At 39.4% G+C, this 62,216-nt stretch overlaps 1 protein-coding gene across 6 annotated transcripts; it reads right to left on the bottom strand.

Annotated features, from left to right (window-relative positions):
* Positions 1-3,068: 3,068 nt before the first annotated feature.
* THUMPD2 (THUMP domain containing 2) lies at positions 3,069-48,584 on the bottom strand. Of its 6 annotated transcripts, none has more exons than XM_060169881.1 (10): positions 48,448-48,584; positions 43,024-43,159; positions 41,242-41,648; positions 40,215-40,292; positions 37,830-37,882; positions 29,998-30,085; positions 23,351-23,422; positions 22,759-22,873; positions 10,239-10,347; positions 3,069-3,845 (listed from the first exon to the last, which is right to left on the bottom strand). In XM_060169881.1, the coding sequence occupies exons 1-10, from the start codon at positions 48,571-48,573 to the stop codon at positions 3,521-3,523; spliced, it is 1,509 nt and encodes a 502-aa protein (XP_060025864.1). In that variant the 5' UTR covers positions 48,574-48,584; the 3' UTR covers positions 3,069-3,520. The 6 variants fall into 6 exon arrangements, 5 of the variants coding, with proteins under 5 accessions (XP_060025864.1, XP_060025865.1, XP_060025866.1 ...); XR_009544231.1 differs by lacking the exon at positions 10,239-10,347 and adding an exon at positions 21,255-21,749 and having other exon boundaries at positions 3,724-3,845; XM_060169882.1 differs by lacking the exon at positions 23,351-23,422.
* Positions 48,585-62,216: the final 13,632 nt, after the last annotated feature.

The following is a 62,216-nucleotide window of genomic DNA, read 5'->3' as shown; positions in this document are numbered from 1 at the left end:
ACGGTCTTCCACCACCACATCCGCCCACCTTCCAGCATCTGCTCCCACTTACAGTCTGTTCTACACTGCGTGTTTCTGTAATGGACATTAAATATTATTGCTAAGTAGGGGGATGATGTCACTGTAATGTGGAAATTGGGTTGGATCACAAGTGATTTTTTTCCCCCAGCACATTATTTTGTTCCACCAGATAAAAGCAGCCGAATGTGCAGGACAGCCACAGGATGAGCTGAACGGAGGAGCTGCAGAAGAATAAGGTACTTTACGTGACGCGTGCTCACTGCTCCTTCCAGGTCTTGGTGGTTTGGCCGCAGGTTCTGTCTTGGAAGTGCTTGTTGTGTAACTCAGCAGCTTCTACCCTCCTACCAAATTCTAGCAAGCTGTCTTTGCCCTTTTCTTGGAAAGGTGGAATCCTTTATTTTCTGATGCATTTATTTGTTAGGTGTATAAAGTTTTTAAAAACTATGTTTGTTGGTGCTTTTGCTAGTGTGCAGTTTGCAGAGTTGGAAAGGTTTGGAATGGTCTGCCCCAACGCTATTTTTTCCATAAATTGTTATTTTTAGTGCATGAGTTTGGGAATGAAAAAATGTTCAGGAGCACATTTATCCTGTTATGGCAGAAATGCCTGCATGCTTCTTCCCACTTGTAACCATGGAGAAATTATTCACGCTGTTATCAAAAGCTAATTCCTCCTCCTGTGGATTCATCCCCTTATTCAAGGACATGGCTCTGGTGTTTATCTCCCTTTTCCTAGCTCATCAGCTTTTTGCTTTTCCTGCAACATTCTCTTCAACATAAAAAAAACATGCTGCTACTTCTCCCGTCTTAAGAAAAAGTCACTCCCTCGACTCCATGTCCCCTGCCACAACCTACTACCTCCATTCTTTGCTCCCTTTTCAGCAAAACTAGTGGAAATAGTTGCCTATAGTCACTACCTCTGGCTCTTTTCCCATTTTCTCTGAAGCCCAACCCAGTGCGGTTTTGCTTCTTCTTCACGCCATCAAAATTCCCATTGTCAAGGTCACTCATGACCTCCTCATTGCTAAATCCAACAGTCAGTTTCCAGTCCTTCTCTTCCTAGGCTGGTTAGCAGCGTTTAATAGTTGGTCACTCCCTCCACCATATTCTTTGTTCATTTGCCTCCCAGGCCACTGCTCTTGTTTTCTTCCTGCCTCACTGGTTGTTCCTTCTCAGTCTCCCTTGCAGATCCCTCTTCTGTTGGAGGAAACTAGGGCTTGGCCCGGGTCCTCTTCCCTTCTTTCCTCCACTCCATCCTTTGGTGATCCCATCCAGTTTCCTGGCACCTTTACGCTGCAAATTCCCAAATTCCTGTCTCCAGAACAGACGTCTGGCTTAAACTGCAGACTGTATATTCAACTGCCTACTGAGCACCTGCACTTGGATGTTTAATGCCCATCTCAAACTGAGCAAGTCTGAAGCGAAACTTCTGGTATTTCCCACCAAGCCCGGCCCTCCAGTAGTCTCTCCTTGATCAGTTGACTAGGAAACTCCACTGTCTCAGGTGCTCGGCCAAAAATCTTATAGTCATTCCTGCCTCTTCTCCACTGATCACGCCACACATCGAACACATCAGCAGATCCTGCTGATTCTACTTGCGAAATATACCCAGGATCCAGCTGCCTCTTACCACCTCTACTGCTACTGCCCCGGGACAAGATTATTGCAAAAAACTGGATTATTGCAAACAACTCCCAACTGGCCTCTCTACTTCCCACCTTGCCTCCCTCCAATTGATTCACAACACAGTGGTCACAGTGATCCTGTAAAATGTATGTTAGATTGCGACTTGTTCAAAACTCTACAGTGGTTTTGAGTCAAAGCCTTCTAACAGTCTTCAAGGTCCTATGCGATCTAACCTGCCCCCCTTCCCCCCACCATTCACTTTCTCTTTAACCCCTCTTTCTCCCCTCCACTCACTCTACTCCAGCCACTGGTGCTTCTCTGCTGTTCCTTAAACACATCAGCCACCCTCTTGCCACAGGGCCTTTGCAATGGCTGTTCCATATGCCTGGACCCATGCCCATGCATGGGCATGGGTCTTCCATGCCCATCACATATTTCCTCAGATCTCACATGCTCCATTAAGAATGCAAGGGGGCTTCCCTGGTGGCGCAGTGGTTGAGAGTCCACCTGCTGATGCAGGGGACGCGGGTTCGTGCCCCGGTCCGGGAAGATCCCACATGCCGCAGAGCGGCTGGGCCCGTGAGCCATGGCCGCTGAGCCTGCGCGTCCGGAGCCTGTGCTCCGCAACGGGAGAGGCCACAACAGTGAGAGGCCCGTGTACCGCAAAAAAAAAAGAAAAAGAATGCAAAACACTTGTCCCCCTCCTCCTGTGCGCCCCTAATCACTGCTCCCTCTGCAAGGCCCCTCATCTTTTAACCTATCAAATAAATTACCTGTTATGTCTATCATTTCTTATCTGTCTCCCCCACTAGATTTAAGTCCTACGAGGGCAGGGATCTGTTTGGTTCACTGATACGCTCCAAGCGCCTAGAACAGTGCCTTGGCAGATAGGAGGTTTGCAATAAATATTTACCGTATAAACATGTGATAGGCCCACTGTGAGGTGCTCCCAGGTAAAAATTCCACCTATCACCTGTGCCACACTCGCCCCACACTGACCAGTGGACCTTGACACTGGGCCTAGGTTACATGCCACACCCTAGCTGGAAAACAGGTTTCTGCTTCTGTTTTGGAGAGGTGGGATTCACAAGGTGAGAGTTTTCCCCAGCGTGGAAATGTTCAGATGGTACTATGGCAGCCACAAAGCTAAGTCACTACGTTGGGCTACTGAAAAAAACGAAATCGTATTTTTCATCAAGTTCCTGTTTCTTTAAGTAGTGAACACAAGGAATGCATTCAAATTAAATGACAGTGAGGTGACAATTTATTAATACTTTCACAAAAAATACGAAGTTTATCTTCCGTCATGTGGGAGGACAGTGGCTTAATTCGTATTATTATTCCCACTGATGTTTCACATAATGTGGGACATATAAAATGTACTGCAGATAAAAGTTATTTTCATTCCAACAGAGAAGAAAATGACAGGTGCAAAGAATCAAGTTTAATATCAAAAGAAAGTTGATATCAAAACATAAAAGTTTCTACATTTCAAAAAATGTGACAGTGAAAATATTACTAAACTTGTGATGAGTGCGATATACTTTATGCTGAGCCTCTGAAACTTCTGCTTTGAGGTTGAATCTTCTGCTCATAAATAGTGCAAGCAGAGCAGCCCTTTTCATATTCCGACAGAAGGCGAAGTTTAAGAGTCCTTTAGTTCAAATATCCATTAGTTGGTCTTTGTCAGAAACACTCTTTAGAGTGTAAAACAGAAGCTCTTATGAAGAACAGGTGCCCAGCAGCCACCGCCCTGTCTTAGGGGAGTCTGTTTACTTGGAAGCCCCTGGCACTGTCAAGATTCCAGAGACAACCATCTTCTACTCTGTACAGCTGACGTACAAGGACTTGAACGTGGCTCACAGTAGCAAGCCCGCTATTGCCCAGGGGAGTGCGACTTCTTATATTTGTATATGAGCGCATCTGTTTTTCCAAGGCTAACTCTGTAGCCTTCCACTGGCACCAAAGAGCCCAATGGGGGCATTCTGTCCAAGCACTCCTGGTTACTGGCTGCAAATGAAGATGACGCTGGCTCTGATATGGCAGCTTTTTCTTCAGGATTCAAGCACTCTGTGCTTCCAGGTTTATCCGTGCGGCTGCCCTTGGAATTCAAAGGGACGCTGCTCTCTTCACAACTTTTAAGGCGCCTGTGGTGATCTTCGCTAAGCAACAACACGATGGTCCCGCCAACACGAAGCACTCTGTGACAGAAAAAAAAAATGGTAATTGGTGGGAGGGAGTATTTCCCCCTTTGTAGACAACACACAATCCCACTTTGTTTAAAATACTTGGTGTTTTTAATCTGAAATTTAATTTTATCTATTTAAATGAGCGGATTTTGATAATTAGGTGGTATCTTCCATAATGCATATTCATTATAGTAATTATGAAATCACCAGTACAAATCTGCTTTAATTATCTATTTTTACTCTATTTAAAAGGCAAGCCTCCAAGTAATGTGTAGTCACAGTTTAATAAATGATTGCACAAAGGAAAAGGCAAATGAAAGAATCCCGAGGAATTGGCGCATGTGAAAGGCAGCAGGCTGATGGCAGAAGAAAGTCACCAGGAAGGAGTAAGGACGTGAACAAAGAAAGGGCAAAAGGGAAGATCAGAAAAAGAGGGGAAGACCTTGAAATGTCAGCTTGTGGAGGAGAATTCATTTTCTCAATCATCTGACCAAAGTCCGAAGGGCACTTCTGTGGGAAAAGTGATGAAGGACATACTGTCCCCTGAGTTGCTAAAGAGAGGACTGACCAGTGGGAGAGAGGCAAGGGAAGAGTGAAAGAGTGAGGTGCTGTGGGAGCACCTTAGGTGGGGCCCACACCCAGCACTGAGAGTGGGGAAGATCCCCAGGGGATTCTCCCCAGGAGAATACCTGCAGCGGGTGTGAAGGACATGCAGGTGTGGGCCGGGCCGAGGGACAGGGCGGGACTAGAGCAAGGGGGGCGCTGGAGGCCGAGAAAGGAGCCAAGACAGGGAGCAGCGGAGAACAGGAGGCACTGGAAGTGCTTCAGCTCAAGGGCAGGTCAGAGGGGGCCGGGAGGAGGGGCAGGGCAAGAGCTCCGTTTGTGACGTGCCGAGCTTGGGGGCCGACGGGCAGCTGGACGTCCAGCCTGCAGGTGATGAGAAAGGCCAGCGCTCGAGGTGGAGATTTCACAGTTTCCAGCGGTAAACGGCAGATGAAGCCATAATGGGGCACGAGATCACCTGCGGTGGCAGAACAGCGAGAGGAGAGACAAGGGGCCAAGGAACAGACTTAACATTCAAGGAAGGGGGAAGAGCCCATGAAACAGCCTGGGAGAAAGTCTGGACCACGGTGATGTCATGGGAGCCAGAAGAGTAGAGTTTCAAGAAAGGAATGAAGAGTCCCAACAGTGTCAAATGCTACGGGACTAACAAGCGACGAGGGGATGAGAAGTTATTAGTGACTTAGTCGAGGGCAGGAGCCAACGCTGGTCTGTCGGAGTCAATGGGGGGCGGGAAGGTGAGGAAGCAGGGACGGCGAGCGTAGACTTCTCTTTGGAGAAGCTTGGCTGCAGAGGTAAGGAAACCGGGCGGCAGCTAGAGGACCAAGACTTAACGGGAACCCCTCGCCACGCCCAGCAAAGACGTCAGGAGCTTAAGCAGCTTTCCCTTATCTAAACAGTCAGCCTGTCTAGACTAGTCCGCCTCCAAACGACATCACACTTCAGCCTACGCTCGTGCTTCTCCTGAACTAGCGCAACCCAACAGGCCTGGTTCCCATTCCTGTCGCCATCTCCCCACCTCCCCTTCCCAGTTTCCACACAGGACACAACTGCAAATCCCTGAGACCTCTCTCTCTTCCATTATACTTCAAAGACACTCTCAACTCCCACTTGCTTGCTTCCCTTTGCCCACTATGCTTTCCACACACCAACCTCCCTTCTCACATCAGGACGTCCAGCCCTGTTGTCTGTGTGGCACTGACACCCACTCCCTTGTCCCAGAGGTCAAACACCATCTCCTTGGAGAGGCCTTTCCTGAGCATCTATCTAAGGTAGCCACTGCTTCTCTCTCAGTCACTCTCTGGCAAAAATGTCCCTTTTAGTTTCCTTCATGGTATCAATCATGATCTGAAATTATCCTGTTGATTTATTCATGATCTGTCGTCCCACGCTGGAATGCCAGCCCCACGTGGGCAGAGGCTCTGTCCTGTTCATAGCCAAAGCCCCAGTGCCTAGTACAGCGGGTGGATATGCAAGGCCACAAAAGTGTCCTGGGAAGGGATGGCTGGATCTGGAAAGAATGAGGAGATGAACAGGCTGAAGATAAGAATGAGAAGTGGGCAGAGAACGATCCTTGAGGAGGTAGGAACCAAAACACAGGCTACTGGGAGAGGAGGGGGCGAGATGAGGACAGATGTGGCTGTACCAGGGGACAGAAACAAAAACCATACAAGTATCTCTAAACACACAGCAGAAAACATCATTAAGATAATAAATGAGATACAATTTTTTACCTACCACATTAACAAAAATAAAAAGACTACCATACTTAGGATGGCAAGATTTAGGAGAAAATGAGTACTCCCAAAGACAAAAACTGGTATAACTTTTTTGACAGTAGTTTAGCAATAATGTATCAAAAATATGGAATGTACATAACCTTTGACCCAGCAATCCCACTGCTAGGAAATTATTCTAAGATATAAAAGTAGAAGCAGCAGCAGTAATAACAGTGACAATAATGGCAGTGACAGCTAATATTTATTGAGTACTTACTATGTGCCAGCCACTGTGCTAAGTGCTTTGTATTATATATCATTTAATCCTCAGAATTCAAGTATATGCTGTTAGCACAGCCATTTTGCAGATGAAGAAACTGAGGCACCGTGGTTTTAAGTAACTTGGTTATTACAGTAAGTTTGAAAAACTGGTGCAAAGATGTTCAGAGCGTTGTTCTTTATTAAAATGAAAAAGTGGGGGTCACCTAAATGCTCATCCCTATTATGTATACGGGCTACATAATGGTGTATCAGGTACATTATAACAACTGATCAGAAAGGAGATTCATGACATATATATATATATATATATATATATATATATATATTTTTTTTTTTTTTTTGCGTTACGCGTGCCTCTCACTGTTGTGGCCTCTACCATTGCGGAGCACAGGCTCCGGACGCGCAGGCTCAGCGGCCATGACTCACGGGCCCAGCTGCTCTGTGGCATGTGGGATCTTCCCGGACCGGGACACGAACCCGTGTCCCCTGCATCAGCAGGTGGACTCTCAACCACTGCGCCACCAGAGAAGCTCTCATGACATATTTTTTGAGTGGAAAAAAAAAAAGGTTATACAGTGCAGTAAATTAAGGATGATCCTATTTATGTATGGCTAGAATTGAAAACATGTTATCTATTTGTGTGTATGTCCATGGAATAATGTCTAGCAGGACATTCACCAATTAATTTACTATAAATTTTTTCACATAATGGAGAAAATAAGAAAGTAAAAATCACCTGAAATCCTGCCACTCAGAGATGAACATTTTTGATAAATGTTCTTCTAGGCAACTTTCCATGATCATATACACATAATTTCTTACTAAGAAAGCTATTCAGAAATTATAAAGCAACATTTCCCAAATTGTATTCCTCTGAACACTAGTGTAGTATGAGAGATTATTTCTTGCTAAAAAAAAAAACCCAAGAATTATGTGGTCAATAAGTTGGGGGAAACTCTGCATCAAACAACACAAAAGAGATTTCTCTTTTGCGTGTGAACCTGCAAGACTAGGGGTAGGTGATACAAATACCCAGATTATTTGAACTTGGAAGGCATTAGGCCTTAACCTTCTACCACTAATCTCTGTTCCAAGCAGTCTGGTATATTCATTTTTTTTTTTAATGAGGTTTTTTTTTTTTTTAAACATTAATTAATTAGTTTATTGTCTGTGTTGGGTCTTCGTTGCTGCGCGCCGGCTTTCTCTAACTGGCGAGCGGGGGCTACTCTTCGTTGTGGTGCGAGGGCTTCTCATTGCGGTGGCTTCTTGTTGGGAACATGGGCTCTAGGCGCGTGGGCTTCAGTAGTTGTGGTGGGCTCTAGAGCGCAGGCTCAGTAGTTGTGGCGCACAGGCTTAGCTGCTCCGTGGCATGTGGGATCTTCCCGGACCAGGGCTTAAACCTGTGTCCCCTGCATTGGCAGGGGGATTCTCAACCGCTGCGCCGCCAGGGAAGTCCTACTCACTGTTTTTTGAACACGCTTTTTGCTTCACTATTTACTCAAGAAATACTTGTTGAATATCTGTATGTATAAAACATGGTGCGGTCTCCTTTTTTATTCTTTGCAAATTTCTAAATTTCATTGAAATCAGGTTTCTTCCATGAATCCACCTCAAGTCTTTTGGGGATGTAGTGACTTCTTCCTTGAAGCTTAGCAAGTTTAATTTCTAATTTTGCTCATCTGTTTTACATGGTTGTATTTGAGAGGAAAGCGCAAATATTATACTTCTCTGAAGCACTTTACATACGTGAAATTGTTATTGCTGAAATAAATTGAAGGAGGAAATAATTGACCAGAGCAATTATCTGTCTGGGAATTTAAAATTCTGATTGCATGTTCTTTCCTGAAGAATCCAGTGCTGTTTGACATTCAGGGCCAACTATTTCCATTGCCTATTGTAAACAGGTTTACTGACCTCTTGTATTTTTTCTTATTTTTACTAACACAATTCCCCCTCCATTCCCTTCCATTTTCTATCTAGAGTCTTAAACTATTGGTAAACCACTGGGAAAAAAAGCTATGTGTACTTATATATATTTATATACATCCCCATCTACCTTCCCAAAGCATTGGAAGTGGTTTACACTAAAAAAGAGCTAACAGCCCTTCTAGGTGCCTAGCACTGTTCTAAGAGCTTTAAATCCACTGACTCCTCAGGACAATACTATGAAGTAGGTATTATTATTTAAAGATTAGGCGCAGGGTGGTTAAGCAACGTGCCTGTGACAGAAGATCTTTTGAGTAACAGGGCCAAGATTACAGTCCAGGTATTCTGGCTTCAAAGCCCGTGATCTTCACCACTACATTACACTACACGGCCTGTATAAAACCTCAAACCAGAAAAGTCAAAGGCCAAACGATAAAGGCTGAGGGCAGGTGGCAAGGAAGCTTGGTCACAGGAGCAGGGAAAGTTCCTTAGGTACAAATACATAAACTTTGAACTGACTCTATGGAGGCACCTGAATTATGTGGGAAATCTTGAATGTCTTCCTGACTCTCAGGTAAAGATTTAAATTTCCTGAAACAATGTGAGGGCAGTCATATCTATCACTGCCTCATTTTCAGTTACCTAGAACAAAAACCAAAACTGGTGTAGAGAAGGTGAGGCTGGTCTAATTTTACTAAAGCTGAAAAGACTGTCTACTCCAAACACTGCCCTCCACTGACTTGTGGAAATGTTTAAAATACACAGCACTAGATCGTCAGGTAGGCTAAGCCACCATCTCTGGTGCAAAGTTCAGGTTAACTGTAAATTTCCATATTAAGTGTAACATGCTCCCAGAGTAGTATCTCACAACGAGCTGGCTTCATAGTATACCTGGTGAGCTACCTCGCCAGCAAAGGCTGTGCTTATTAACCCTGGTGGCACAACAGAATCACCTGGGGGGCCATTAAGAAATACCAACGCCCAGATTCTACCCTGGACCAGTTAAGTTAGCCTCGGTGGGGAGGAGTGGAGGATGGGCATCAGTATTTTTCAGAAGCTCCTGAAATGATGTTAAAATGAAGTCAGAGTTACAAAAGCTCGAGGGGAATGTGCTGTCAGGCACATATAAGGGGATATAGGAGCTCAGGAAATGTCTGAATTACAGGTGCTGAGATCCCAGGTGATGTCATGAGTTAGGTAACTGCGTAACAGGGTTACATACAGGCTCGTGACCGTGTATGTCATCCTGCACCATCAAATGCTCAGTGGAGACAATTTAATATGAACTGACTCCTTATCCATGTCCTTTCTTTCCTCTGTGAAAGGTTCTCCCTTTTATCAACTGAAATGATCAGGAAAATACATATTCAGGCCTCACTGTTTGAACCTCTCCAAGAAATACTTTCCCTGAGGTTGACCTGAGAATCACTACATGAATAGCACCTTTGCATTTTCATTTAACAATCAACAATGAAAGTGTCCATTCTATGTGACTGAATGTTCTGTATGTAAATTCTGTTCTGCTCCTTAGTAGCTCTGTGATCTTGAGAAAGATCATCTTTCTGGGTCCCAGGTTCTCTCCAGTAAAGTGTGGGGGATTAACACAAAGGAGGTAGGGTTTTGGGGAGAATTAGAAGTAAATACGTAAATTAACTAGCTCAGAAACTGAAATATGTCATTGTTTTACATATTCAAATTTCAGGCAGTAATGAAAAATTAATATCTTTTCCTGAATAAACTTATAGTATGATGATATAGAATAACTATTTCAATTATAAACTTCTGATTTGAAACCTTAGAAAATTAAGCTATAAAAATTGGGAAATTACTAAAATGCAATCAAATCTTAAGAGCTACGATACATTCTGGTTAAATGCCCAATAGCTCAAAAATTGTGGAAATAAATTCAACAGCTCACCTTTCCATTTCTTGTATAATGTGTTTGATGTCTTTTCCTAACTTAAACTTTCTCCCAAATGGAATATCGGAAATAATAGTATTGACACTTTCTGAAGGCAGTGGTAATTCTGAAACACAAAAATGAGAGAATCTGATGACAGTAAGTTCAAACATCTGCAACCTAAGTATGAGAAAACTGAAGTACACTGGATTATTTTTGCATATTAAATAAAATTTAGGGTTGCTAATACTGTTTCTAAGGAATTACAAGATCCTGAAAGGCTTTCATAATCACCAAAGATACATGGCATAGTTGTTGTATTCCGTTCTTTGAAAAGTGTTTTTTTTATATTGGTATAATAAAATATGACATAAGCAGAATTTTAAATTAACCAGAAAATTCAACTCTTTAAACATATTACATGAATAGATAATTACTAGATCCAAGAAGAAATATATTAGGATGTCTAGAAAGACCTTTTACAAAATTACGTCCTATAACTTTCATTTTTCTTTTCATGATCATATATAAAATTTTGCATGATCTATTTGTTTTTAAGAGAGGTGGCCCATAGCTTTCATTGTGGTTTTAAAGGAGACCCAAAGGGTTAAGAACATCTACTTAAGTCCTAAGACTAGAGAAAAGGCCAAACAATCAATAATCAACAAAATGAATATCATCTCTAAAACAAAATACAGTGTTTGATTATCAAATCTAAATTTCCTTCTCAACTTTACATCTTATTCTCAGAAATCAGATTACCATAAGGTAATCTTACCTACACCCAATCTTAACTTCCACATTTTCTGAGTAAACTTTTCACTTTCCAATTATTTTACTTCCACCACCATCTAAACTAAGTTAGATAACCATTTTTATTTTGGAAAGCATCTAATTCTATAGAAGTGCAATAGAATTTAAATAGTCTTTACTATCTGAATACAATACAAATTTGTGTTGGCGGGAGATTTAAAAACAAAATAAAAAATCCTGTTATCTGGGAGAGTCTAATGAACACTTGCTTATCTTTCCTAGTTCTGACCTTACCTGAGATTAGTAGAAGAGCAGGCTGTTAGAAAACAAGTAACGGGATAATATTCTGTTCGGACTAGGCAGGAAATCTTTTCTCCATGTCACGTTTTGACTTCATGCCTTTGGTTTTAGGTTACTGATATGGGACACATCCATTTGAACACTGTTAACTATACTTTTTGTGAAACTACTGAAGACAATGTACAGACATGGTTATCAAACGTTTCTACACGAGGAACCAGGCAGTAACTTACTCCTGAGATTGAGCCCAAGTCTTTTGTCTACTTAAACACGCACATACATGAGTTGCCCATCTTCAGATTTGGTAACATTTTTTCCCCTTCTGGTTGGTGTCTATTTTTATTTGCAACTTTTCTACTCTGTACCACATAATTTGCCGAACTGCTTTAAATCATTTTAGAAGCTGAAGGAATAAACTTCGAGATAGAAGAGAGTAACTTTTTACAAAGTTCTAGAACTGAGTGGTGTTATCTTCCAATAGAACATAAAATAATCTGAACTTCCGTTGATGTGGCTTTTGTTGTGTAGCCTCTGGCGTCAGACAGCTTGCATTTGGCTCTGCCACTTACTAGCTATGCGACTTTGGGAAATTATTGCTTCAGTTTTCTCATCTGTAAAATGGGATAAGACTACCCATCTCAGAAGTTAACAAGCGAGGAACTCACGGAAAGTATGTAAAACAGTGCCTGGCATGTAAAGAGCACTCAGTAACTGTCAGCTATTGTCATTATTTACAATGTCCTCTCTGAGGTGTATAAGGAGATGACAGCCAGGTGGAGACCAGTGGGTCAGAATCCTTCAGGGAAGCTCTGCAGAACTTCGCAAGTCCTTGTCACCGCGCCTCAAAGGCCTGGGGGGGCAACTACTTCCAGATGGGCCTCTTTCCAACTCACCTTCCCTTTAGCAGTGGTTCTCAAAGTGTGTCCCTAGAGAAGCAGCATCAGTATCACCTGGGAACTACAAATGCAAACTCTCGGGGCCCCCAGCCAAACCTATTTAGTGCGTATCAGAATCGACTGAAGGGCTTTGGTGGAACACAGACTGTGGGCCCCGCCTCCAGAGTTTCTGATGCAGAAACTCCGAAAATCACGAGCAGTTGACCCGTAAGATTAAACACGCAGTAAAATCTTTTAAATTATTAAATGTTTAAACTGCCTGTGAACAAAGAGTTTGTAATTAAGGTGATAAAATTCTGAAATAGAAACAGAACTCAAAACAAGTAAAAAAACATCTCTTTTTTACATCTCTGCAGGATGATTCAAGAACATGAAAAAAAATTTAAAAGACTGGTATGTCTTGAACAAAAACTGTCCTATTTACTCCCTCCTTCTGGGAGAAAAATGAGTAAGAACTGCTTAAAACCAGGATTATGGCCCTAAGATGTTTTATTCCAAAAGGTTTTAAGAGCCTTTAAGATATCTTTCTTTGTGTCTACTTAGACAAGAGACAAGGTAAATTGAGCACTTTTATAAAATTGGGCACGCCCTTTTTCTATTTTCTTTAATTGTACTTCTGTTTGTTATTCTTTCCATCGTCCAGGTTTATAACAATGGCATTCTGTCCTGTAATTCTCAGGTGTTCAAAATTAGTTGTATATTTGATCCAATCCTCATGACCATTTTACCTTGGCTTTCTCTACTCCTCAGTTGGTTCATCTCTTAAATATCCGGATTTTATTAATTTTTCCCCCCTCAAAAGTGCTTATTAGTGAAATGTTGCCTGAACCTTTTTATATTTGAAAATATCTCTATACTAAAATGACATCTTGGTTGGGCACGATATTTCTGGGTCCCACTTTGCCTCAGTAACCTTGTAGGTAGCCACTATTCCACTGGCTATTGCTCTACCACTTTGTTTCTTTCCATCACAGCCAGATTTTGAAGTTTATTGCATTAGATTATGCGCTTTCCTTATTTGGTTGCTGCTGGTGAAATTTTTCCCTTTTATTTATACTATTCTTTTTCTGATTTCATTAAATACAAGAGAATACAAATACTTCAATGAAGCTGAAGTTTCAATCTGTCTTCTTAATCCATAATGAGTCCTGAATATGCAAAATGTAGTTTGGCATCTGGATCTGGTCACCATTTAATTTATAGTCCAAACAGAAATCTTTATTTATTTATTGAAGTGTAGTTGATTGAATGATTCAGGTATACAGCACAGTGATTCAGTTTTTATATATGTATAAATATATATATAAAAGAATATATATATGTATTCTTTTCCAGATTCTCTTCCATTATAGCAAACAGAAACATTTTTGAGAACAAAGAGGTTAGAAATAAAATTATATACTTTTTGAGATATTTATTGTCTAACAAATTGGTTTATTATTATGGTGAACCTAAAAAATAACATATCTGGCATAGTGAAGTTTTTTTAAAATAATTTTTTTATTGTAGTTGATTTACAATGTTGTGTTAGTGAAGTTTTTTTTTTGCAGTACGTGGGCCTCTCACTGTTGTGGCCTCTCCCGTTGCGGAGCACAGGCTCCGGATGCGCAGGCTCAGTGGCCACGGCTCACAGGCCTAGCCGCTCCGCGGCATGTGGGATCTTCCCGGACCGGGGTACGAACCTGTTTCCCCTGCCTCGGCAGGTGGACTCTCAACCACTGCGCCACCAGGAAAGCCCTGAAGTTTTTTTTTTTAAATAAAAACTTAAAATATTATTTAACATTAAAAATAAGTGAAATACTTATTTATGGTCTGTACTCACATGCTGAGCAGTTTCTTGGATGCATCAGCTCTAATACCATGTCATCACTGGCATTTTTCAGAAGAAGGTAGTATTTTTGTTTGTTTGTTTGTTTTGTTTTTGCGGTACGCGGGCCTCTCACTGTTGTGGCCTCTCCCGTTGCGGAGCACAGGCTCCGGACGCGCAGGCTCAGCAGCCATGGCTCACGTGCCCAGCCGCTCCGCGGCACGTGGGATCCTCCCGGACCGGGGCACGAACCCGCGTCCCCTGCATCGGCAGGCGGACTCCCAACCACTGCGCCACCAGGGAAGCCCGGTTTTTTTTTTTTTAAATATGGACTTCTAAAATTTTTCGTACAGTTGCTTGCAACATTCTTCAAAGTTTCATTTTTACGGTTGATAGTACGGTAGAGCTCAGAGTAAATTCTGCTATATGGAGGAGACTCTCAATTCTATTTTTTTTCATAGGGAAAGTGTAAATATCTCAGCCCTCTGGTTCACAGTCTCTCCATTCAGAGTGCCTTTGACAAATATTTTCACAACACAAAACGCAATTAAGTTGTCTCTATCATTCTTTTAATTGTTATGCCAAATTTAGAGGCTATAAAATCTAAGCCTTCTCAATTTCTTTCCATTCCATTCTAGAATATACATTTATCCAATTAAAATTAAGGAAGCCATTAGAAGATTCTTCCTATAATATACCCAAGGTGTATTTACAAATTTCAGAATAAATACTGTGCATAATTGAGCTCTCACTGTTTTAATTTGTTCATTTCTTCCTTGGTGATTGTAGGGATAGATTTTAATGTCCAGTTGCCAGTTTTGTTTTTAATAACTGCGATTCATCAAAACTTTCAGAAACTTAAGGTTTTTGGCACTCCATTTGTTGAGTTCTTTGATTACAGATTTCCAATGAATTTTGAAAAAAATGCAACTGCAATTAGGCAACTTGTTTATTTTAAAAAGTTTATAGCACAATTATAAGATACCCTGGCTGATTTACAAAGTAATTCTTCAAAGGCTTCAACATTTTTGAAAACATTTAAGTATAGTTGACTTACAATATTGTGCCAATCTCACTGTACAGCAAAGTAACTCAGTTATACACATATATACATTCTTTTTTATGTTCTTTTCCATTATGGTTTATCCCAGGAGATTGGATATAGTTCCTCGTGCTATACAGTAGGACCTTGTTGTTTATCCATTCTAAATGTAATAGTTTGCATCTACCAACCCCAAACTCCCAGTCCATCCCACTCCCTCCCCCCTCCCCCTTGGCAACCACAAGTCTGATCTCTATGTCTGTGAGTCTGTTTTGTAGATAGGTTCATTTGTGCCACATTTTAGATTCCACATATAAGTGATATCATATGGTATTTGTCTTTTTTAAAAAAATAAATTTATTTTACTTTTGGCTGCATTAGGTCTTTGTTGCTGAGCGTGGGCTTTCTCTAATTGCAGCAAGTGAGGGCTACTCTTCGTTGTGGTGCGTGGGCTTCTCATTGTGGTGGCTTCTCTTGTTGCGGAGCACAGGCTCTAGGTGCGCGGGCTTCAGTAGTTGTGGCCTGGGGGCTCTAGAGCGCAGGCTCAGTAGTTGTGGTGCACAGGCTTAGTTGCTCCATGGCATGTGGGATCTTCCTGGACCAGGGCTTGAACCCATGTCCCCTGCACTGGCAGGCGGATTCTTAACCAGTGCCCCACCAGGGAAGTCCCTGTCTTTCTCTTTCTGACTTACTTTACTTAGTATGGTAATCTCTAGTTGCATCCATGTTGATGCAAATGGCATTATTTCATTCTTTTCTTACGGCTGAGTAATATTCCATTGTATATACATGTACCACGTCTTTAGCCGTTCATCTGTCGTTGGACATTTAGGTTGTCTTCATGTTTTGGCTATCATGAATAGTGCTATGAACACAGGGGTGCATGTATCTCTTTGAATTATACTTTTGTCCAAGTATATGTCCAGGAGTGGGATTGCTGGATCACATGGTAATTCTATTTTTAGTTTTCTGAGGACCCTCCGTACTGTTATCCATGGTTGCTGCATCAACTTACATTCCCACCAACAGTGTAGGAGGGTTCCCTTTTCTCCACATCTTCTCCAGCACTTGCTGTTTGCAGACTTTTTTTTTTTTTTTTTGCGGTACGTGGTCCTCTCACTGTTGTGGCCTCTCCCGTTGCGGAGCACAGGCTCCAGACGCGCAGGCTCAGCGGCCATGGCTCACGGGCTCAGCTGCTCCGTGGCATGTGGGATCTTTCCGGACCGGGGCACGAACCTGTGTCCCCTGCATCGGCACATGGACTCTCAACCACTGCGCCACCAGAGAAGCCCTGCAGACTTTTTAATGATGGCCATTCTGACCAGTGTGGCGTGGTACCTCATTGTAGTTTTGATTTGCATTTCTGTAATAATTAGTGATGTTGGGCACCTTTTCATGTGCCTACTGGCCATCTGTATGTCTTCTCTGGAGAAATGTCTATTAAGGTCTTCTGCCCACTTTTTTGATTGGGTTGTTTTTTTGTTGTTGAGTTGTATGAGCTGTTTGTATATTTTGGAGATTTAGTCAGATGCATCATCTGCAAATATCTTCTCCCATTCCGTAGGTTGTCTTTTTGTCTTTTTTTTTTTTTTTATGGTTTCCTTTGCTGTTCAAAAACGTGTAAGTTTGATTAGGTCCCATTTGTTATTGTTTTTATTTCTATTGCCTTGGGAGACTGACCTAAGAAAACATTGGTACAATTTATGTCAGGGAATGCTTTGCCTATGCTGTCTTCTAGGAATTTTATAGTGTCGTGTCTTATGTTTAAGTCTTTAAGCCATTTTGAGTTTATTTTTGTGCATGCTCTGAGGATGTGTTTTAACTTTATTGATTTACACGCAGCTGTCGAACTTTCCCAACACCACTTGCTGAAGAGACTGTCTTTTTCCCATTTTATGTTCTTGAAAGGCTTAAACATTTTTAAACCTACCTAATGATGGGCAAGCAAATAAAGCGTGTACAGTCATGCTGAATTACTTTTTTTGCATTCAACCATCTTTATCACAGATAGCCTGCAGTTCAGTTACTCTGCGTAAATTAAAATTTTTTTTTTAAAGTCTGTTATTTTGATAACTTAAGTTTCTATTTCAATTCAGAACATCACAGCTTGTTTGGAGGTAATTATGAATTATGTAGGTACCATGTCAAATTCCAAGTACATTTCTGCTTCACAGGTTACTTTATTTAATAAGAACATTAATTTTCACCATGATGCTGTGGTCCACCAAATAATGCATAAACAGACACACATGCAGTGCTGAGCTGAATTTACAGCAGCATTCAAAATAATGAAAGATGTTTCATCTCTGACAGAAAAAACTTCCTAAATTTCCAAGAACTGGGGGGAAAAAAAAGCTAAACCACTACTGGAATTGACTTAGCTGATCTTTTTGAAGCATCTGATAACACGGATACAAAAATGGCAACATTTACCTTTCTGCAGAGGTCTTCTGCTAATGGAGCCAACATATTAATAGCTATAGCTTCATTTTATTTATGTACATAAGGAAATTTGGAATTGAAAATGAGCAAAATTAATTTAGAAGAGTGGTCACTTGATCTAAATGAAAAGTCATGCTTCACAGAGTGATATTTAAATGCAGTTCTTTCAGCTGCATGTGATAAATACTTAATTGTGGCTCAGTCTCCTTAAAATAATGACTAAGTTTTGAAGTAAATGCTAGATGCTTCTATGAACAGATTTGTTTCATTGGATTAGTGCTATCATCATGGCCCTCACCGTGGATGATAAATGGTAATAAACATTTTACTCAAGTTATCTGTTCATCAACAGCTTTCTTGAGAAATATAAACATTTTCATTAAATATGCACTTTTAAAACCTAACTGCTGCTGAAAGAGTTTGTTACAGAATAGTAGCATTACCAAATAATAAGAAGGGATTTATACCATATGATAAACCATAAAGCCATTGTAGCAAAAACACTCAAACTCTATGGTGAGCTTCTTACCCCCTATTTCCCACACATATTTCCCACACACCTAACCCATCACTTCCTACACTTCCCCCTGACTCCCCAAATGCCAGGGCATCCTGGCAGCTTCATGAATCTTGCAGGATATGGTGTGAGTCACAACACACCTGACTAGAACACCGAGGGCCAGGTGAGCAGGGGCAGGACTGGTATTAGAGGAAAACTCACACTAATAAGAAACAAAATGCAACCACCACATTATGGGGAGCTTACGGGTGTAGAAAAAAGCATATGCCTGATATCTACAAGTGTAGAGACGAAGGCAGAGATGTGACTGAGAATAAAGCACGGTTATTACCGATAATCTTATTGTACACTCGTTCACTGAATGTGACAGGCTACAGAATGTCTAGTTAGAAGGAGTGAAAACATTCCCCTTTGTTCACCTGCCTATGATTCTGTCATTTTAGTTAATCATTCGTGTGTTTCTTTTGCTCAAATCTGTATATGTATTATACTGAGAATGTAAGTATTTCTGGAGATTTAAAAAAAGCCTAATCAATGACTAATTATTTCCTAAGACAGCCTGCAACATAATATTCATTTGGTTCCAAATTTTCATGATGATGAAAACTTACGAATAAACACGTGCAAAAATTCTGCATGTTAAAGGATTATCTCATATTAGTAGAGGGTTATAAGATAAAGTGAATGTTACTAAAAAAGTAGAAAAAAATAAGGCCATTAATGCACACAAAGAATAGAGACAGTGATTCTGCAAAAGCACAAATCACGGTAGGAGTTTCATTGAATACTAATGTTCCTAGATGCATCCATGCTTACAGAAGTCTTTAATTCATGCTGTGTGTCAGACACTGGACTCCATGTAGTTACGTAATAAATTCTCACTATGGCCCTATGAAGTAGGTACTAGCTTCATATTATAGATGAGAAAATACAGAGAGGTCCAGTGTTTTGCTGAAGGCTCCACAGTGAAGAAATAACAGTGGATCCAGGATTTATACTCAGTTTGATTCTGAAGTTCATAGGTACTCTCATTATAGTAAGAGGTGGGAGATCCTTGTGTAGAAATACAATTCTAAATTGTAGTTATGATTAGAGCTTTAAAAGGTAAAACCAAATTAATGAAGAAAATATACAAAGAATAAATGCTGGAGAGGGTGTGGAGAAGAGGGAACCCTCTTGCACTGTTGGTGGGAATATAAATTGATACAGCCACTATGGAGAACAGTATGGAGGTTCCTTAAAGCACTAAAAATAGAACTACCATACGACCCAGCAATCCCACTACTGGGCATATACCCTGAGAAAACCAGAATTCAAAAAGATACATGCACCACATTGTTCATTGCAGCACTATTTACAATAGCCAGGACATGGAAGCAACCTAAGTGTCCATTGACAGATGAATGGATAAAGAAGATGTGGCACATATATACAATGGAATATTACTCAGCCATAAAAAGGAACGAAATTGAGCTATTTGTAGTGAGGTGGATGGACCTAGAGTCTGTCACACAGAGTGAAGTAAGTCAGAAACAGAAAAACAAATACCATATGCTAACACATATATATGGAATCTAAAAGAGAAAAAAATGGTTCTAATGAACCTAGGGGCAGGACAGGAATAAAGATGCAGACATAGAGAACGGACCTGAGGACACGGGGAGGGGGAAGGGTAAGCTGGGACGAAGTGAGGGAGTGGCATGGACATATATACACTACCAAATGTAAAATAGATAGCTTGTGGGAAGCAGCCGCATAGCACAGGGAGATCAGCTAGGTGCTTTGTCACCACCTAGAGGGGTGGGATAGGGAGGGTGGGAGGGAGACGCAAGAGGGAGGGGATATAGGGATATATGTATACATATAGCTGATTCACTTTGTTATACAGCAGAAACTAACACACCATTGTAAAGCAATTATACTCGAATAAAGTTGTTAAAAAAAAAGAAAATAAACACTTGTATCTAGCTAGAATGTCCACCTCTAAAGTAGAGGCATGCAACGAAGGGGTACTTATTAAATAGTTAATATTGGCCCCTACGTATACAAGATATATAATCCCCCCTAGACTGACTTTTAATATTAAAAGGCTGTGATGTTAAAATAATTTAAAACAGATGTTTTATTCTTTCCTCCAGAAAGTTATCTTGAAAACCAGTAATTCACAAAAGAAAAATCTACAAATGACATAAAGTGAAAAAGGGTTTATCGCACTAGTAATTAAAGGTAAATTTTTACCAGATTTGTAAAGAGTTTAAAAAATCGTAATAGAACGATAATATCCAGCCTCAACAAAGGCTGAGGGAATGTGCACTACAGTGGCCACACCTGGTCTGGTGTGACCTGTTACAACTTCCATCCTCATGCGCTCTGCCTTCCCGTCACCAGGAGTGCCCGTCCTGCCACTTGTGCACTGCGTCCCATCCTTTCTTGGGGGCTGTGAGTGTATCAGATGAGCAATTCTCTTTCTCCTACACTGTCGAGTTTCTCCTGTTTATCTGTTCATTCTCTTTAGCATAAGAACATGTTGTACTTTTTTTAAAAAAGTGAATTCTATCTTCAAAAAATCCCTGCTTGATCCCTAATCTCACCACTTTCTATTACTGCCCCATCTCTCTGCTCCCCTTACCAGTCAAACTGCCCAAAAGAACGACCAGGGCCAGCCGTCTGCAGGCTACCTTCCCCCGTTCTCTCCGGGACCCACTCAGGCGGGCAGGTCTGTGTTCCCGCTGCTCCACGGAAACAGCCAGGCCATATTTTGCTTCACCGCCCAGCAGCATCTGACACAGCTGATGGTTCTTCCTCAGATTCTCTCTTACCTTCTCATCACTGGTTGTTCCTTTACTAGATTCTCACCCTCCAGAACTCTAAGCATCTCATCCTCAGAGAAAGCCTCTCTTTTCTCTATTTGTACTTATTTCCTAGGTGATCTCATGGATTTAAATGTTATCTCTACTAGTGATGTCTATCTTCTCCCCTAAGAAACTCCAGGTCTGTATACTGACCTACTGCACTGACATCTTCTCCATGTGGTATCTAATCATCACGTGGAACTGAACAGGCCCCAAACTCCAACTTGTTCCGCCTGCAGTTTTCCCCAACTCCACCCTCTAGCTGCTCAAGTCAGAAAGCTCAGTCATCCTTGTTCTTTTGCTCATAGTTAATCCACCAGCAAATCCTGTTGGTTCTACCTTCAGAAAATATATATACATCTCTCTGACCTCTACTTAACACCTCCACCAATATCACTTTGCCCCAAGCCACCATTTCTTACCTGGATTATTGCAATAGTCTTGTAACTAGTCTCTTTGTTCCAATCCTTGCCCTACTATTGTCTCTTCTTAACACAGCAGTTAGAGTGATCTTTTAAAAAAGTAGGATTTATTTGGCTATTTGGTGTCATAGAGAACTTTCTTCTTAAAATTTTTTTTTTAATAACAGTTGAGCAGTTATACTTGATTTTAAAGTGAAATCTTATGGGAAATGCCCCAAGCATGAGAACTGATGAAAGTGGAGTTGGGAGCGCAGCAACGTTCTGATGGGCAAATCAGTACTTCCTTCCTCATGCTGTTTAGGCACTTTGGAGATTGTACAGGGTATGAAAAACCACTGCTCTGGAACAACTTATAGAGCTATTCCATTTTTCTTGAGGTCTCAAAAAAATAGCTTTCTTAAAGAAATTAGGGTATATGAAAACTTGATTTCAGTCTAATCACCCCTTGGCTTCCTCTAGAAAATTGTGTCTTATGTGCAGAGTCCCGTTAAAAACCTTGACAGAAAGGTTGAAAAGATAGTCATTGATAGCAAACAACTATGCAATCTCAATCAATAGTACAGTTTCTTCTTTGACACTGCTTTATTATGCATTTATATAAAAGTTATCCTAATATTTTCTTCTTGTTAATAACTCATCTCTACTACTTTTCTACTATAATAAAAATTTGTTTAAACAATATTCTGTTCCTCTAGATTACAGATTCAATACTGGGACTTACCTACCACCTATTCTCTCATTCTCATGTCAAGAGAATACGATTTTCTTAGCTGGGAATTAAATGTGGTCACTTTTAAGGGAGAAAGTTGCACTAAGGGAAAAAAAGAAGGAATGTGAGCCTTCTCTCGAACAGTCTAAATACCTTGGGCCTTAGGGAAATATTATTTTGGACTCCACAGACTTGATTCCTCATCATGTTTCTTGCTGCTGATTCCGCATCAGTAAACTGGGAGTAATGGTTTCCCTCTACCTCACAGCGTGACCAATTGTCCTGGTTTGCCTCAGACTTTCCCAGTTTTAGCCCTGAAAGTAGTACTGGTTTAGCAAACTGGGATAGTTGGTTACCTCACTCCCTATATCACAGGAATACTGTCCAATGAGACAGGAGAAGGTAAGATAATTCAAAACATTTCATATACTTTATCTGAAAGAATCCACAGAGCTATTATTATTATTCTGTTTATTTTACGCCTATACTAAGTGATCCCTGGTTATGATGTGAGAAATGGTTCAGATGCAACAAACACATCTTAAGAAGGCATGCTTTTACTTACATGCTTAGGGAAACTACATAAATACCGTTCCTGATCATGAATCACTTGAAGAATTAAAAAGTTACAATTATCATATTGGAAGTAAACTGAGTATTGGCGCCACAGATATATTACAGGGTATAAACAATTCAACCTTTATATATGAAAAGTGAGTCTTGTTTTTTATTATGATTCTAAATGTATTTGCAAATGTTCATTTACCCCAAATGTTTGCATTTTTAATATCTTACCTATCACAGAGGCTTTAAGTAACTCAATTTTATCCTTGAGGCCTGCAGCTTTCAGATTGTCACAGGCACCTAGTAACTGTGAGTCACTGACGTCAGCACCCATGTAATACACATCCTGTGAGGGAAGAAATTCATATTATAAGTATAAATAAACCCATATTTTATGTAGTTAAGAAAATCTACTTGCATTTTCAATGATGAAAATGAAATTAATAGATTTGTTAGTTCAGGTTAAAACAAATTTAGAATTGACATGGGCAAAAACCAGAAGTTTTTGTTAAAATTTTAAAAACTGTTAATAATATTTTATAATTACAGATGTCTAAGGAATTTAGGGATTTATATAATCTAGGTCATGACTAATTATTGTATTTCTATCATATTTTCCGAAATTTATCACAGTATTTAAAGAAATAACACAGCAATTTAATTAACCCTTCATAGTCTATTTTTATTACAGTTATATAGCAACTTGTATAATTAAAAAATAATCCCTAAATAGACAGTCTACCTGTAAATAATTGGTAAGTGAATACATACACACACTCATTAACGTAAAACATTGCCTGGTTTACCAAACTTTAGAACTTACTGGCCATTCTTTAGCAGCTTCCAAAAGTATTGTTCCAAGTCCACACATTGGATCTAAAACAACTGCACCAGCCTATAGACAGAAATGTTGATTTGCTATCATTAAATCTATTATAATAGGTAATATAAAAGAAACCTAACACTTGAGGAATCAATATTTCAGAGTAAAGACTCCTTTCTATACTTCATTAGGAATTTCAGGTAGTTAAAGCCGTAGTGCAGGTATGCTTGACACATTTAAAGATTAGGAAGGAGACCAGTGTGGCCAAAGCACAGTGAGCGGGAGGGGCAGGGTGGTGATTACGTCAGAGAGGCGGCCAGACTACCCCATCAAGGTGGGCTGCATTGCACCGCGCGCAGTCACAGCCACCGAGCCCTACAGGCTGAAAACACTGTGTAGCTCAGGCTCCAAGCCCACAGAGCGACACCTGGGGCTTCTGCTCCTCTCCCAGCAAGTCAAACAGTGAAGTGGTCGCCACCTGGGGCATGGCCACCGCTGTGGCAGAGGGAAAGAAAGCAAGACAGATCAGGCACTGGCTTTTAAAGGTGCCATCTGGAAGGGACATACATCATTTCCACCGACATGTCAGTCACAGGACACACACAATTTGAAGGGGCCAGGAAAGTGTCATCCTATCTGTACTTGAGAGGAGAACAGGAAATGCGGAGAAAAAACTAAGAACTCTCCCATCTGGGCAGTGGGGCTGGGGTGGGGTCACATCACGTCAGATCTCGTAGGTGTTACAAGGGGTCTGGTTCTATGCTGAAGGGTGGGAAGCTGTTGGAGGGAAAGTAAGCAGGAGTAACACGATGTTACATTTCAAAGGGATCATTCTGGCTGCTCTGTTGAGAACGGATCACAGAAGGGCAAGAGTGTTACCGGGAGGCTAGTTAGGGAATCCAGGCAGAGATAACGGTGGCTTGAATAAAGAGTGACGCTGGTGGAAGTGGGAAGAAGTAGTTGGATTCTGGGTATATTTTAAAGGTAGAACCAACAGGATGGATTGCATGTGGCGTGTTAAAGAATGACAACGGTCTGAAGTGACTGAAGTTTTTGACCTGAGCATCAGGTAGACGAGCTGCCTGTTACTGAACTGGGAAGTGTTGGGGAGGAAAAGCTACAAAGGAGACGAGAGTATAATTCTGGACATGTTCATTTTGAGATACCTCTTAGACCAAGCATGGATGTCAAGTGGACTTAAGCATCTGGAGTTCAGAGGAGAGGTTCAGGCCACAGATATAAATTTGGGAACCGTGGTTGTTAGTTTGTAAATGGTATTTAAAGCATCAAAACTGGGTAAGCCATCTAGGAAGCAAGAGAAGTTAGAAAAGAACAGTCTACGGGCTGGACGCCGGTGATCTCCTAAGTACAGACGTTTGGTAGATGAATACTCAGCAGTGCACACTGACAGCAGCACATCCTGACGTAGAACCTAGAGTGGTCCTGAAACGAAGTGGAAACACCCATTTCAAGAAGGAGTGATGACAGTGTCCACATGCTAGTAGATTAAGCAAGATGAGCTGTTTCAGTGGAGTGTTGGCGATGAGAACCTGAGGGAAGTGGGCACAAGAAAGAGTGGGAAGAGAAGAAGTAGACACCAAATATGGACAAGTAGTTTAAGTTTTTCTGTAAAGGGAAGCAGAGAAGGGGGTGGTAGCTGATGGAGCATGTGGGTTCAGGAGAGGGTTAATTCTTTTTTAAGTTGCAAGATGTGTACATGCTGATGGGAATGACCTAGTAGAGAAAAAAGTCCTCAAGTAGGCAAGAGGGAATGGAATCCAGTACACAAGTAACGGAGTGAAACAAGGACAGTTCATTTATTATAATGAAGACCAGGCAAAGTATGAGGGCGTAGATTCCAATATGTCGGTAAACTTGGTGGGAAGAACATGTTAAGGTTCTCTTCTGATTCCAATATTTAAGTCAATTAAGAAGTAAGAGAATTCAAAGTATGGGCAAGAAATGCCTGTAATGATAGAACATAAAAATCCAAGCTGTGATAGGGGGCTGAGGACAGGTGGTGAGTAGGGTCACCTACTAGAGGTCCCACGGGGTTAAAGAACTGCTTTAGGGCCCAAGAGGAAGTGAATGCGAAAGAGAAGGTTAACAGCAGGATCCTTGAATCTGAGATTTTGGAAGGTATACCCTTCTGGGCATGACAAAGTCTAGGATGTGACTAAGGCAGATCGTTAGAGGTAGGGAAGCCAAGGCACTAAGGGAGCAGACTACACAGTGGACACTGAGGTCGTAAAGAATTACGCAGGAGAAATGGTCTAAACCATTACAGAAAAGATAGGAAGAGACCTGTAGACACCGGGATAATCTGATGGCATGCGCTTCTAAGGCAGTGAGAGATCTGGGGGCAGGAGGGGCGACGAGGCCAAGCAGGACGCCTATCCCACCTCCAGGCCCAGCGGTCCCTTGGTCTGTCTACAGAGGAGGCAGAACGCTCAGAGGACAGCCAGGACATCAGGGGGTACCTGATGGAAAGAAACAAAATGTCCTTCAAGAGAGAAAGACTTTCCCCTGGCATGAAATTATGGAGAGTATCACACGGGTCCCCCATGAAGGGGCAGAGAGTAACAAAAAGGATAATGATTTAAATGGCAACTTTAAGATTAATAGTGGTATGAGAACTAATCTTTATTAAGATCTTAAAATGTGCCAAACACTGTGTTCTTTCTCCCCCATGGTCCCTGTTCAATGAGGTAATTTGACCTTAAGTATCTTTCAGTGTCTATTTTACTGTAGGACCTTTTCTATCCATGACATTTGGGTACACAGGCAGAAGCAGAGAAGTATTTCCATATGCTTAAAAGAATAACTGAGATTTATAGAACTTGGTTTTCCTTACTTGTTATGATATATAGGAAGAACAGTTTATAGTAAACATGAAAAAGATCGAACGACCCCAGACTTGAGTTTCATTTTTCGTGGCACTGGCCTACCTGAGGTTGAGCTGCCTGTGCACTGCTCTGGGTACCAAGCTCCAAAGAGGGGCCTGGATCAATGCTGGATACTGGCATCACTTACACGGTGGGTCACCACTGCATTCCCCCCAAAAGAACCCTGCTGTGCTATTTCTCACCTACTTTAACAGACCTTCTTTGTTGATGGTCACATTAGAGAAACAATTTTTACTTTCGGTCCTAGCAGGACAAACTGACAAAAAGGAAAAATTTCATTGAGTATTATCTGTGGATATTTTCGATCATTTACTTTCTATATTTCTGAAAATTGTATGTTTATATCAGATAAAGGTAACATTTCAAATTTGTAGGTGGTTATATAAATTTATATGTAAATATAAACTGTGGTGACATCACTGGAAGTTTGGGAAAAAATAAACTGTTACCATATCCCTCTCTCCTTACTAAAAAATTTAGGCTAAAGATTTAAATCAAGTAAAAAAGAAAATCATGGATTCTGGGAACGTGGTAATATGGAAATAGCTCTCTCCTTGTTCTCTCAACTCTGAGCTACTTACTTCCGAGGCAAGCGATGCTCAGAACTACAGGCAACCGGTGCCAAGTGATGCCCTGGGCTCTGCTGAGGTCCCAGGAGAAGGAACCAGTATGAGGTCTCCTTGCCATGGGCTGGGTGGGTGATTAGAGACCAGCACTGGAACCCAGAGGGGAAACCACTGGAATCAGGGAAAAACCTGGTCTTCAGAGATCTGTGGACCTGCAGGGAGACCAGTGCATAGAAAAGTTTTCACTGAGTGCCTGAGCATGGCTGACAGTCTCCTTACACTACCAAACCCAGGGGTGCCAGAGATCCACTTGCCTTTTACCACTTAAGGATTCCAGGCATTTAAAATACTTTACTAACCACACTTGAGCCCCAGTGAGCCAACAAAGAAAAATAATGACACATCTAAGGGGAGGAGGTCCCTCAAAACCTAGAGAGAACATAGAGCAAACAGAACACACATCTAGTGAAATGAAACTTTTGGAGGGAACAGATAAACATGTGAAAAAAAGTAAGAGCTTCTAGAGATAGCAAAGACAGCACACACATACACAATTTTCCAAAGCTAAAAAAGACCATGATTTTAAAGCTAAACATTTCAATAAATAAAGTAGAGCACATCTTTTTGACTCTTGTTATAGTTTCTAAGATAATATCCAAGAATAACTCAAAACGCAGAGCCAAAATATAAAGAGATGGAGAGCATGTGAGAAAGGAAGCTTAACATGTTTATCACAGGAATTCCAGAAGCAGAAAAAAGGAAGTAGTTTAAGGTTAAAGACACTAAAGCAAAATAATTGAGGAAGTAATAATTAAGTAAATAATGCACGAAAGAGTGCCTGAGGTGGAGGAAAAAAATGTTTTTTTATAATTATAAATTCCAAATAATAATTATTATAACTATGATTATTATTACTGTTGGGGTGCAGGGCAGGCCACCCCAAAATATGCTTCAATGGCACATTGATTATCTTGAATTAAAGTTACTTGAGAAACAGCCAGTAAAAAGAAATGATATTAACAAAGAAGGAATGAAAGAAAAAGACACCTCCTTTCCCCCTGAAAGCAGGAACTAAATTTCCCTTGTGAAGGTATCCTCCCACTACTGGGAGGATATCACCAGAGTTAGGGAACCGAAGGCTAAGAAAGCTGTATAAACAAACTTTGTTAGTTCTTCATTTGTCTGCTACTACAAGCACAAGCCCCTTTGTTTCATTAAATCTTCACAAATAATTGTTTCTTTGTCTAAAAATAATACATAAACAACCTGCTTTGGTCACTTCAGGGGTCCCATTTCTAGTAGACGTCCATGCATATGAGTTAAATATTTTTTTCCTCCTATTAATCTGTCTTGTGTCAATTTAATTATTAGACCAGCCAAAAGAACTCAAGAGGGGTAGGAGGGAAGTCTTCACCTCCCTGACATTACTATGGCAGAAGTCAACACTTACATACTTTCTATATGCTAGGCATTGTTCTAATCACTTGATAAATGCTAATTCACTTAGTCCTCACATGACCCTGTGAGATTATTATTTTCATCTTGCAAATGAGAAACTTAGGCACAGAGATGTTAAGTTATCTTACATAAAGTTTCCCAGCCAGTAAGTGGTAGAGCCAGAATTAGAACTCAGTCAGACTCACCGAGTTCTGGGTTGAATAGAAAAGACTCTTACATAAGTATTTACATCCTGGTGATATTCCTGAACTTTAAAGGATTAAAGAGAAAACTCTCATAAGCTTGCAAGCAGAAAGGACAAGACAGGCATAATGGAAAAGAAAAATCACACTGGCGTGAACTACTCACCTAGAACACCAGAAGTGAAAAGACAATGGAATAGCATCTACAGACCTCTGAGAGAAAAGGACTGCAACTCAAGAATCTTATACCTAGCCAAAGTGACGATACCCAGGTTGACAGGAGGAAGTTTGAGGATATATAGGAATCCAGACAGTATATTCCTCAATACCACATTTGAGGAAAGTAGCTAAGAAAAGACTAATCAAGCAACAAATAAACCTGAGCCGAGGCCTCAAAGTGAAGAACAAAGGTGAGGAGCAACGCACCTCACAATATATCTTCGTGAGTTTATACAGAAACGTGCATGTTACACACATTACATCTTAATGATTAAGGATAGGCTGTGTAATATAAGTGCAGAATAAGAACTTTTGAAAGAGAGGGTCATGCTTTAAGGGAAATTCTGATACATAATAAATAATTTAGTTCAATCTAGTAGTTGGGAGTTGGGAGTGGAAGGCAGGAAAATGTTTCAAAGGTCTCATTGTAGGGAGGAGTAATTCTGTGGGGCAGAAGAGAAAGAAGTACCCTGGAGGTCTCATCTTATGATAGGGAAGAGCGGACAGAGGAGGGAAGATGAGAGTGTCTTGGTGGTAAAAACAGTGTCTTGGCAAAGAAAAGAGTTGATGTCTTGTTGTAAAGTTAGAATCGAGTCCCATGTGTTTAATTAAGAGAGCTGGGCGAGGGAGCCACTCATGGAATAGAACATAAAGTAAAATCCAACCTCAGGGAGAACAGTGAAATGATTAACTTGCTTAAACTAGCAAAAATAAAGAATAAACTGTCAGAAGTTACAAACAGAATAGAACAGGAGGAATGCAATCAGGTGTATCTATCATAATACTGAATACTCTCATTGAAAGACAGAGCCTATCAGAGTGGGATAAAAACAGAGCTGTGTTTATTAAAAAAACACACTTAAAACAATGCTGAAAATAAAGCAGTGTCAAAGAACTACTACAAAGGAAAATGCAAAGAGAAAGAAAACAGTGAAAATATTAATAAGACATGGTGAAATTTAAATTTAAACTTCCAACTCAAGATAATGAAAACTTTAATAACAAGGAAGAGGCACACTTCACGATGAAGCAGTAACATTCATAGAAGAGTATAAACCACACTACACAGCAGCTGAATGAGGTAACAACTAATAAAAATGCAAACTCTTAAAAAAATGTAATAACCTAATAAATTTCAAAATACCTCTTTCAGAACTGAGCAGATAGTAAAACAGTAAGTAAAGATATAAAGGCCATCTCTTGACTAGAAAATAAAATTATTTTCTTATGTCCATGGAATATTTACAAAAACTGATCAAGATCTTGGTTAAAGGACCTCGCTATTACATTAATAAGAATGAGACCAGTTTCCTTACCTTAATTTCTGCGAGAGAGGCCATTGCCCACGCTATGGTAGATCTCAGTCCTGCTGTCTTGATGTAAGCTCTGCTGGCTAAAGGAACCCTAAAAGAAAAGAACACCCAATATTACTGTATGTTAAAGAATATGATATAAACAAAAAATTAACCCATTCATATCTGTACCTCATTTTAACAAGTTCATACAACATGCACTAAAGTATTTCCTGTTAGAGAATATTTAACCTTATTACAAAATTACCTTCTCTAATTGGCACCTTGTCTAACCAGCCAGTGTGGTATTTCAGAAAGGTAAATTTTTTAGATAAGTGAAATTTAAACCATTTTGTGTTTAACTTATAAAGATTTAATCACATGAGGGAAATCTTCCTAAAGTGTTTATAGACTTCCCTGACTTCCCACACGGACTAGACCTTGCCTTGCTGATCTGGAGTCATCAAGAGGAACAGACTGCATTGTGATATAGATGTAGTATGGGAAGCACGGCTGAATGGATGCCAACCCTTGAAATATGTTTTCTAAAAGGTCCCTTTTGTAAGTTTGCTTTTTGCTCATTTGCATCTTTCTCAAAAGATGGAATGAAGCATGACATTGCATTGCCTAAGATAATTTATCGAACGAAGGGCTGAAGCAGACATCTCCCCAATGAGTTCACTGGCCTCCATTATGTATCACTTTATACTTTCTCCTCTACCTAATCATTGCTACTATCGGTGTTTCCAGATTTGATACATATTTTCAGAAAATTATTTTTATGTTTCTAATGCAACGAACAAGCATTTCCTTGGAAATCTCAATGCACTTTTCTATTTCATGTATACAATTTGTTGGGAAGACATTACGGGTATGATTTCAAGAATCAGTGCCTGGTTGTTTTGGGGACAGGCTTGTTCCAAAGCCACTAAGGGGCTCTTCTACTAACATTACACAAAGCCACAGTGTTTTCCAAACCCTATTTCCTTTCATCATTTTATTTCTGCTCTTTCTTTGACTTTAAGTTATCCTGTTTTGTATGTATTTACTGCAAGCCTCTTAAGATCTTAGAATGAAATAATTATAAATACCTTATCAAATAAAACGGTATAATTGCATATTTACTATTATGAGGAAGCCCTGAATGGTAAACCCATGAGAGTTGTGGTTTTTTTTTCTCTTAAAAGGTTTTTCAGGAAATAAAAATTCACATTGTAAATAGTACTATATCCACAGATTTGGAATCTGGGATATAAACTTTGCAGGTAAAAAGACTATAAAACATTTTGATCAATGAATCTTGCTTCTGCAGGTTAAGTGCAGCAATTACCTTGCTACAAAACGCATTAGTTAAAACCAAAATGAAGAGATTATTTTCACTCTAGAAACAAACACAGAGGGAGAGCGAGAATTGGTATGGAAAACTGTCTTTGTCCATATATATTACAAAGTGCTTTTCTAAGCATCAGAGATTTCTGTAGAACCTTTAAATTTTTAGCCATTATGTGCATATTTTTACTAATAGAGGTTTTATTTTATGGAAGCCAATTCTATTAATATGTGACAAAAGTGAACACATTCTTATTTTGCTTAACCTTGGGCAAAACTAATCTGCTATTACTTCAACAAAATGGCCTCATTATGTCAGTAAAAATAAAATTATTTGGGGGAAAGAAGTGTTCAGAAATAAACTCTTTGAAAATAATTCCCTACTTTTGTAAAATCCGCTGATGTGTTTAATCAGAGTTTAGCTGGCTTTTACCTTAGTACAAAAATAAAGGTGTTATTTCCTCCAGAAAGTAGGCATAGAGGGAACTTACCTCAACATAATAAAGGCTGTATATGACAAACCCACGGCCAACATTGTTCTCAATGGTGAAAAACTGAAACCATTTCCTCTAAGATCAGGAACAAGACAAGGTTGTCCACTCTCACCACTATTATTCAACATAGTTTTGGAAGTCCTAGCCATGGCAATCAGAGAAGAAAAAGAAATAAAAGGAATCCATATTGGAAAAGAAGAAGTAAAACTGTCACTGTTTGCAGATGACATGAAACTATACATACAGAATCCTAAAGATGCTACCAGAAAACTACTAGAGCCAATCAATGAATTTGGTAAAGTAGCAGGATACAAAATTAATGCACAGAAATCTCTTGCATTCCTATACACTAATGATGAAAAATCTGAAAGAGAAATTAAGGAAATACTCCCATTTACCACTGCAACAAAAAGAATAAAATACCTAGGAATAAACCTACCTAAGGAGACAAAAGACCTGTATTCAGAAAACTATAAGACACTGATGAAAGAAATTAAAGAGGATACAAACAGATGGAGATATATACCATGTTCTTGCATTGGAAGAATCAACATTGTGAAAATGACTATACTACCCAAAGCAATCCACAGATTCAACGCAATCCCTATCAAACCACCAATGGCATTTTTCACAGAACTAGAACAAAAGACTTCACAATTTGTATGGAAACACAAAAGATCCCAAATAGCCAGAGCAATCTTGAGAAAGAAAAACGGAGCTGGAGGAATCAGGCTTCTGGACTTCAGACTATACTACAAAGCTACAGTAATCAAGACAGTATGGTACTGGCACAAAAACAGAAATATAGATCAATGGAACAGGATAGAAAGCCCAGAGATAAACCCACGCACGTATGGTCATCTTATCTTTGATAAAGGAGGCAAGAATATACAATGGAGAAGAGACAGTCTCTTCAATAAGTGGTGTTGGGAAAACTGGACAGCTATATGTAAAAGAATGATTAGAACACTCCCTAACACCTTACACAAAAATAAAAACTCAAAATGAATTAAAGACCTAAATGTAAGGCCAGACACTATCAAATTCTTAGAGGAAAACATAGGCAGAACACTCTATGACATAAATCACAGCAAGATCCTTTTTGACCCACCTCCTAGAGAAATGGAAATAAAAACAAAAATAAACAAATGGGACCTAATGAAACTTAAAAGCTTTTGCACAGCAAAGGAAGCCATAAACAAGATGAAAAGACAACCCTCAGAATGGGAGAAAATATTTGCAAATGAAACAACTGACAAAGGATTAATCTCCAAAATTTACAAGCAGCTCATGCAACTCAATATCAAAAAAACAAACAACCCAATCGAAAAATGGGCAGAAGACCTAAATAGACATTTTTCCAAAGAAGACATACAGATTGCTAAGAAACACATGAAAGGATGCTCAACATCACTAATCGTTAGAAAAATGCAAATCCAAACTACAATGAGGTATCACTTCACACTGGTCAGAATGGCCATCATCAAAAAATCTACAAACAATAAATGCTGGAGAGGGTGTGAAGAAAAGGGAACAGTCTTGCACTGTTGGTGGGAATGTAAATTGATACAGCCACTATGGAGAATAGTGTGGAGGTTCCTTAAAAAACTAAAAATATGGGCTTTCCTGGTGGCGCAGTGGTTGAGAGTCCGCCTGCTAATACAGGGGACATGGGTTCGTGCCCCGGTCCGGGAAGATCCCACATGCCATGGAGCGGCTGGGCCTGTGAGCCATGGCCGCTGAGCCTGCGCGTCCGGAGCCTGTGCTCCGCAACGGGAAAGGCCACAGCAGTGAGAGGCCCACGTACCAAAAACAAACAAACAAAAAACTAAAACTGAAAATAGAACTACCATATGACCCAGCAATCCCACTACTGGGCATATACCCTGAGAAAACTGTAATTCAAACACAGTCATGTACCACAATGTTCACTGCAGCACTATTTACAATAGCCAGGACACAAAAGCAACCTAAGTGTCCATCGACAGATGAATGGATAAAGAAGATGTGGCACATATATACAATGGAATATTACTCAGCCATAAAAAGAAATGAAATTGAGTTATTTGTAGTGAGGTGGATGGACCTAGAGTCTGTCATACAGAGTGAAGTAAGTCAGAAACAGAAAAACAAATACCATATGCTAACACATATATATGAAATCTAAAAAAAAAAAAAAAAGGTTCTGAAGAACCTAGGGACAGGACAGGAATAAAGACGCAGACGTAGAGAATGGACTTGAGGACATTGGGAGGGGGAAGAGTAAGCTGGGACGAAGTGAGAGAGTGGCATGGACATATATACACTACCAGATGTAAAACAGATAGTTAGTGGGAAGCAGCCACATAGTACAGGGAGATCAGCTCGATGCTTTGTGACCACCTAGAGGGTGGGATAGGGAAGGTGGGAGGGAGACGCAAGAGGGGCGGATATATGTATACGTATAGCTGATTCACTTTGTTATAAAGCAGAAACTAACACACCATTGTAAAGCAATTATACTCCAATAAAGATGTTAAAAAAATAAATAAAGGTGGTTTTTGATCTTACATACATTTCTTCTTTTTTCTATTACACACCGTGTATCAGCAAGTTGAAGACATTCTCACCTACATCTCTCTAGCCTAGACTTTTCCCTTGAATCCCAGATCTTTATCTTCAAACATGTATTTGGACATCTTTTACCTGGAGGTTCTTTAAGTACTGCAAAATTTAAAGATATAAACTAAGTACACTCTCCTTTCCCTGTATTTACTATCTTGATATACGTCTTCATTTCCTTAGGCCACTTACCATCTATGTACTGGGTAATCTCATCTACACCTCCAGCTGAGACTTGTCACCTGAACTCCAGAGCTGCAACTTTAAATATCTACTTGGACGTGTTTCACTGGACACATAACTACTTCCTTTCCCCATATTTTATATCTCAGTGACTGACACCAGTGTCTCTTCGTTGCCAAAATCAGATATCTGGAAGTTATTCTGGACTCCCTAACATTTTCTTGAATGCACGGCCTCCTTTTTATTACCCCCAACTTTGCCTTAGTTCATTTCTTCATCATTCATCGCCTGAACCGGTATGAGTTTAACCCCCCGCTTTTTTATTTCCTTTCCACTTTAAAATATAATTTCCTTGGTAATTTTTTAAAAATCACAAACCTCATCACAACACTCTTCTGCTTCAAATTCTTACTGCTTTTCGAATAAAATTCAAGTTATTTAACCCGGCTTATAAGACACTTCATGACTCATTCCCAATCCTCTGTCTCCTTTTCCACCACTCTCCCTATGCACTCCCTGTCCCATCTATACCGAAGCTACTTGCTGTCCGCCATGTACCTCAAGCCTCCTCACACCTCCATGCCTCTACACGTGCAGTTCCTTGCTTGTAAGATCCTTTCCTTCTCTTGTCCACTTGAGATATCCTTGCTTATTATTCTCCATTTAAGTGATACACTGAGTGATACTCTTCTGTGTTCTTTTGCTCACCTGTCCTCCATCAGTTAGGTCCTCTTTTCTAATTCCAATCAAGCACTGACCACATATCTGTTCTCCCACTAGAGTGGATTCCTTGTGTTTAATAACCATCTTACTCATCTTTGAACACTGGCTATGTAGCACAATGCTTAGCACAGAGTAAGTACTCATTAGATATTTCACTTGAAATTAATTGAATGAATTAATCTTACTCTAGTAAATGCTTCTCCCCTTCCCTCCTTAGTTGCTGATCTGTTTAAAAATAGAATAGTTGAAATTTATTCACACTTACTGTATCATAAAAGCAGTTTTCTCATTTTCATATGTGTTATCTCATTTAATCCCAACTACAAAGCTAGGAAGTAGATACCATCCTTTTCCTGATTTTATAGCAGAGGAATGTGATAATATGCCCCAACTCGCAGAGTTATTTTGTGGAGAAGGGGGAACTGAAGTCCATGGTTCTTATCCACTGTGCTTACTGTACCAGGTGATGTGCTACTAAGATACACATTTTTGTGTGTCCCTCAAACTCGATGGCTGCTCTGTCCTCTGTTCATCACTTCTGACTTTCTTCTCTTGTCAGGGTCACCAGGTTACAGTTTCTGGCCTCCACCATCACTTCTCTTGTCCACCGCTATCTGCTTTTCAGTTCTTCATATGCCCCCCTTGCCTCACACAATGGCGAACTGTTTTAATCAACACACATCGTGATTGCTTCCTTCCTTCGCTGAGGTAGTGAAAAAGACTAATTACATAGTGTCTAATGCAATCTTATTTTCGGCCACTGCTCATTCAGGGTCTGAGCCTTAATTTTCAGATACATACATTTTATTTGTCAACTTTTAGGTTAAATTACCAGTTATTACTTGAGATGCCATAAGCATGACTTCTTGAGGGTGTCTAGCAATCATTAAATAAAATTGTACACCTTTTAAAAACACATATAAAAACTTATGTATATTTGTTAATAATAAAAGAGCATGAAAGTTAGCATTTTTATCTATGATTACAAATTAAAAATGAGTTCTTTTATTTGGTGCCAAAAATCTAAATACATTCATACTGCATCAGTCAGCCCTGCTGGGGATGAAATGGTCCTTATAAGTCAATATTCTAGACACTTAAGCTCACCCTTTTAGGGGCCAAAGTGTTAAAGAATATTTAGCTGCTTTATGAATCCTTTTAAAAATATACTTCATATTTTACTGTCTTACTAGTCTTCCTTACCCTTGTCTTGGTGACTATCAATAATTACACTAGGTTGAAATGTGGCCATCTTTCAGTTTCTCCCACCTTTCCTGTCGACTATTATAAAATGTAAAAAAACCAAAATTGCTAAAAAAAAAAAAAGTTTTACAAATATTCTGCAGGGGTTAGGGCCTGGGACTTCAAAAGGCACTGGAGTAGGGCAGCCTGGACACCTTGCAGATGTAGGTATAAAACAGTGGGTTAGGTTTCATCTGGGAGAGTTGGTAGGCTACTGGGGTAGGTGGGGGCCAAGGGAAACCAACAGGGCATTGAGGCATGTGATGACCTCGTGTGTGTTGAGGTGACAAGAAATATTATTTGGTGCATGATTTTTGTAATCTAGAGGCTACTGGGGCCTACCCTACAACTAGCACACAGTGGAACTCAATCATTCAACACTTCTTGAACATCTACAGTGTTCTCAGCATTGTGCTAATCAACTGCTATGGTGCACCATTTGCTAAAAGCTATTACAATGACCTTCAGCTTCCTTTTTACATCCTGATTCAGGCTTACACATGCACAGATGTGAGCTTAGGGTAAGTGACGTATTCCCATAGCACTTTTAGGATTTTAAAAACATTCCATGCCTAGAATCACCTAGAGAAGGGGTATCTAAATCACCTTATACTGTGTAAACAGGGCTTTGCAAATAAAATGTTTTGAAGATGCCAACAATATTCACGTGTTCCCAACAAACTGCAAATCCCTATTTCCATCATCCAACCAGCTCTTTCCTCCCAAAGCATCTAGAAAAAGGACCTGTCATATGATAAGCGTTCAATAAGTATTTCTGAATAAGAAAAGGAATCAACTGCATTTATTATTATATAGTACCCAACATAACTAGGGAGAAAACCTGAAGGTTTTAAAAACTGGAATTACTCTCCCACAAAAAAAGAACTGCAATAAAATTTGAAGAATGTTTAAGGTGACTTTTAAGTACTGTGTTGTATTTTCTACTTTAATAAAAAAATCCAAGAGGCCAACAGACTAAAAATTTTAGCTTAAATATGGGCCTGTGAAAATCATTTAATAATAGAAATAATTAGATATAATTTTCAGTATGAATCATGTAATCAGTGGGTTATTGTGATCAAATCTTTCACAGCTCTAGTCCGATCAGATATCTACTAAGCTCCGTGAAAATACTTTACTGGCTCAAGCAAAGAACTCAAATGCTTTGCCTTTAGCCCCCTCTGATATATCAATGTTTCTTTCATACTATAAATAAAAGCACAAAGTTCTTAATTTTACAAAATCTACTAAGGAACAAACCTGAAACTTAGAAACAATATCTACCTGAACACAGGAATTCCCACCACACAGTAAATATCACTTAGATGTATAAAGATCTGAAAGAACAAATACAGAAGTTAAAATGGAACAGGAAATGCATTACCAAATGATTGACAATTTGAAAACTTCCATTTTGAACCTAATATAACCTATATTTAATAAGAAATTCCAAGGCTTTGTCATATCCAGAAAAATGTTCCATAATATTTTTTACTGAGCAGAGGCAAAGTAAATTTTAAGTACGTCTCATAGAAAAATTCTGAGGTCAAATTGTATACAAGTTATATTGAGAATCATATTACGAAGAACTCAAGGTCACCTTTCTTCCCAGCGATTCTTTGAATTACCTTAACTAAATTAGATTTTTCATCATTTTAGGTTAGAGACAACTACCTAAATCTACCCTAATTCTAGCCTCAAATAAGACTTGATGCCATGGTTAACAGAAAACTTTCTTTAAGCCAAATATACTGTAGCAAGGGTGACCTTTCCCCTCCCTACTATTTATAGGGGAGCTTCTTCCTTCTATTACCTTGTTATTTTTTCCCCAGTTTTATTGAAAAATAATTGACATATATCACTCTATATGTTTAAGGCATATAGCATGAAGGCTTCATTCATGTATATTGTGAAATGATTACCACAATAGGTCCAACTAACATCCGTCTTCTCATATAGATGAAAGGAAAAGAAGGGGAAAAAGGAACAACTCCTTCCTTGTCATAAGGACCCCTAGGATTTACTCTCTTAACCGCCTTCCTTTAAGTTGTATAGCAGTGTCAGCTGTAGTCGTCATGATAGGCCATGATGAGGATTTAAATGTCTCAAGTTATAATTAGTAGCCCACACAGATTTTAAAGAACCCTCCTTCTGTAGCCTGATGAGGCTTATGGAATTCTCTAATTCTGCTGTTTGACCTCAAGAACGTTTGATTCCTGATACTTTTACCCCAAAGGTATTTTAATATAGTTTAATCAGAATTATTCCAATATTGATAAACTTTTATTAAGAAAAGAATAATCTGGAGTGAACTCCGTTTAGTCAGTTTAATTCCTTGATTACTGAAGCTAAACTTTCCAATTTTTTACATTATTCATTTTAGCAAAACTACTAATTGGGATTAATTCTTTTCTATTTAAAAGCTATATTAAAGATATGATATACTGATATTTTTATATATCAAATGTTATCAGGTATAGCTTTCCCCACTATGAAGGTTTTTCTATTAACTGTACAGAACAAAATTTGTTAAGATCTGATTCTTCTGTCAATTTTGGTCACGGATTTTTGCATTAAGTGGATGATAGGAATTAAATTAGATATATTTAGTTATGAGCTAAACTATGAGAAAACTATAATTCTGAGACAGTGAGATAGAGGCAGGGAGAGATGGAGAGGAGGAAACCAGGAGAGCTGAAGATACGCAAAGTGGAAAGGGGCAGATGAAGGAAGACACCCTTATGTCAAAACATTCTTGAGGTCAAAATATTTTGCATAACAGCAATAAAGAATATAAAAGAGGCATGACTTTTTAAAAGCAAAAAATATCAAATAACAAAACTGAAAAACAACACAAAATCTTCTGATTTGGCCAGCCATTACTCCATTTAAAGCTATATAACAATAAATTTATGAATTAACGAATCATAAAAGTGACTAAACTGGTCAAATTTATGAGATGGTTTTCAAAAAATAGTGAAGAATACTTGTTATAGCTAGAATTTGTTTTCCCATGTAAGTGTTTACTTTGTTCTAATTAAAAATTGTGTAACCTCCTTAAATTGATTTTGAAAATAGAGAAAAAGAAAAATAATCCCCAAACCCTAACAAAGCCACGATTAACACACTAATTAACTTTGTATTGGCCTTTTTGTTTTCCGATTTTTTTTTTTTACCATTAGCTAGAATTTCTTATTATACAGACTTGTTATTTATTATAGTGATTATAGAGAGCATCTCTGCAACCTCATATTAAATGTTCAGTTTAACTGTGACTAAACAATTCCATTCCAAAAGTCCTAATTTGGGTGAGACATTTTCATAGTGAAAACTACTAGCAAAATTATCTGCAGTATTCTATTGCTAAAGAGGAAACAGACTGCTGGATCCATGTAGACATGATTTCTAAAACTCTAAAGCAAAATTGAAAAGCACAATAAAAGTTGTTGACATTGCAATAATACTGTAATAACTTTGCATGGGGACAGGTGGCTACTAGACTTATCATGGTGATTATTTTGTAATGTATGCGAGTGTCGAATCACTGTGTAGTTCACCTGAAACATAATATTTTATGTCAACTATATTTCAATTTAAAATAAAGAATAGTTGGCATCGTCTTTAAAGAATTAGGTTATAAGCATATAAAATAAAATGAACACTCATTACCTCTAAATTTGGATTCCTCAAATCTGCTTTCCATCCAAACTGTTTCATGAGAGCAATTCCAATTACTCTTCCTACCTCCTGGAAAAGCAGCAGGTTATAGAAAAGAATATACTAAAAATGAAAATTTTAAGTTTAAATGTAAGCAAAAACTAACAGAGTCTGCAGGAAAATCAATCAGACTATCTGATGGTAATTTAAGGCTACAATATTAAAATATCACACGAAAGCATCTTCTACTCAAGGCAAAAAGGGTATATTTTACCTTTTCCACCCCCAACACATCCTATGGCATTAACGTCTACTTGTATGTAATCTTTATTCTTGTAATTTTATTTTATTTTATTATTATTATTTTTTTATTCTTGTAATTTTAGATACATGAAATAACCAGATCATGGCCTGATAAATATGGTCATTCTGGGTTTTAGGAAACAGATGCAAGCTGAAAGATTAACTATTTTAGCTATGGCAATCCTATATGTTTAAAAATTACCAGCAATAGCATTAGGCTCAAACTTAAGGGTCTGATTTTAAGACTGGCCAAAGGACCTAGGCTTATGCCCTTTATACTACTGAACTTTGTAGGGTCTGTTCGTGGTCTCTGCTCTCCTTTTACGTCCATCTGTGTATTTGCATCTGGGTCCTGGGACAATCCCACATGCAGGACCTGGTGCAGAGCAACAATTCAATAAACACAGAACCGAACTACAGAGAAAGCCAAAAAGCTTCAGACCATGATATTAGGATTTCCAAATGTAAAGGATATCTATTCGTTTAACGAAACTTTTAGGGAGAAAGTAAAAGGAAGTCTTTACATAGAATGGCATACTATTCCTCTTAAGCATCTGAGGTACAGTTAAGAAGGAAAATGCATTTTTAGAAGAGATTTAGTTATATGAGATTAGGCCTAGTTATCTGTCTGGGCCCGGTTTATGTATTCTGAGAAAGGTTTTCACCTCTTTTTAGATCTAAAGAGTAATAAATTCTTTTAGAACATGGTAACCTACTCTGGAGGGGGAAAGTATACCTGTGCAGTAAAGGTCTTTGCAATGGCTCCACTGCAGCGACAGGAAACTCTGAAAGTTAAGTCGTTCTGCTTTTGAGTATCAACTGCTTCTGCTACATCATTCTGAAGTTCTTCTTGAGATTTGTCTCTTTTAGTGGTAAAATTTCCTTGCTCCAGTGTTTCTTCTTCTATTTGTTTTTCCATTTGGCATTCCTTATTCTCTTGTATCTCTTGCATTTGTGCTGTTTTCAATTTCTTAGCAATGATGTCATTTTCTCCCACTTTTCTTTTTAGTGGGTTAGCATTTTTTTGAGAAAGTTTTACCTTTTTTGCATCAAGTTCAAGAAGATTTTTCCAAATTGAAATGGCATTCAACCAACTTTCAGGATCATCATTTGTAAGTCTCTGCATTTCATTAAATATTTTTCCTAAATAAATAAAATCTCAGTTTACCCTTTATTGAAGCTATTCATCACCCCCCAAATCCCATTACCTTTATTTCTTTAAAATAAGAAATTTTATTAAATTGCCACATGAATAGTGACTTCCCTTTCATCTGGAATTTATATAATTTAACGTAAGAATATTGTACAGAATAAAGTTCATTCGTATATTCCATACTTAACATCAAAACTGTTTTAAAATTCCTACAAAGTTATCATTTTCTTTAGCAAGATCATTTATCCTACGATAACATATGCATCTCTTAATATACTTAAAGACCTAGAGCATGTGTTGATCTTTAAAATAATGCTGATCTTGCCTACAAAAATTAAGTTTAAAAAAAACAGAATAAACTGCAAAACACAGAGCTCAAAAACAGAGCAACTAAACCTTGGGACTATTTTAGACCATACAATATTAGCACAGATAATAAAATGATTTCCCACAAAGTAACACTTCAGACATACAACCCATTCATAACTTAGGGACTGCCAGCCATGCTCGATAAAATGTAACCTTTCCTTGATGAACAAGGGACATAAAAATGACCCAAGAATAATTACTGTAGTTCTCTAAAGATGAAAGTGTGTGGAATATTGGGATGAAATTTTATTGACCCCACAATATAATACCTTAGGATTTGCTTTAAAACCATTTTTCTGCCCTGTCTTGATTTCTCGCCATTTGTATCTTTCTTGACACATTTTATTATAGACTATATGATGACATGGTCTCTTGTGCACAAGCAGCAATCAAAATGAGGTTTAAGGCAATGTTTTATCCAGACGTATCTGATCCTATTTTGTTGCTTTTATCAAGATCTTTACGTTATTTCAGCAGCATATTTATAAAATTAGGGAGTGGACAAGAAATCTCTTAAGCCCTCTTTAACTCTAATGCTTTATAAATGGGTGTAAGTTTTTTCAAAACATTTAAAGTTCCCCAAACAGGAAATTTTACTATGTAGTATTTTTCCAATTATATCACTCATCAGTTAAAATTTAGACGGTGACAGTTTTGACCAATTAATTAAATCAATGCATTTTGGGTTATTACGTGCTCCTAAATCTAAATAAATGCACTGACCACACACAGTTCTAGAGAAGGTGTCTGATCGTAATTCTTAAGGAAGAAATGTGACTCAGGACACTAAAATCTCAGAAGACAGGCAGCAGATTGCAAAGAGAAGAGACATAATTAGGTGATAATGTTCAGGAAATACAGAAAAATAACTAATTAACGATCCCACGGGTCTGAATGAATCTTAAAAATGTGAAATGGCTACATATTAATTACCAAGCAGAAAACTTTGGAGTACAATATATCATGGGGGGTAAAAGCAATAGGTATACACTGTACCTTTACTTACAGAAGAAACATTAAATGGAAGCTGCTTTTTAATCAGCAAAAATAACCTTTCTGCAGATTTTAATTTTTTCAGCATATTCAAGTCAGAACAGGTGGTGAAAAAAACTTTTCCTGAAATATATTCAACCTAGAGATAGAAAAAATAGATATTAATGAATTAAAACATAGCACCTAGACTAACAATAATAAAAATGACCATTTCTGAAGTATCTACTATTTATCAGACACTGTACTAGGCACTCTGAATACATTTTTTTCCCCCTCATCCTTTTAAGAGCCCTCTAGGGTAGATTTTATCATCCCCATTTTATAGATTAGGAAATTGAGGCTTAGAGAGGTTAAATAATTTGTATGAAGTCACATAGTCAGTGACCAAGATCATAATCTTTCTATGTTACCTTTTGGAAAGTGTGTGTGTGCACACACTACTAAAAAAATAGAACACAAAATACTCATTAATTATCAAATCTCACTCAACTGTTAAGAGTGGGCAAAGGAAAGGTATAATGGAGAGGACAAATGAGGTGTCTAGCCCAAGGTTAAAATAATCAGTAGGTATTTCTTAAACATCTACTTCGTGGTCTACAAGGAAGCATACAGTATAAATCTTAAAGATGAATAATAATGTAATAGGCATACAATGACATACAAATTAAAATGTAAAATTTATAAGACAACAATCTGCATTAAACCCAGAAGAAAACTAAAAACTTAACATAATAAACGCACTGATAAGTTGTAGGTACAATAAGTAGCACCAGCGATGGAAGCCATCGTTAGTAAAAGTCTTGGGGAAGAATCCTATAAGACTTAGGAAGAGGGATTCTAACAAAAGCAAAAAGGGCACGAACACACAGATGGGAGTGACAACCTGGCTGAAGTAAACTGTAAGTCAGCATGGCAACATTTGCTGTGTGATGCTGACTGATGGTGTCAGGTGGATGGATGGTGTAGCTCAGGCCGGCTTGATAACGGTCACAAAATTTCGAGTACCACAGATGCTAATGGTCAAGCATTACAGGCTTTTGATGAAAACTATGACAGCACTAAATTAGCTGGCAGAAAAAATTACTGTGGAAGAGGCATAAAGGACTGAGTGGTGAATGTGATGCTGGAGGGAGAAGTAGATTACTGAGGAAGAAATAATGAACCATTTGGCTGTGGGAACTGGAAAATGGACAGAAGCAAGAAGTATGCATCAAACAGAAAGAGGTTTTGGAGACAGGATGGCGATGTGGTCAGTCAGGGAAGAAAGGAAAAAGAAGAGAGCGCTGGCTCACAGAGAGTCGAATGAGGTACAGCAAATGGTGCTTAATGCCAATGGAACCCTAAACCTTTTGGGTCATTCCAACGCCCTCAGGTTCAGGATGGATGTGGACAGTCCTAGCATTCTCCTTTTAGCAGTGGCCATGGGCTGACTGACATGGTTTTATGTCATTTCCTAGGACTGAGGCAACCATGGAATTTGGGGGATCCCATGTGCGTAGGTAGCTCCCATTCAATGGGAATTTGAACTCCAAATGTTTTATGTTTGATCTGACCTGGTCTAACTAAGCTTTGCAGATGGTAATTTCTGAGTTTACCACTCTAGCTTGATGAAGAAGAATCTCCACTGGGGAAGCCCTAGGTTGATAACAATTAAAACCCCAATATTTCCAGTTAAAAGAGTAACAAGTTCTGGGGCTCTGACATATAGCATGGTGATTACAGCTAGTAATACTGTATTATGTAGCTGAAAGTTGCTAAAAGAGTAGATCTGAAATGTTTTCACCACAAAAAGGTAATGGTGCTTATATGACGGGATGGAGGTGTTAGCTAATGCTATGGTGGTCATCATTTTGCAATATATAAATGTATCAAATCACCTTAAACTTACATAATGTTGTATGTCAATTATACCTCAAGAGAGCTGGAAAAACAAATAAATTAAAAAAAAAAAAACAAATAGCCTAGGTACCAGCAATGTAGCTGACCAAGAGAGATGGAGGAAATAGGGAATGAGAAGAATGTTTAGGAATCAGTATTTAAGGGGATAATGAAGTAACTAAAACAAGAACTTCTGGTTTCTCCAATTTACTTCTTTCTCATTACAAAGGTGACATTTTCCCTCTAAAGTCAAAACTAAATATATACCTCAAAAGTGCTTAGAACTTGGAGACATAGTTTTAAAAAGTAAATTTTTAGAAGTTTAGATTTTATGTTACTTGACCTAAAAATATAGCTGATGTTAAGCCATCACAAAACAGGTTAACAGACATGAAATACTTTGTCAAGGTTCTGGGGGAACTGAAATAAATATTTTACTGACAATGTATGGTTTTAAGATCCAAGTCTTATAAACAAACTGACGCAAACATCTAGACCAGTGATTTTAACCTAAGTAGTCTAGGCATTAAATTTGTTATTTAATTGTACAAAGATCTTATCTTTTCTCATTTACTTGAGTATCAAGGGAAACAGTTTATATAATGAACTTCCTCCAAAAATATCTGTTTTTGAGGGGGGTGTGAAGAACAAAAAAGCGTGGACTGAAAATAAAGTTAATTAAGAGGACCTAAAAGGTCATTTAATTTATTGGGGGTACCCAATCATAAGAATAATATGTGTTGAGGCACTAAATACATTCTCAAAACCAAAAGCAACATTATTCTCTTTATTTAAAAAAATTAACATTAGGCCTACATTCCTTTTACAAGAAATGAGCATGTAATCAGAAGTAGTTTATTAAGTTGTAAAACAGCCACTGTGAGAATCAGTCATATATATGAAAGCACTTTAACAGTTCACCCTTCGTAAAGACATTGTATCTCAAAGTAGTAGAGAGATGAATTTTGGTGTTTATGATTTCAAACACTGAAGCTACCGTTACTCATTTTTTTTAGTTTGTAACTGATCATATTCAATTACAATAATTAGGGAGAACTGTGGCATTTTAGAATATTTCATCCCAGTATTTTTTCCTTGAAAATTTATTTATATATCCAATCTGTTCTTTCCATTTGGAATTAAATCATTAAAAACTGCCTAAAACCAGCTGGTTTTATGTCTAACACTTCAGAAGATGAAATAACAGCCTTTATTAAAGAAAAAAATAGCTCTGTTATTGGCTAGCATTATCTAGGCAGTTAGCAGTTTTACCTTTCTTTTAAAATTCAGGGATTCAAGTCTGACACAAAGATGAAAAGCTTAAGCCTATGCAAAAAAGTAAGGTACAGTAATATAGGGTGATACCAAAGTTTTCCTAACTCTACAGATGCCGTTTCATTTCGGAATTAATTTTAAAGCACTAAGTGAAGGACTGAGGTGGGGTGTGAGCTTTTTTGGATCATTTTAGAAGAGAGAATTAAAAATAAATATACTTTACTACGTTAAATGAAAAACTATGAAACAACTCAACTATCTGCTTAGCTGTACCCCACTACCCTCTATCATCATGACCCCACTAAAAAAGTAAAAACAAAAGGACCTGGGTTCATTGTCTTTGCTATGTGGATTTATAAAGGCTGATTAATCAACTGACAGGGTTTCCTGGCCAGCTGGCATTGGAGACACCTCTACTATCTTCAAAATTACTGTTCCTGCTTTTATTGTTATAATAACAGTATTTAACACGTTAAACATTATTACAAAGTAAAGCTTAATTTTACCCAACACATTTCTTTCCTTTTTTTTTTTTTTTGCGGTACGCGGGCCTCTCCCGTTGCAGAGCACAGGCTCCGAACGCACAGGATCAGCGGCCATGGCTCACGGGCCCAGCCGCTCTGAGGCACGTGGGATCATCCCGGACCGGGGCACGAACCCATGTCCCTTGCATCGGCAGGCGGACTCTCAACCACTGCGCCACCAGCGAAGCCCCCCCAACACATTTCTTTATAAAGTACTCTACACACTACATACTATAGTATATATTTATATGCTATAAATTAAATATTTAAAAATACACAGGAACCTATAGAGAGGCTTGCCCCACCGCCAGGAGAAAAAAAAATCAAATCTGAATATGACCAAGTGCTGGCTATAACTTACAGGACTCCGATTTACAGGAAACAGAGGATAGAGGAACATATGAAACCACACCATGAAGAAGCAAATGGCAAAGACTGAGAACAAGCAGAGACCGTCTTTTTTCTAATAATGCAGCATATGCAGACTGGGTCAAGCCATCTGTTTTTCATACCAAGAACTCTACGTTTACATTTTAAAAACTCAGTGCAGCAAGACGTCATGGCCACACAGGGTTTAAGGAACTGGACCCAGGTCCCAGCCTGCCTAGGTTGAACATGATAATATGCTCATGCTTGATTTCAGACAGCTTGGGTGTGAACCCCAGCTCTGCTGTTTTCTGGTTCCACGACTTGAATATTTTATTGGACTTTACCTGTGCCTCATTTTCCGTTTCTGTTAAATGTGGAGCCTCCCTCATACCATAGGGCAGTTGTGAAAATTGTCTGACACATATTAAATGCTTAATCCATGTCAGCAGTTGCTATTGTTGCTTTTTTAGATTAGCTACATTCAATACTCTATGACATTCTGTGACCAAAACCACAAATGGCAGGTAGTCTAATAAAGACTGATGCCATTCTTCATGACCCCTCTATCCTCCTCTCCCCACCCTCTCATCACTGAAACTCCTTTTGTGGACCTTCAACACTGCAGGAGTCCTGGGAGTAGAGTGGTCTATTTCTTTCATTAAGCTTTCATTTTCCAAAAACACATCATTCACGCTGTCATATATATCCCACCAAGATACTGGAGCACTTTTCTCTTACATCCTTTTCCTGTTTTCAAGAACCAGGCTCAGCACGTCCTAGAACCTAAACTGATGTTTAAAACCTGCTTCGTTTCATTGAAATTAACAGCGTATAAATGCCAGCAACTGTTAACTTCCTCCTCTGAGGCTTCCAAGAGAATTTTTCTAGCTACTATTTACTGCGTGTTTAAGGTGTACGTTACACACTCTTTATCATTTAATCCTCCCAAAAGGCCTAAGAGATAAACATAATCATTGTCGGGAAACTGACAAAAACAGCTGAACCTGAAGATTATATTTGCATTTAAAGGATGGAGAAAGGATTCTGACAGGTCTAATTCTAATTATAGGCACTATCACTTTTCTTTTAAAGAATCCATGAAGTAACTTGCGTCAAACCCTCTTTTTAACAAAACTGCACGCGTGACAGATACGCGGTAACAGATGGGCAGGGAAAAACGGCTGGCGGGTCTTTCCGGCAGTAATTAGAGGACCTGCCAGCAGAACTCCGAGGGCCGGGACGTCGCCTCCGTGGGTTCGCGGGCCGAGAGCGCGGGGCTCACGTCGCTTTCCCGGGTCTGGCCGGCGGGGAGGCACCACGCCCAGGGCCGGGGACTGGGCTGCCCTGCTTCCCGCCCGGGCGCGCGACCAGGCCGACTCACCTGCGTGGCCGCCAGCCGCGACCGCACCTCCCGCATCAGAAAGGGCTCCAGGCCGCGGCCCGCGGTGCAGAAGAAGCGGGCGCCCGCTGCAGGCCCGGAGCGGCGACCGCCCGGCACCGCCGCCATGGCGGCTCGGGGTCACGTGGCCTCGGGTACGCGCGCCTCGGCGCTGCGGACCCGGAGGCGGCGTTCACGCGGCGGAGGGCCGGGTGTTGCCAAAGGCGAGCCGGCAGGGAGATCCCGGGAGGGGGCGATCGGCTGGGAAGGGCCATGTGGGTCTCCTAGGTTAACTGCTTGGAACCCCCTTGATTAGGAATCTGGAATTATGTACAATCACAGGTGGAAGGGATATGATTGGGATCTATAATGCGCATGTATAAAAGGGATATGATTGGGATATATAAAAAGGATATATAAAAAGGATATATAGGGCTTCCCTAGTGGCGCAGTGGTTGAGAGTCCGCCTGCTGATGCAGGGGACACGGGTTTGTGCCCCGGTCCGGGAAGATCCCACATGCCGCGGAGCAGCTGGGCCCGTGAGCCATGGCCGCTGAGCCTGCGCGTCCGAAGCCTGTGCTCCACAACGGGAGAGGCCACAACAGTGAGAGGCCTGTGTACCGCAAAAAAGAAAAAAAAAGGATATATACACACACACACACACACACACACACACACACACACACACACACACACACACACACACACACACACACACACACACACACACACACACACATAGAGGGTGGCAGAGTTTATTTCAGAAAGAATAAAGACTGCCATCGATCTGTTAGATCTTTAGCAGATGATATCATGACACATCTTTGCCTCTGATACTCATGGCCTCGCGGTGCTAAAGAAATGAATGATGATTATAGGGAAGCAACGTAAAATGTGGCAGACTATAGGGGCTAACTGATGTGATGCTTGAAATATCCATTAGATTTCACCCCAATTCTCTTCCCGAAGTGGATAAGATTACTGGTTTGTGCTAGTAGCGAGATGTGTGAATGAGAAATCCTATTCCAACTGATAAATTGTTGGTGAATAAAACAGATGAGTAACTTGTTAAAAATATTTTCAAATCAAATATTTTTTTAAGATGGGAAAATAAAGCCTTAAAAAATGATTTCTCTGTAACATCTGTAACTGCTACGCTTTAAATGTCTATAACAAAGGAAGCTACCGCAGTAATAGGTCCGTCTGTTGTACCTCGGAGAAGACAGTTCATCAGAAGTCCATTGGAACTTGGATAAGAAGGCAAATAAGAGTACAGCAACGTGTCCTCTTATTTTTAATCTTTGACTATAAGCATAATAAAAATAGGTAATAAAAATCAAGCATGATATGCATTAGCATAGTTTTAAAAGAAATTATATCTCTGGCATAACTTTTAAAAATAAAGGCGTGAAATATTTTTTTTAGAAAGGAGATATAATATCATCTCATCCATCTGTCTTGTTTTTCAGATTGAGGAAGTTGATGCCTAGAGAGGCCAAGGGACAGTGAGTTAGTGGTGCAGCTGAGGCTGGAACCTAGCCGCCTTGGCATCTACTATACTGAGCTCTGTTCCATTCCTCCCAACTCCCTCCCCTCCTCTCCATCTCTCCCCACTACTCTTCTCATGTAAGGAGCCCGGTTCTGTCTTCACCAAGCATTGGGCTCAAACTGGGAATTCCTAGGCCCAAGAGCAGAACTTCCTATGCTCCCACAAAATGTCTTTCTGTTCATGAAACAGGTCACATTTCTTGCACTAAGTTAACCGTCAGGGTAATGAATACACCATCCAGTTTGGGCCACCTGATTTGATTGACTCTCTTAACAGTATTTGAAGGGATTTGTTTTTAAACTATGAATTAAATTGACAATGAATATATAACTTGGGAAGCATAGAAGCCATATTATAGTATGAACAGCATTAAATTAGCTCTGTAGTTATATGAATCAGATATATAGGAACTATTAAATGTGTATCTGTCTAGCCAGTATGTCTCACGCGCTTCACGATGGGACACCAAGGTGAATAATGGACTTCCCTTCCCTCTGTCCCACCCCCTCCTCAGCTCGTGGTCCACTAGGACAGTATTATGAAAAAAATTTTTTAATTATCTATTTGTCTATTTATTTTGGCTGTGTTGGGTCTTCGTTGCTATGCGCGGGCTTTCTCTAGTTGCGGTGAGTGGGGGCTACTCTTTGTTGCAGTGCACGGGGTTCTCATTGCAGTGGCTTCTCTTGTTGCGGAGCACGGGCTCTAGGCGCACAGGCTTTAGTAGTTGCGGCATGTGGGCTCAGTAATGGTGGCGCACAAGCTTAGTTGCTCTGCGGCATGTGGAATCTTCCTGGACCAGGGATTGAACCTGTGTTCCCTGCATTGGCAGGCGGATTCTTAACCACTGTGCCACCAGGGAAGTCCATGAAAATTGTTATGGAGTCAGGTAGCGTGGGCTTTTCAAAGCTTCAGTCCTAATACTTCTTCTCGGACCCATGCATTTTGGTGAAATCTTTTTTTTCCCTCCAGACTTATGTTCTTGTTCTCTTGGCGGTTGCCATAGCTATTCCAACTCCTCTATACTTTGAGGCTGCTGGCTCTCAAGTCTGTCTGGGGAAACCCACGAAACCTCCATAGTACTTCCTACATTCTGGCCCCAAGATGGTAAGCACCCAGACATACGGTATCCCATTCAGTTCACCACGTACCAGACCCACTCCCTACCAAATGCCGCACTAAGTCTTGAGGATACAAAGATGAGTAAGTAAGGGTCTGGACTTCAAGGGGCTCAGAGGATGGTGAGATTGATTTAGTGAGGACTACCCAGGATGCTGTGGCAGCACAAACAAACAGGCTGCAGGGAGAACTTCCTGGAGAAAATCACCTCTATGCCAAGCCATGAAGGTTGTGTAAGAGTTAAATGACTCACTGGGGATGGGGGAGAGGGTGAGGGGTTGTAATAGTTGTGTAGAGTTTTGGGTAGAAGGAGCAGCAGATGCAAGTGTGTGTGTGTGTGTGTGTGTGTGAGAGAGAGAGAGACAGAGAGAGACAAAGAGAGACAGAGACAGAAGGCCACAGTGGCAGTTAGGTATTATAAGAGCATAAATTGTATGAGTTGAGGTCGATAGAGGTAAAGGTAGAAAGGTCGGTAGGGACCAGGTCACAGCAGTGCTGCCCAAGGCAGAAGAAGAAATAACTTCTCCAGCCTCAGGCTGGCCAGCAATATACTCTCCTGGGCAAAACCATGCCTGCACAGCCCATCTTCCTCTTACCTCCCCCGCTTTTCCCTTCTTCTGTTGTCTTTGCCTCTCCAGGAGCCTTTGGTCAGCAAGGTCAGGGGCCACTCTTGTTCCAGTTGGGGGGTCAAGTGCATATACACACCCTTGGACCCTGCTGCAGCACAGCCCTTCCGACAATGCCTTTCACACAATGCTTGAGATAAGATGAAACAGGTGGAGAGCTGCCTCTTTAGGGAGAAAACAATTGGTTTTTTGAGAGGAGACTTGCCTGGAATTCTCTCCCTATTATGCGAATGATTTTCCTCCATCATTTCTGTTTCTCATTCAAAAATGTCTCTACTGAAGAAGAACCACTGATCCCTATAGATGTTTAGCTTAGCCAGCTGTTTTGCTGATTGAATATTGCAGATTTAGCACATAGGAAGTTGGCAGTTGGCACGAGCAATTTTAGAACAGACACACTTTTAATTGGGGGTGTTTTAGGAATTTAGGGCAAGGTTATTCCCTTCAAGTTCTCTCCCTATTTTGGTGCGATTGGCAATTCCTTTAGTTCTTAAAAGCATTTGATGTATGAACTTAGATATTAAAATTCAAATGCTTTAGACTGCGAGATCCTTGAGGATGGGATGACGTCATTCATCTGGGCATCCAAGGAGAGTATGCTGGCTTGTGTATGGTGGGCTCTTGGTCAGTGAAGGCTGAATTGGATGGAATCGTGACTAAATGGAAGGCCACTCGCTAAAGAAATCCCCCTCAGCTAGAAGGGATTGCTATCACCACCATATCAGTGGGGGCCTGTGTGAGTGAGACATGGAGATAAGAGTAGAGTACTGAGACCACTGGAGGGAATTCAGAGGACAGGAGGACCCCAAAGATAAACTTCTTTGCAACTTTGCCTGCTACTTCCCCCTGCCTCACCATTTCTCTAGCCTCCCCCCCACGCTTTATAAATAACATTTCCTTACCAGGAATTCTCCTCAGAATGACTTGGGGAGTCATTTCAATACGTCGGGCTTGCCATCCCCCTCTCCCCTGTATTCTGGTACAGTTGAGTGGGGTTGGTGACAAGCCGGGGCCCTTCTCCCCAGGAAGGAACCATTGCTATATACCAACCAATTCAACAGCTGACTTCCCCCAAATGCCTGCTCTTTCCCCACTCGCCGCAGGCCTTCGCTTATACTGTTCCCTTTGTTTAGAACCCTCTTCTCTTCCCTTTCTTCTCTTTAAGGCTAAGCTAGAATGCCACATCTTCCATGAAGCTCTTTTCCTGCCTTTACAACATAACATTTTATACATTTACCATTTATTTATTCATTCATAAATATTTATTGAGTCTATGGCAATGTATCAGTTGATATGACAAGGTCCCAGCCTTTGAGAATTTTTCAGTTTAATGGGAGGTAATGTGATGGTGCTGGATTGCCCAGAGAGACATATAAAGGATGACAATACAGTGTGATATATGGGAAGGAAAGGAGAGCAATTGGGCCTGGCATATAGTAAGCACTTTATAAACAAGATTGAACAAATGAATTTATTCTGAAGTTGAGTGAACACTTGTCACATCTGTGGCTTCTCAGCTCACTTTGAACATCTTTGCCAAGTCAGGACATTCTCTGCCTTCAGAAACCCACCTCCCCAAGGTGGATATGTAGTTAGTAAGCCCCATGGAGGTATGATGAACTCCTTTCACATAGCCCAACATAGTAATTTAAAAAGAGTAGGATTTTATAAATTTTTTAGAATTCAATTGAATTGTAGCATTGTGGTAAAACCTTAGATACAGAAGTCTGTTGCACACACACATTCCAACCAAGTCAGTGCAGGCTGTGAAAGAATCAATATATTTGTATGTCTGGAGTGGCAAAAGCAGTTTGGGGAAAAGCTCTTGGTCACATACTGATCATTTAAACCACTTACATGCACACAGTAGTCATCATGCGTGGTGCTTCTTTGAACGTACAGTCAAAAAAGAAAACTTAGCAGAAAATTATTGCATTGTGTATGTAAATACTGCTTTAAAGCATTATTTATTCATTAGTGTTCATATCACTGTAGTTTTAATTGTAGCATCAAAATTCAAAAGATGCAACTGCCATGCTTTGATCTAGAGAGACAACGCTTTTATAGATTTTATCTTTAGTTATGCAGTGCATGAAATTATTTTGATGTACAAATAAAACCTAGTGTATCCAGTGCTTTTTCAGAAAAGCGTGCTGAGTGTTTAATGCATATTTCAAGACGCTAGGGTATTTGATGTGGTTTTATTTGTTTAAATGTATTTTGAGCCCGTAAAACTGTATTTATATCTGATAGACCTTTATAATGTCCCAGTTAGAAGAGAGTATGAAAATCATTTCTTGGATATATTTGCTGACTGAACGAATGACTGAATCTACAATTTTCTTCAATTTGCTTGCGTGAACTATATTGCCTAAATAAAATAAAGCCATTTTCTTCTTGCAGTTATATTCACCTTACTCTGACTGCTGTTTTAATATTCCTTTTCTTGTGCTGCCTTTATGTGTATGTTTACTAGGAATTATTTTCCTTGAGAGGTTTGCTATTACCTACCTTTCTATTTCCTAGTCCAAAGAAAGCCCCAGAAATGTCCCAAACTACCTAGGATACCCATATTTTGATATTTTCCCCCTTTCATTTTCTTGTAAGTCTTACTGCTTTCTAGTAGACGGCTTTTTATTTTGCCTGTTTATCAGTGGTCATTGAAGAAAAAAATCACCTTTAAACTCAAGCAGCTGTGATCTGCAAATAAACAAAAACAACCAGATTTTATTTCCTCGAAAATACAGAAAGAACACCCTGTTTTACTGTGAATGGTATTTGGCAGAACAGAATCTGGAGATTTTATTAGAATGTTAGCTTGAGTCAGTCAATTTTCTCCCATTGTTGGCATGAAGAGTTGAGAGTAAATTGTGGAGCAAGCAAACTTACTTTATTATGTATTCATATCTTTCTATTTTTTTTTTGTTGTTGTTGAAGGGTGATGATACTTTGCTGCCCATGGACATTTTGTGCTGCTTTGAAAAATAGATTTTTTAGCACTCTTGGAAAATTCTTTCTGATCTATATCCACACATAATCAGGCTTGTCTCCCAACAATTCTTTAAAAAAAATTTTTAGATTTAATAATGAAGGATATTCTATTTCCATTTAATGCTATAATTTTAAAAATAAATTTATTTATTTCATTATTTTATTTGTTTATTTTGGCTGTGTTGGGTCTTTGCTGCTTTGCGCGGACTTTTCTCTGGTTGCGGCGAGTGGGGGCTATACTCTTTGTTGCGGTGCACGGGCTTCTCATTGTGGTGGCTTCTCTTGTTGCGGAGCACGGGCTCTAGGCGCGCGGGCTTCAGTAGTTGTGGCTTGCGGTCTCAGGAGTTGTGGCGCATGGGCTTAGTTGCTTCGCAGCATGTGGGATCTTCCCAGACCAGGGATCGAACCCATGTCCCCTGCATTGGCAGGTGGATTCTTAACCACTGCACCACCAGGGAAGCCTCTATAATTTTTAATAGTGGTATTAATTACTTAGCTTAACAGAAAAACAATATAGATACAAAATGAAAGATGCAATCTGTAGCACCAGCTTAGGCAATCATTTGGGTCTTTCATAAAATACCTTCAGAATAAGACATAATGCTGCAATTATTTGGTACTGGGTGAGCTTCTAGATCCCAGACAGATAATAATATTTGTATCTTTAATCACTATATGTATCTTGCTTTATTGCCCCGTCACTCTGATCAACTTAGATGACACAGGTCTTCTACCTCACAAATTTCAAAATCTAAATGTAGCCAGGCTGGGAAAAATAATCTTAAAGGCAGGCTTCAGAATTCACCTTAGATACAAAATAGTCTGTTTAAGAAGATTCCTCGATGGAGTTCAGTGAGGGTTCAAGTCCCCGACCAGAGAAATCTAGAGACAGTTAAACCATTCTGCTTGAGAAGTCAACAAGAGGTAGGGAATATGGTGATGGGGGGAAATCAGATTAGGAAAGGGGGGTGTGGGATAGCAGGGTGGGAAGCTGAGGCCAGTGGGGAAAAGCAGCCAGTGAGAGGTTGCCTGTGGTATGGTTGCTGAAGGACTTCTAAGAAGGATCTTCAGTACTCAATTTAAATTTGTTTCTGGTGTTGCCATGTTTAGCCTCTCGAGTACCCAAACTTTCAGTAAAACAAATAGACAGAAACAGATTTTGCCTCAGGCATTTTAGGATTCAAAGTTATCAGGGTGTTTTCTTTTTTTTAAATTGAAATATAGTTGATTTACAATGTTGGGTCAGTTTCAGGTGTACAACAAAGTGATTCAGTTATATATCTATATATCTATATCTATATATAAAATTTTTCAGGTTCTCAGTAGGTCCTTGTTAGTTATTTATTTTACATATAGTAGTATGTTTTGATGTGGGAAAGGGGTGGTACCCTCTACATGCATTGTGGCTATCTTTTGAATAAATTCAGTGGAAGCAAGAACTCAGACCAGAGCCCATAAGGAAAACCTAAGTGTCTGAATTCATCCCTCGCCTGCAGCAATAGGTTTTATATAAACCAAGTGTCTAATCCTTCAGTACTTATTTCTTATTGTTGACAGGCGTAGACAGTGCAATCTCAGGGTGACCCAGGGCAGATTAACTAATGGGGATTATAATCAGAGGTTGGGCCCAACATTCTCAGGTTTGTAGTTTTGGATGATCATTTTCTTATAGTCTCTTTAAACTCTTCTGTAAAATAGTACTAGTTTTGCACTAGCACGTGGATGAATCACAAGAATCAGAATTGCTCAAATTTGTTGTCTGGACGTTGTATGTGGTTTGTACTGGATGCCGTACCAGCGCTCTACATTGGATGTAGATATAGTGCAGATTTTCCAGACTGTTTAGACTTTGGGGGTACGTACACTCTTTAAATTGGAAGCACTTTTCTTAACTGTGGCAGTGGACTTGGATTCTTACAAAACCAAATTCTTAAAGTTGTTAAAGACTGTGCGTTAGGGAGGGGGGTGAGATGCGGCTATTGAATGCGTGTTGAGGCTCTTCGTTTGTGGGGTGAGAATAGCAGTCACAGTTTTGAGAGTTGGATTTCCTTGAAGGCTGCTTTGTTACTGAGCACCCAGTGAGGGCAGCTGGAAGACATAGGCTCTGGAAACCACGGTTAATCCAAACAATTCCAGATAAACTTGACACCCATATGTTTTAAATGTACAGCCCAGATGTGGTAAGTAATAGTATTTGTTATTTCAAGATGGGTATACATAGAATTTAAAACATTCACATATATAACTTGTTGAAAACCGTGTTAGGTGGTAACTTGATTTAGAAATTCCTTGCTCTTCTTTGAATTACAGTTGGCTCTCTACCCAGATTCTGTCAAAGAGATGTTCAAAAACTTGAAGACAAAATCTCACTAATAAGATAAATCTGATGGGGGCAAATGCAAGGAAAAAATTTGGGAAGGACTGACTAGACACAAGTTGAATCCAAATTTAGCTGTTATGAGGCTAAATACTAAAAGTGGACCTCAAACTGCATATTTGTTAACAATTACTTAATATAGTATTTTAGGGCATTTATTAGAATAATTTTACTTTTGACATGGATATGAAAGCAGAGAAGGTTAGGGGAAAAAATAACTGAGGAAAACAAATCTTACATGGAAGGTTAGAAGGAGTTGAAATTGTTTAGCTTGCTGAAATGAAGGAAGGTTAAGAAAAAGCCTTAAATATCTTCAAATACATGAATGGGATCATTAGTGGGATACTGGTCTGTTATAAAGAAAACTGAAAAAAAAATGCATGGGTTCAACTCTTAAAGCCCTTTGGGACTTCAAGTCCCAGAGTCTGAAGTTCTGGCTTTCTGACCTGCTGGTCCCTTTCCCATTAAGGTGTCTTCTTGGTGGCCCAGAGTGTAGCCTTTGCTCTTTACCATTTGTTGATCACAATCTAAGCAAGGTAGGTGTCCCAAGATCAGGTCACAAAGGGTGAAATTGATGCATAGAGACAGATGGTTACTGAAGAGGCTAGATGGGTAATTATTCACTTCCAAAGACTTTGATAAGTGAAAAAAAAATTCTTTGTTCTCCCATAAGCTCTTTAGTCTTATTCCTCTATTAGGATTTACCATATTGTTTTTTGTTTTGTTTTGCTTTTGTTTTTTAAATTGTGGTAGAAACCACATAGCATAAAATTTACCACCTTAACCATGTTTAAGTATACAGTTCAGTAGTAACTATATTCACATTGTTGGGCAAGTGATCTCTAGAACTTTTTATTTTATAAAACTGAACAACCGCCCCCCCACCCCATCTCTCCCTCTCCCCAGCCCCTGGCATATTGGATTTTGATGGATTTTTTTTTCTACATGTTTATCTCCCTCATTAGTTTCTAAGTTAAGAACTTATTCATCCTTTGTCCTCAGCGCCTTACACTTAGAGGGTACTTAATAAATGTCTTCTGACTGAATGCAAGAATGAACAGCAGAGTGAGACTTTTTAAATAGAATTGTGGTAATAACATTAAGTTAATGGATGTGGCTGATACCATTTGCTTTCCTAACCCATCCCCTTTTTTACAAAAGCCAGATTTCATTTGGGATGACAATGGATGTGGCTAATCCTAGCAATGACTCTTGAATGGTCCAGTCTGTGGTTCTCAACCCTGCCTGCACGTGACAATCACCTCTGTTGCTTTTTCTTTTTCTTTTTTTAAAAAATATTTATTTACTTATTTGGCTGTGCCAGGTCTTAGTGGCAGCACGTGGGATCTTTTCAATTGCAGCATGCAGGATCTAATTCCCCGAACAGGGATCGAACTCGGGCCCCCTGAATTGGGAGCCAGGAGTCTTAGCCACTGGACTACCAGGGAAGTCCCACCTGTTTTGCTTTTAAAAATACAGATTCCCATTTGAAAAAGAATAGATACATGTATATGTATAACTGAATTACTTTGCTGTACACCTGAAACAAACACAACATTGTTAATCAACTATACTCCAATATAAAATAAAAATTAAAAAAAATGACAGAACTGGAGAGAATGGCATAAAAAAAAAAGAAAAAAAATTCTTAAAAGAAAAAAATACAGATTCCTGCTCCGCCTCCACAATTCTGATTTAATTGGTTTGAAGTGTGTCATTAGCATTTAAAAAAATCTCTCACTAGGGTAGAGAACCATTGTCAGGCAATCCTGTTCCTTGCCAGATCTTTGCTTTTCCTGGCTTTTTAATCTCTGGGGTTGGCCGTGTGACCTAGTTCTGGCCAATGAATCTCTGCTGTGTCTTCTGGCACTCCTTTTGCTTTCCTGATAAAAGAGACAGATACCAGAGAACTTAATGCTATGGCATCTTCCTCTTTTTTTCTGTTTTGAATGCAGGTGTGATGCCGTATGCTATGGTAGCTGTCTTGCAACCGTGAGGCAACAAGCATTAAGGTAAAAAACCCAACAAGTTCATGGGGAAGCAGAAAGTTGGAAAGAACCTGGGTCTTTAATAACATTGTTGAATTATGGGACTGCCTACTTTTTCTTGCTTACTAAACAATAAGTGTCCTTATGGTTTAATCCTCCTAACAGTGGCTCTTCTCTCATTACCTGCTTACAAAAGCATTCTGAGCTGAAACAAAGGGTATCATAGACCAGACTCAAACTGGATGCAGATAAATCCCATGATGAAACGTTTTTCAGAAAACCTGGCTAAAACTCTAAAACTATTTGCCTACATGTATAACTGCTATGGCAAAGGTTTGTGATATTTCCTGTAAAACACTCCCTGATGTGACTATCAAAAACAGACCAAAGTTGCGTATAATTTTTTTTTTTTTTTTTCGGTACGCGGGCCTCTCACTGTTGTGGCCTCTCCCGTTGCGGAGCACAGGCTCCGGACGTGCAGGCTCAGCAGCCATGGCCCACGGGCCCAGCCGCTCCGCGGCATGTGGGATTCCCCCCAGACCGTGGCACGAACCTGTGTCCCCTGCATCGGCAGGCGGACTCTCAACCACTGTGCCACCAGGGAAGCCCAAAAGTTGCATATAATTTTTACTCAGTTTTGCATTTATGTTTTTATATTTACAGTAATAAATGTCAGCATGGTAGAATGGTTTATCTAATGAAAAATAACATTTATTCATTGAACAAATATTTATTGAACATCAGCTCTGTGCCAGACATGAGTTTAGCTAAGCATATGGGAACATTAGTGAACAAAGCAAATAACTCTGTCTTTAAAAATACCCCTGTGGCACTGATACTCTAGTTGGGGGCTGCAGGAGGCAAGCAAAGAAGCCATCATGATAATAAATAAGATGTGGGGTGTGTTAGAATGTCAAAAGTGCTATTGAGAAATAGAACAGGTTATGGAGGGCTAGGAGCACAGGAAAGAGAAAGACTCACAGTTTTAAATCAGGTAGAGGAGGCAGACCTCACTGATTTTACTTTTGACATGATACGTCTTTAAATACTCAGGTAAAAGGATCATTATGGAGAATGAAGTTAACTTTAAGTACTAGATTCGTTTTCTGAAAATGTACTGTAACCAAAGTGTGCTCCCCAAAGGGCTGGTGAAGTTTATACCTGCTAGCCACAGATAAGGGGAAAAGAATTGATCCTCGATTTTGTGGAGATTGTGTGTCCTCCTGCCTATCATATATTCTTATTAGACATCTTATGGTGGATAATTTTTGGAACCCAAAAGCTGGTGTTACTTTCTGCAGTTTGAATGTACAGAATTAAAAACAGTGGTTCTCAAAAATCATAATGATGCCTGTTCTAGATGCTGGGAATATGGTCGTGAACCAGTCTGAAAAGGTCCGAGCTCATGGACCTCACTTTCTAAAACAGGGAGAAAGTTCCTCTGTCTGTTCCTAAGCATGTGATTTCCCCGTGCCCTTTGGGTTTTGGTTTATTTTAGTAAGATTGGACATAGAAGGACATTATGATGGTGACATGTTGCTCTATTTGAGAATAAGGAAGGGATACATCCAGTAGTGGGCATTCCTTTCTTACTTGTGACAGGTGCCACTCTTGTCACTCTCTGCTGTCCAGCTCGCTTTGGTTGATTTAATAGCAGTTTTGTGAGTTCCCAGGGAAACCCCACCAATCAGGAATGCAAGGAGGGGGAAAGAGACAGCTATAAGAATTAGTCTCTCCTAAGGATCTTCCTCAGGTTTTACCTCAATTAATTGCTTGAGATATTGATAAAAGTCATATACCTAAATTATTAAATTTTATGTAAGCTTTTGGAAAGGTTTTTAAAAATTACTTTTGAGACAATGGTAGAAAACTAGTCATTTAAAAAAATTTTACTGAAATATAGTTGATTTACAATGTTGTATCTAATTTCTACTGTATAGCAAAATGACTCAGTTATACATTTATATATTCTTTTCATATTCTTTTCCATTATGGTTTATCCCAGGATATTGAATACAGTTCCCTGTGCTATACAGTAGGACCTTGTTGTTTATCCATCCTATATATAATAGTTTGCATCTGCTCATCCCAGACTCCCAGTACCTCCCACCCCCACCCTTGGCAGCCACAAGTCTGTTCTCTATGTCTGTAAGTGTGTTTTTGTTTTGTAGATATGCTCATTTGTGTTGTATTTTAGATTCCACATATAAGTGACATCATATGGTATTTGTCTTTCTCTTTCTGATTTACTTTGATTAGTATGATAATCTCTAGGTCCATCCGTGTTGACGCGAGTGACATTATTTCATTCTTTTTCATGGCTGAGTAATATTCCATTATATATATATATATATATATATATATATATATATATATATATACACATACCACATCTTCTTTATCCATTCATCTGTTGATGCACATTTAGGTTGCTATTGTAAATAGCATGTCTTGGCTCTCGTAAATAGTACTGCTATGAACATAGAGGTGCATGTATATTTTCAAATTATAGTTTTATTGGGTATATGCACAGGAGTGGGACTGCTGGATCATATGGCAACTTTATTTTTAGCAAACTAGTTATTTAAAGAAATACCAAGATCTCTATAGACCAGAGCTTGAATATTATTGATATTTAATTCTTCTCAACTAAATATAAGGGTTGTTCTAGGGAGCCCAGTGGGGAAAATTCTTCACTAACTACCCCTTGGCTTACATTTCTAAAGAAAAGTCTTTTTAAATGTACTTGGGCGGGGTGTGGGAGGTGGTGCACGTCTAGGGAATGGAGAAAACACTGAAAATCAAGGAGAAGCCTGTTCTTTTGTAAAAATATCCATGAAAAGGGACACAGCTTCACCTTTAGCCAAACTACAGCCATGTATGGGGATTCTCATGGTCTCTTTTAAGGCAACTGATAAGCAGAAGATTTTGCATATTAAAAATGTTTCGCAGAGCAAACAGAAGTCTCTGGAGGTCAGGGCCTTTGAGAGAGGTGATCTAGGGCTGGTTGATGTTTTATGGCTGCATGGTTTTAGCCCAGTTTGGTTTTATGAAGTGAGAGGAGAAAAAAAAAATTCTGTTTGGAGTCCTCTGTGTTTTATTTGCCTTCCTGAGTTATTGTGATG

This window comes from Lagenorhynchus albirostris, chromosome 13 (assembly GCF_949774975.1).
Source record: "Lagenorhynchus albirostris chromosome 13, mLagAlb1.1, whole genome shotgun sequence".
Taxonomy (NCBI): domain Eukaryota; kingdom Metazoa; phylum Chordata; class Mammalia; order Artiodactyla; family Delphinidae; genus Lagenorhynchus; species Lagenorhynchus albirostris.
This window is presented reverse-complemented; position numbering and strand designations above follow the sequence as displayed.

Bases quoted from the DNA above. Each gene is read 5' to 3' on its own strand.
- THUMPD2 (XM_060169881.1), bottom strand. From the start codon at position 48,573: ATGGCGGCGGTGCCGGGCGGTCGCCGCTCCGGGCCTGCAGCGGGCGCC. The intron at 41,649-43,023 runs GTACAGTGTATA...TTATTTATTTAG, and splicing joins TGTTTCTTCTGTAAGTAAAG to GAAAAATATTTAATGAAATG. The intron at 40,293-41,241 runs GTATACTTTCCC...CTGCTTTTCCAG, and splicing joins CAAAGACCTTTACTGCACAG to GAGGTAGGAAGAGTAATTGG.